The sequence below is a fragment of the Rhinoraja longicauda genome, chromosome 3, assembly GCF_053455715.1.
Source record: "Rhinoraja longicauda isolate Sanriku21f chromosome 3, sRhiLon1.1, whole genome shotgun sequence".
Taxonomy (NCBI): Eukaryota; Metazoa; Chordata; class Chondrichthyes; order Rajiformes; family Arhynchobatidae; genus Rhinoraja; species Rhinoraja longicauda.
The window spans coordinates 23,564,362-23,636,450 of record NC_135955.1 but is presented as its reverse complement, the minus strand read 5'-3'; the positions used below and the strand labels follow the sequence as shown (position 1 = coordinate 23,636,450).

The following is a 72,089-nucleotide window of genomic DNA, read 5'->3' as shown; positions in this document are numbered from 1 at the left end:
ATTTTCATTCTATTTTTTTCTTCTAAGCCTAATACTTAAATCCCAGCATTTTGTACAGAGTGTGATGAATTCTCCAGACTTCTACTTTCAATGCACAGTATGCAGAATATGATCAATCTAGCGCCATGCCTCACCCGACAGTGACATATGTTGTAAATCTAATCATTTTTGTTGGATTGAAAAGGAATGAATGATGAAGTAGGCTGCAGCAGGATGATTTCTCAAATGGCTTTTTTTTTCTCGACTTTGAAAGAAAACCTCTATCCAACAGTCTATTTCTTGGCAAAGTAGTTCGCAAATTTTCTGCCTGCCACAACGTGATGTGCTGATAAATACACATGAGGATCTTAAAATCTGGAAACCATTGGTGTATGGCGAGTCCGGAAACTTGTTCTTTGTTGAAGAAGTTTATTGCGACAGCAATATTCGATTACAAAGGTTTCTTAACAAGATAACGGACAACCATCAAAACTCACTGTCTTCTTCGAAGACGTCTCCGAACTAACTCTTTTCGGGCGCCAAAAGCGCACATGACAACGCTGTCCAATCAGCGATGTCGCTCTCTGGACCAATCCCTACGGTCGCGCCCACACGTGACCTTGCTGGCCAATCTGAGGGTTCGACGACCATGACCACTCTCTATGGTCGCTACAGGTGCCTATATAAATTTTAAAAATGCTGCAAAATACTGAGCGGGTCATGCAGCCTTTGTGGAGATAGAAATGGAGGTTATGTTTCAGGTCAGTTAGCCTTTCATCAATGCAACTGACAAAATATCTTATTCTGTGATGCCGACCGGGGGAGTCATCTGTTAGACGCAGCAGATGATGCCAGAGGTTAATTAAGGAGATTGTTATCATTAATTGATTTCTACTGCTTTAGCATTTGCACTCACCTCCAGAGGCAAAGTAGAAAAACATAAACATATTGATCATATCCCTCTCTCCATCAACTGATTTTAAATTCTCCCACTGCTGTATCACAGTGCAATATTGTGCTTGATATCATTTCTTGCAAATGCCAGTGTTTCACTGCTTAGGATCTGCTTATGAGGAACTCTGGGACAAAAAGAAAAACTCTGAAATGATTTACTGCACTACCATTTCAATCTTCTCGTTTCCTACATTATAAAATGAAAGATCACACAATGTTCTTCTCGGGTAGATCTTTGCAATCTTTTGCATTGTTTCTAAAATTGAGTTGGCCCTGAATATCCATCTTTTCACCAAACCAATGCAGTGCATCTTGGAAAAGCTATTCTCTGTTTTTGAGATTTTAACTTATTTATATCAAAGGTTTCAATGGCAAGGCCACCATTCATTGTCCATTGCTGATTGCCGTTGTGAAAGCAATGGTGAGTTGCCTTCTTAAACCATTGTAGTCACTTTGGGGATAGTGTTCTAACTATATTTCATGTATTTTGGGGTTTTTGGGGTGTTTTTATGACTGTTGGCAAATTAATTTCCCTCCTGGGATAAATAAAGTTCTATCGTATCGTATCGTATTTTAGGCAAGGGATTAAAGGGGATTGGCAACAAAAAATGCAGGATTAGCATTATAGTTACAAATTGCTTGAGGGTTCCTGCAATAATAGGGCTCCCATGCACCTCCTTACATTGAACTTCTTGTTGGGTGAAATCAGTAGATTGGAAGGAGTTCTGGGAGCAGCTTGGGTGAGTAAACGCAGTACATTTTGTGGATAGTGCACTAGCACAGCCATAATGCACTACTGGTGGAGGGAATGAATGTGTGGGGAGCTTTTTTTTTTGAAAAGGTGTTAAGTTTTGAAAACTAAAAGTTCTTTATTCAGTTAACTTACCTCATTATTATTTTAAGTGTGGTAAAAATGCTTTTATTTTTAAATCCAATCTCTCACATTAAATTTCTTATTTTGCCATTTTTCATTAAGGAATACTAAAATGGAAATAGGAATGTTCTGTTAATGAATAACACTTGATATCCAGGTGAACTTACAATGAAATTGAACTAACTTTGCTGCCAATTGCAAATCTAGCATATGGCTACAATCAGCCACATGCAGTAAAATGCACAAAAGAAAGAACTTAACAAACATTAACTTTTAATTTTGTTACAAATTATTCAATGTGATGAATTGGGAATAGTCTATCTTGCAACTTAAGCTTCCTCCCATAAGACAGCTGTCACACTGGCAACTAAATTTACAATGTGGTCAATGGTCACGAGATATCACCATCTGGCTTTAAATCTCCATTGCACACATCATCTGGGGTAGCGGCACGTAAAAGACTGCAGATGCTGGAATCTGGAGCAAAAAACTGCTGGAGAAACTCAACAGGTTATGTTGATTAACCCACTGAATACCTCCAGCAGTTTGCTTTTTACTTCCTCTGGTAGATCCATTCTTTGTAAACTACCAGCATTTTTATTCCCCACAAATAGCTAACTTGGAACTGTTGTGGATCATCAGTGCTGCCTGATCTGTCTGCAGGATTTGTAGTTGCATACCATTTGCTTTGGTTGTGGAGAAGGCTCCTGGGAGAACAGCACTGGCACCATATTTATGAAATTTACTTTCAGTTCCAATGGTAATTAATGTTCCGCTCTTTATTTCCTCCAACTAATTTCAGAATGCATACATTTTGACCACATGCCACTCAGGGAAGATTTCACTGCCACATCAAGTTTTCGAGGGTGATTAAGAACAATAAAAATCAAAGGATTGAGAATATTTGTAGGATCTTGGTTTCTGGAGATTGGTTATCCCTGGGGATGTTGCTGCATAGCAGTGTTTCTGAGCGTTAGCATCGCCACTCTTCAAAATCACAGCTGGATTTCTACTGGAGTTCATTTTGAATGAGCCCGCTGCAAGAATGAGAAGCTATTTCTCCAGTTCCCAGTGGTGCCCAACTACCATCTATTTTAATGGACTTGTGTCCCTCGTGTGCATCAGGCTCTTCTTGCTGTGCAAATGTGAGATTGCACAGGGGATGAGGATGACGTTTTTGTAACAACAAAACTGGGTTTGCCTTTCCATGAGGGACTGTAAGTAGAACTTGGGTGGTTCCTCAAGGAATGCAAGAGTCCTTATGATCTCATGTCAAGAGTCCACTGATCTCCTGGGTTGCCAACGAGTGATTACATGAGGAAGGTAAAGTAAAATAGGTATAAGGGATATTATTCCAGTGTAGATCACCAGTAAAAATGTGGCTTGGGGTTTGTATGGGTTTACAATATTCTCTATATGTGATCTTCAGCTAATCTTTGGCAGCATTGGTGCTAATGATAGTGATGAAAATATTCTTGTGAACCTCCTGATTTAATGAACATTCTGGATTTCATTCCTAATCTTCCCGCATCATTTCCAATGAGGTTTTCATTTTGCCAATTGTTATTGAGTTTGGAGTACAGATGTATCTAAAATGAAGAGAGTACCGTAGGCACATGTTTTAATGGACCGCTTCACAACGGATTTTGGTTAGAGTGGGCAGACCTACTGTAGGAGCCATTTGTGTTTGTACTAGCTACTGTCAGCATATTATGTTATTTTGTTTAGATATATCTTGCTGTATTATTGTGGACACTTGGGGCGGTTGTTTGACGTATAAGGTGGTATAAATATGGATACAGGGACTGGGAGGGGTTAGATCCAGGGAGGGAGAGGAGTAGACAGTTGTTACCAGACCTGCAACGAGAGCCGTGAGCAGACAGGGGGGGGAACAGAGCAGCCAGCTACGACTTGTATGCAAAATAAGTACAGCCTGGCATGTTCATCTCTTTGTTTGTATGACTACTTCAATAAACAACTAATTAAACTGGAAAAACGACTCGGAGATCTCTCTGTTAGAGCTTTCCTTGACATCACTCCAACTCCCTGTAGAGTAATGGCAATTAGAAAAGAGTTTACTGGAAAAGACTGAAAGTTGCCATTACACTTCAAGTAAAAACTGGCGCTATGAGTGAGACTGGAGCTTGCGAATCAACGGGAGGGAACAAGGATTGTTTTATTTCACAAGCCTGATGCTGAATCCCACAGATTGAACAAGGTCGCCACCTGTCCTAATCTAACTAACGGAGATTGAAAACTTCGAAAGCCAACACGCAGGGAAAATGAGTAAGGCTATTATTAAGCTTTATTGGAAAAGCTATGTGCCAGAAGCTGTATTGGAAAACAGCTGCTGGAATGGAGAATTGAGAACAAAGAAGTGACCTTGAGAATTGCACAATATCAGTAGTTTTGAATACTTGTGCTGATACGATTTTACGTCAATACGTCTTAAAGGGATAGTGTACTAGTATGTCTGTGGTTAGATCTGATGTTCAGCTACATGATGACGATATCAGAAAGGATTCTGAAAAGGAAGAGAGCATTATCAAACTCACTGCCAAGGGCTTGGAATCGCTCATTGAGAAGCGCCAGAAAAGAAAATACTCAAGATATAAACAAGCTATCAAGTTAGTGGAAATGATGAAAGAGCTCATGGAATCAAGTGAAAATGTAAATGATAGTGCAATCTAACCAGATTCAATTAATCAAGCTCTGTCATTAAGTCAAAGAAAATTACGAGGTTTTGGTGAAGTTACCACTGCCTGAAGATGAACTCGAAAACCAAGATCAGTGGATTCACCAAACAATGAAAACTTTTATCGGGTTTACACACAAAACTAGGGTGTGGTTATCTAAGGCTGGTCAGCAAACTACACTCCATTGCTCGGAGTGCCACACAACAGAGTGATATAAACTCAGATGACATTGGACCGGATGACAGTGTTTCAAATGTCTTAAAACCTAAATTGAGCCACAAATCCCATTCTTCATCATGTGCATCTTCAACGCTCTTTGCTCGCATGAAAGCTCAGGCAGATAAGGCTGTTCTCATAGAACGGGCTGCTGCCATGAAAGGCAAGCATGAGATTGAGGCACAAGAAGAACAATTGGAGGAAGAACAGAAGAGAAGACATTTGGAAATAGAGGAAGAACAGAAGAGAAGATAATTGGAAATGGATGAAGAACAGAAAGGAAGACAATTGGAAATAGAGGAAGAATAAAAGAGACAATTGGAAATGGAGGAAGAATAGAAGAGACAATTGGAAATGGAGGAAGAACAGAAGAGACCGAAGAAACAGCTGAGAAGAAAGAACAACTGGAACTAGATGCTGAACTGGCAACAACCAATGCAAAACAATGTACTTGAGGCCATGAGAACAAGAAGCAGCTCTAGAGTATCTGATGCGATGAACTCTTACTTGAGAAAATAAACTGCACGAAAGGAAACATCAGCTAAATTAGAGCCGCATGCAGCTGAATACTTGCCTGATCAAATGCAACAGGTTGTCAGACCAAAACAAACAACTCAGAGACCATCTGTCAGAGCTCATGATAGGACCCATCTAACTCAACACTCCCTTCAAAGGCAAAAGGCAAAGACTCATGAGCAAAAGGGTGTGCAGGGGCATGTTCGCATTACCCCCCCCCCCCCCCCCCCCCTCCCGTACAGTATGATGGAAGCCAAGGTGATATCTATAACCTAATCCGGAAGCAAAATGATATCAATGTTCTTCTGGCTCAACAAAATCTTTCTTCTACTCTACCACCGAGAGACATTCCTGTTTATGATGGTGATCCTTTGCAGTACGAAGTTTCCATCATGACATTTGTGAGAGGAGTGGAAAGAAAGACTAATGATAACAGTGACCACCGCTTACATTTTTTAGAGCAGTATACAAGAGGTCAAGGAAAAGACTTAGTCCGCAACTGTCAACACTTACCTCCAGCCAGGGCTAACCAAAGCCAAAAAATCTGCTTAAAGAGCATTTTGGTAATGAACATAAGATTGCCACTGCATATATGGTCAAGGCATTGGCCTGGCCAGTGATCAGATCAGAAGATGTGAAAGCATTGCAAGCGTTCTCACTGTTCCTTGGAGGTTGTTGCAATGTAATGGAACATCTCACCTATATGGAGGAAATGAATGACGCTTCCAATATGAAGACTATCCTAAAGCTCCCTTACAAGCTCAGAGACAAGTGGAGGGATAAGGCATGTAAGCTACAGGGGCAGCATGGACATTGAGCTAGATTTTCTGACCTGGTAGACTTCATGGAGAAACAAGTGAAAATACTATCAGACCCACTTTTTGGGAACATCCAAGAAGCCAAGCCAGTTGCAACTGTCAAAAGCTCTACTTTTGCTAAGGCAAGAGAAAGGCAGCAACTAAAAGTAAGCAGTTTTGCAACGACTGCAAAACCTATAGAAGCACAGGTGCAAGAAAATCTGACAACAAAGGGAATGAAAAGTGACGTATCTACCGCCAAGCCACAAGGTCCTTGTTTGTTCTGTAACAAAAGTGGTCACACATTAGGGCGGTGTCCACAGATCAAGAAGAAGGAGCACAAAGAAAAGATAGACTTAAAGGATAAGGGAATCTGTTTTGGATCATTTGAAAATAGGTCACATGAGCAAAGACTGCAAGAGTCGTTTGGCTTGTGATGTGTGCAACCAAAATCATCCCGAAACACTTCACATTGAACGAAAGGACAAAGAAAAGAAACCAGAACATGCAGAAAAGAATGAAAAACCAATTGCGAGTGATGCTATTATTTCATCTCAAGTGTGTGGGCATATTGGGGCCGGTGATGAAACCTGCATCTTCGCCATTGTACCAGTACAAGTAAAGAGCCACAAGGGGAGCACAGTGTTGCAAACATGCGCATTTTCGGATCATGGAAGTCCATCTACCTTTTGCACAGAAAGCTTGATGAGAAGGCTGAACATTGCAGGAACAAAGACCAAAATTCTCGTGTACCATGAACCAAGTGAAGCCTGTGATCAGTCGTCAAATTTCAGGTTTGGAAATATCTAGTCTGGACAAAGACGATTTTATTCAACTATCTGGTGTGTTCACACAGAAGACCATGCCAGAAGAAATGTCCAGAGAAGATGTAAAGTTCTTGGATATTATGAATCGCTCAGCAAAGATGACAGATGGACAATATTGTCTAGACTTACCTTTCAAGCAAGAAAACACCACCATGCCAAATAACTGTTGCATTGCTGAGCAACACATCCAGAGCCTGAAACCCAAGTTTGGCAAGAATGAGAAATTTCACGATGAATATACATCTTTCCTCCCAGAAATGATTGACAATGGTTATGCTGAAAGGGTACCAATGGACCAGCTGAATCGAAGTGATGGACAACTCTGATACATCCCTCACCACGGGGTGTATCATTCAAGGAAAGGAACTTTAAGGGTGGTCTTTGACTGTGGTACAGTCTTCAAAGGAACATCACTTAACTGCCAACTGCTGCAGGGTCCAGACCTAACCAACTCACTTATTGTTCTCCTCAGATTCAGACAAGAGCCAGCTGCTTTGATGGCTGACATCAAGGCAATGTTTCATCAGGTTAAGGTATCAGAAAAGCATGTTGACTATCTGCGATTTTTGTGGTGGCCCGACGGTGATCTTGTTGAATTCCGGATGAAGGTAGATCTTTTTGGAGCTGTGTCATCACCAAGCTGTGCGAACTTGGCATTAAGGAAAACTGCTGAGGACAACAAAGCTCACTTTCCAGCAAAGGTGACAAACATGGTAAAGAACAACTTCTATGTAGATGATTGTTTAAAATCCATGCCTTCAGAACAGGAAGCAGTTCAGATGGTAAAAGACCTGACTGCCATCTGCCAAATGGGAGGATTCATGCTGTCAAAATGGATCAGCAACAGCCGTGCTGTATTGGCATCCATTCCTCAAGAAAGCAGAACCAAAGAGATCAAGGAGTTGGACTTGGACAAAGATAATCTGCCAATGAAAAGAGCACTGGGATTGCGCTGGAGCGTTGAAACAGATGTGTTCAAGTTCGGAATTGCTGCACAGGAATGACCATACACTAGATGTGGCATCTTGTCCGTGGTCAGCTGTATATACGACCCTTTAGGATTTCTAGCTCTATTTACTCTGCCAGCCAAGCTGATTATGCAGGAGCTCTGCAAGGAAAAGCTTGGTTGGGATGAAAACAACCCAAATCTTCTCTCAGCGATGGACAGGATGGCTGGCAGATCTCAACAGAATTGCGGAGTTTAAACTGGACCGGTGCATGAAGCCCACAAGCTTTGGGCAAATCAGATATGCACAGCTGCAACACTTTTCAGACGCCTGCGAAAATGGCTATGGTACTGTTTCATATCTAAGACTGGAAAACGACAACAGTGGTCAAGGGTAAAGAGAAGCTTTGCTCCAGGTGACATTGTGGTGACTGCACCACGAGGCTCCTGGTTGATGGGCAGAATATTTGAGACCATACCAGATGCACAAGGACTTGTGCGCACAGTTCGACTTCAGACTAAGAGCAACATCTTGGAAAGACCGATAACAAAGATATGTCTACCCCTAGAAGCTGATACCCGAGTACAGCAAAGACTGGTGGCCTTAAAGGTTGAAGAATCACTAAAGTAGATTAGATGCCAACACATAATGCATACCTTTTTTTTAATTATGTGTAAAGTTTTTATGGCTCCTTTTAATGTTTATTGGTAATTGTTTCGTTATATACGTAGAACAATCAGGGGCCAGTGTGTAGGGGCCATGTGTGTTTGTACTAGATACTGTCAGCATATTATGTTATTTTGTTTAGATATTTCATGCCGTATGATTTTGGACACTTGGGGGCGGTCCTTTGACGTATAAGGTGGTATAAATATGCATACAGGGACTGGGAGGAGTTAGATGCAGGGAGGGAGAGGAGTACACAGTTTTTACCAGACCTGCAATGAGAGCTGTGAGCAGATAGGGAGAACAGAGCAGCCAGCTACAACTTGTATGCAAAATAAGTACAGCCTGGTATGTTCATCTCTTTGTTTGTAAAACTACTTCAATAAACAACTAATTAAACTGGAAAAAGGACTCGAAGATCTCTCTGTTGGGGCTTGCGTTAAGATCACTCCGTGTCTCCGACTCCGTATAGAGTAATGGCAATTAGAAAAGAGTTTACTGGAAAGGACTGAAAGTTGCCATTACACCTACCGACGGTCGCCAACGCCATCCGCGGCTCATACCACTTCCCCCGCCAGTTACAGCCTCGGCTGCCCATGCCTCCCTCAGCTCACACCACCTTCCCTGATGCTTAAAGCACAGGGCACCCGCCACCTCCCCAGCCGACGTCAACAAGGGTGAAGGTGGCAAAGAAGTTGACAAAAGCCCAGATGAATCCGAAGTCAGCGAAACCCAAGAAGGAGGTGGTCAAAGAGTAATTAAAAAGCGCACCTTGTCAAGACTTGAACCCTACGGCTTCTCTGAGCCATCCGCGTCTCTCAGGAACGAACTCAGGTAAGCAATCCGGGACCAGGTTCAATACCAGGGGGTGATAACTTCCATTACTGGGAATCCCTCGTAATTCGCTAACATTCGCTGGACCCACCCTGTGCCCAGCGTCCAATATAAATTACTGCACTGATAGAAACAATGGACAGTCTGGACCGAGCCTCACTCGACTGGAGAGTGGGTTCGGCTGCAGGCTCAGTTCAAACCCATTTCCTGCTCTGTGAGACGATAATACTGATGAGAATACTTATACGATGATAATACCTTACTCAGTTACAGCAGACAATCGGCAATAACAGATACCATCCCTCACCCTCCCCCCCTCCCCCCGTCCCCCCCATGGTCCGTCAGAACAAGGGTTTACTGTGCTAGAAAACATCATGTCACGAGTGCAAGATAGAATTGTTACATCAACAATAGTTGACTTTTATAGTGCCTTGAATGCAAAAAAGAACTTCTGCATCAGCAGGGAATATTAAATTATAATTGCTTCATCAAATAATAATAATAAGAGGTGCTCAAAAGCCTTAGATTTAAAATGGTGCAAAAGGGCCAAGGGCAGAATTTCAAAGAGTAGGAATAATGGCAGATTATTCTGTTGGCAGATGGCAACAATGCTAAAATGTGGCAACCAAGGAAACAGAGAAGTTGAGTGGGGTAATATAGCATGAGGGGGTTATGGATTGAATTTGTTTTTTAAGTTCAATTAAAGACTAGGACAGAAATATGGCATTGGAAATGCTGGGGAATCAGCATTCAATTATGGTCAGTGAAAGCAGGTAACATATGTATAAAAACTTCAGAAAAAGGCACAAAGTGCTGGAGTAACACCTGGTTAGGTCAGGAGAAAATGGATAGGTGACGCTTCGGATCAGGACCCTTCTTCGGAATGAAGAAAGGTTCCAACCCAAAACGTTGCCTCTCCATATTTTCCAGAGCTGCTGCATGATCCACTGAGTTACTCCACACTTTGTATCTTTTTTTTGTAAACTAACATCTGCTGTTCCTTGTGTCTACAATAGCTTCTGTGTATAATTAAATGTGAATAGATGCATTTTGGATAGGTTGCTATTTGTGTAACGATCAGCATGAATGACTGGAGTTTTAAAGGAAAGGATATCAAGGTTTCAGCAGCATATGGACATATCAACAGGTGGAAATATTTACAAAATGCTGGAGTAACTCAGCAGGTCAGGCAGCATCTCAGGAGAGAAGGAATGGGTGACGTTTCGGGTTGAGACCCTTCTTCAGTCTGACCCGAAACGTCACCCATTCCTTCTCTCCTGAGATGCTGCCTGACCTGCTGAGTTACTCCAGCATGTTGTGAATAAATACCTTCGATTTGCACCAGCATCTGCAGTTATTTTCTTACACTAACAGGTGGAAATAGATGATTGTTTGGATGCAGGTTTATAAGGACCCAAAGGATACAAACAAACTGATTAATCTCAAGGCAGAGACCTGAAAGATGATAGAGTCCGTGGGAAGAATATGCAGCCAATGGAGGAGATTAATGACACTGGCTTCAGTTTCACCACGTTTTAGAGGGAGTAAATTAAGGTATATATCAGACAAACAGTCTGGAAAAATAAAGACAGTGGAGTTTGTGGAGACACAGATCTGGATCAATAAGAAACAGATAAGAACTGATGTACAATTTTGAGCAAGTTGCAGACAGTCTGCACAACTCAAATTTCCAACATGAAAACATGAAAAGTGAAAGCCCCATTTTAGTCCTCAATAATCAGGTGGAAGACAAGTGGGGGAACCTCCACACATCTCCCTTCATTAAGTAACTAATAAAATGTGTTGAATTAACTAATGTATACATTTGTGCAACTTCATAAAATAGCATCAATAATAAACGTCAAGGTAATTTGTGCAATATTTAATTAACCGAGAAATGCACAGGTTCCGAGTTGCATGCCTGCTATGTTATTGCTAAATGCATGTGTTTCCATCCATAACTTCAATATTTTGAATGATTATGATGGATAAAAGGGGGTTAATGGTTCCAAATTGCACCACTCGCCCACCTGCTCAACTTTGCAAAGGCCCTCGTTAATTATTAAAAAGCTGACTAGGTTATTAAGATCACTTGTGTGTTTGAAATACATTTAAAACAACGGCTAGCTTAATGCTAGTCTGCTCCTCATTAGCAAATCTGATAGTGAGAAATAGCAAGAGAGCAATTAAAAAGTCTGATCGAGTCAAACTTTCTTTTTTCGGTTGCTAATAAGCTCAAACAGCTGATACGTGCGACAACTAGGGATTTTTATTCCCCCTTGATCTGATGCTAATTTACTTCTCCATACATCTGAACATATTCATCAAAGCACCATTTTGCACAAGAGCCAATTGGGTTTACATCCAAACAACATGTGTTTTTTTCAGCGGAGACAGGAGAAGTGTTGAAAGGATCACTTGGACGACAACATCGATTGACAGTTCCAAGCATGAAGCAACTACTGGGAATAGCTAAATCCACCTGAAAACCAATGGAACCAAATATCATGAAAACATGGATAATATCCTATGTGTCTAGAGAGCAGTTTTGATCGTCAGTTCTCGGGCAAGATGGATTGTTCTTCATAATAATAATAATAATAATAATAAATGTATTTTATATAGTGCTTTTCAGGATACTCAAAGACGCTTTACAGAGCAAACAAGACATAAAAACAAACAAACAAAAGATTTGTCCTGACGGAGAAGCGGCGGACAAACAGTGCCAGCGTCCTCTCACGTCAGGGTCCGGCAGTAAACAGTAAAGAACACGACACACAATTACAATTTAACACAAACAGCCATCACAGTGATTGCTCCAGGCACACCCTCACTGTGATGGAAGGCAAAGTCTTATCTCCTCCTCATTCTTCTCCCGTGGTCAGGCAGTCAAACTGCTGCCTCGAGGCGATCGATGCTCCCGACATTTGAAGCCCCCGCCGGGCGATGGAAGGTCCCAGGCCGAGCCGAGCAGGCCGATGAAGGGCCTGCGAGCGGGTCGATCGAACCTCGCGCTTCGGGGAGGTCGAAGCTGCTACGGCTGGAGCTCCCGAATGCCGGTCGCAGTGCAGTTTAGATTTATGGGGATAATTGTAGTTTAGATTTATGGGGATAAGTGCAGTTTAGATTTATGGGGATAAGTGCAGTTTAGATTTATGGGGATAAGATGTGGAGCTAAATTGCTGGAGATACACTGACAATTTCTGTGTTCCCTTGAAGTTACGAAGTCAATGGGTGGTTTAATGGAATTTTCAATACGTTGAGGAAAACTGATGAGACAGATGGTAGGAAACAATTTCTGCTGGTTGACCAGGTAAAGACAGAGAAATCAAAGAGTGTGGACTAAAATTGAAGAGATCTTTCAGAAGTGAAATTAAGAGAAAAATATCAGCAAACAACGGGTGCATAAATTTACCAAACGCACAATGACAATTGATAGAGTTGTTAATTTTAAATGTGCGATTGATTGGTAAACCAAAGAAACTAATGTGGGAATGTAGGGTACCATGAAGCCATGATCTCATTTAATGTCATAACAGGCTTGAGTTGAATGACCAGCTAAGCATGATCTTGCATCATTGTCTTAAGGAAATATGCACACGACAATGTCAAAGAAAAAGCAGAAATGTTTTGGAGGTGAAGAACATTACGTCACAACTGAAGAGAACAGTTGTTCTTCAGTTCAGCTGGATAAAGCCATACGGGATACTTGTCTTCATTAATATAGTAAAGGGGTTCCAACTCAAAATACCACTGATCCATGTTCTGCAGGGATGCAGCCTGACTCGCCAAATTACTCCAGCACTTTGTGTCTTTTTTTGTAAATGAGCATTACAGTTCCCTGTTTCTACATAAGAACAGAGAGATTATGGCACAACTTTATAACACATTGGTTTGGCCCCAGCTGGAGTACTGTGCACAGTTTTAGCCACCACATCATAGGATCATGTGATTTTGCAGGGGTGAGTGCAGAGATTTACCAGGATGTTGCCTGGAGTGGAGCTATTCAATTAGTGGGAGAGACGGAATATGAAGGAAGGAACTGCAGATGCTGGTTTAAACCCAGAGACAAACACAAAATGATGGAGTAATTCAGCAGGACAGGCAGCATCTCTGGAGAGAAGAAATGAGTGACATTTCAGATCGAGATCCTTCTTCAGACTTGAAGATCATTTTAATTTCAACTTATATAATAGCCAGGTAATTCACCGTTAAAATTCTGGAATGATCATCGGATCCAAAAGGAGCAAAGAAAAATAATGTCTGGTTCCTCAAGTGCTATAGAAGCCAGTGGTGATTATTAGCTGATAATTTAATGGAAAGACTATCAGAGTAAAGAAATATACATTATAATTTTAAATTCTCCGTTGATCTCCTGCTTTTGGTTTATTTTCATCATAGACAGCCAATCCAGATGAGAAATCCTTTGTTCCAAGTCGTAAGGCGACTCACAGAAGACACAAGTTAAAATTGCCTGGGGTTTAGTTTGATCCAAACTGAACAAGGAGTTGGAGCTGAAAGATTAAAACCAATTAATTTTGTCTGAAATACATTATTGAAATTAGATGGCATAAGCAAGCCATTCTATCATTACCCATGTTAGCAGCAGGATAGTTTTTCGACAAGCCTCCCATATTTGCCATCATTATAGACCAATCAAAGTTATTACAAGTGCAAACACAGTGTGAAAGACCACCGCAAAAATTGATGTGCCTTTTAAATCAATGAAATCTGAAGGTCTCGATACAAAACATCACCCATTTCTTCTATCCAGAGATGCTGCCTGTCCCGCTGAGTTACTCCAGCATTTTGTGTCTATTGTCGGTGTAAACCTGCAACTGTATCTGCTTCCTACACATGCTAAACTTTCCACTCTCCTTTCACTTCTCTGTGATGGTTATGTATCCATTCATTCTGTGATAAATTAGCAATCAGTTATTCCTTATTATAACAACATGAGAGGAATAGATTGGGTGGATGCACAGAATCTCGTACCCAGAGTAGGGGAATCGAGGACCAGCGGACATAGGTTCAAGGTGAAGTGGAAAAGATTTAATAGGAATCTGAGGGGTAACCTTTTCACACAAAGGGTGGTGGGTGTATGGAACAAGCTGTCAGATGAGGTAGTTGAGGCTGGGACTATCACAACATTTAAGAAACAGTTAGACAGGTACTTGGATAGGACAAGTTTGGAGGGATATGGACCAAAAGCAGACAGGTGGGACTAATGCAGCTGGGACATGTTGGCCGGTGTGGGCAAGTTGGGATGAAGGGCCTGTTTCCACACTGTATCACTCTATGACTCGTATTCTTTTCACAATCAATCGTCTTTTTTAACAACAGCAAGTAAAAGAGCAAAGCTATTTTACGTTTGCTGCTGCAAGGACAGGATGATTTTATCAAAGTTATGCTAAATGTATTTCCTCAATGAGTCCTCATAAAAATCACCAGATATATCTTTTGCTCTCAACTAAACCACAGGGATGAAACGGATTAGCAGCATGAGGCCAGGAAGTACATGCAATGTTAAAGTGTAGGCCTGGAAGGAGATTAATAATGTCTTTGGTGGCACGGTGAATCATAAGAATGCCTGCAAAATGAGGTCTCATTCTGCTTCCACTGTTAAACTAAAACACAAAGTGCCGGAGTAATTCAGTGTCTCTGGATACATTTCTGCAATGCTTTGGGTCAGGGCTCTGCTCTATTGTTAAACTCTCCGCCTATCTCACACCCACTGCCTACACACTGGAGAAGAAGAAGGGTCTGAAGAAGGGTCTCGACCCGAAACGTCACCCATTCCTTCTCTCCCGAGATGCTGCCTGACCTGCTGAGTTACTCCAGCATTTTGTGAATAAATCGGCCTACACACTGGAGGCAGTTTACGGAGGCCAATTAACCTACCACCCCGCATGTCTTTGGGATGTGGGAGAAAACTGGAGAACCCTCAAGGAAACCTATGCAGTTACAGGTAGAATGTGCAAACTCCACACATACAGCACCCAAGGTCAGGATCAAACTCGGGTCGCTGGCGCCGAGAGGCAGAGGCTCTACCAGCTGTGCCACTGTGGTGTTGAGAAGAGAGTTCCAGCATTGAGATCCAGTGACAGCGAAGGTACAGTAAAACCTTGTTTTTACGGGTCCTCTTATAACAGATTTTGGATATAACGGACAGACTTGCGGATGCCACCCCGGCCCGCACCGCCACGCCAGTAGTTTAGAGCCTCGGAGTCCCACACCACCCGTGACTCGCAAGGTGCACCAGCGAGCCCTTCTTCACCCACCCCACGGTCCGGTTGACACGGCTGTTGTTGCGGCTCACATTGTAGCCCCTGGGGTCAGCGCTTTCTTCAGCGCGCCACCACCAACAGGACGCGCTCGGTAACTGTGAGGTTCCCACCCCTCTCACTTGTTGCTGCCTCTTGCTGTCGGCGGTGGCTTTGTCTACTTCCCACTTGACTGCCGTCGGCTCCTCCTCCTGTCGCTCGGTCCACTCTGCCTCCTCCTCCTCCTCCTCCTCCTCCTCCTCCTCCTCCTCCTCCTCCTCCTCCTCCTCCTCCTCCTCCTCCTCCTCCTCCTCCTCCTCCTCCTCCTCCTCCTCCTCCTCCTCCTCCTCCTCCTCCTCCTCCTCCTCCTCCTCCTCCTCCTCCTCCTCCTCCTCCTCCTCCTCCTCCTCCTCCTCCTCCTCCTCCTCCTCCTCCTCCTCCTCCTCCTCCTCCTCCTCCTCCTCCTCCTCCTCCTCCTCCTCCTCCTCCTCCTCCTCCTCCTCCTCCTCCTCCTCCTCCTCCTCCTCCTCCTCCTCCTCCTCCTCCTCCTCCTCCTCCTCCTCCTCCTCCTCCTCCTCCTCCTCCTCCTCCTCCTCCTCCTCCTCCTCCTCCTCCTCCTCCTCCTCCTCCTCCTCCTCCTCCTCCTCCTCCTCCTCCTCCTCCTCCTCCTCCTCCTCCTCCTCCTCCTCCTCCTCCTCCTCCTCCTCCTCCTCCTCCTCCTCCTCCTCCTCCTCCTCCTCCTCCTCCTCCTCCTCCTCCTCCTCCTCCTCCTCCTCCTCCTCCTCCTCCTCCTCCTCCTCCTCCTCCTCCTCCTCCTCCTCCTCCTCCTCCTCCTCCTCCTCCTCCTCCTCCTCCTCCTCCTCCTCCTCCTCCTCCTCCTCCTCCTCCTCCTCCTCCTCCTCCTCCTCCTCCTCCTCCTCCTCCTCCTCCTCCTCCTCCTCCTCCTCCTCCTCCTCCTCCTCCTCCTCCTCCTCCTCCTCCTCCTCCTCCTCCTCCTCCTCCTCCTCCTCCTCCTCCTCCTCCTCCTCCTCCTCCTCCTCCTCCTCCTCCTCCTCCTCCTCCTCCTCCTCCTCCTCCTCCTCCTCCTCCTCCTCCTCCTCCTCCTCCTCCTCCTCCTCCTCCTCCTCCTCCTCCTCCTCCTCCTCCTCCTCCTCCTCCTCCTCCTCCTCCTCCTCCTCCTCCTCCTCCTCCTCCTCCTCCTCCTCCTCCTCAGTGGCCTGAAGAACGAGCTGTCTCCAGGGACTACAACACCAGCTGCAGCAACAGCCGCTGCGTGAACCGGTGAAGAAGGGGTCGCTGGTGCAGACCAGCGGCATCGGTGAAATGATACAAAGTGCTGGTGTAATTCAGCAGCCTGAATCAGTCTCAAGAATGAATGAATGAATAAGTTTAATGGCCAAGTATGCATATACAAGGAATGTGCCTTGGTGCTCCTCTCACAAATGACAACACAAACATAGTTAACAATTAAGAATAAAGCATAAACACATCAAAACAATAAGGATACACCATTACGGTCTAAACATGTGGGTGAAAATAAACCAGAGCAAAAAAGAGACTACAGACTTTGGTTATTGAGTGGAACTATCACTCGTGGAAAAAAGCTGTTTTTATGTCTGGCTGTGGCTGCTTTGACAGTCCGGAGTCGCCTTCCAGAGGGAAGTGCTTCAAAGAGTTTGTGGCCAGGGTGAGAGGGGTCAGAGATGATCTTGCCCGCTCGCATCCTGGCCCTTGCAGTGTACAGTTTGTCAATGGGGGAAAGGTTGCAGCCAACAACCTTCTCAGCTGTTCGAACGATCCTTTGCAGCCTCCGGATGTCGTGCTTGGTGGCTGAGCCATACCAGACCATGATGGAGAAGGGGACGGACTCAATGATAGGTATAGAATTGTCCCGATGTCACCTATCCATGTTCTCCAGTGATGCTGTCTGACCCGCTGTGTTACTCCAGCACTTTGTGTCCTTTTATGTATTAATCACCACCTGCAGTTCTTTGCTTCAACTATGTATAATAATAATACCTTACTCAGTTATAGCAATTGGCAATAACAGATACCATTCCCCCCACAACCCCTCCCCCACAGTCCGTTATAATGGGGGTTTACTGTTCAGTGATATATTTCTAATGGAGCATGATTTGGAGAGGGAACCAGTAGGTGGTGGAGGCTGTTTTGTCAAGTCCGGGCAGCTTGTGCTCAGGAGGGACCTTGCAGATAGGTGGATCCCAAGCCAATCTTTTCCTCCAGGAACTTACTTTTCTTCTTCAGTGCACTACTTTTGTACTTAGAAAATAACCCAACTAATCTTTAGATAGCCATAGACTGACATCTTGTGGTACAATCTGAAACACCATGTTGAAAAGTTATGAAATGTGCATTTTAAATGTGCCCTGCTTTTAACACTTGCTTCTCACAGTGACCAACAAGAAGTGGCTGATAATGGTAGCAGCTGACTACGTCTCACCATTTTATTGACTATTACTGTGGCAAGCGGAGTTTGGAGACTTTGTGGTGCAAAACCAGGGCCCAATGACATTATTGCATAACACACACAATTAGTGCTCAGTTTAATCCCTTCTCACACAGTAAGTGACAGAAAAATAAACCGAGCCTCAAAATTATTTTAATTTTTCTCTAGGTCCAGGGGACTAATACAAACTGCCTTGGGCTAACCCTACAGACAAATCCATTTCATAACACTCCTCATTTCACTCAAACCATATGAGAAAACCGCGCTTGCAGATCTTTATCAGAGGGCTCCCGGAAAGTTTGCATTAGCCTGAGATTTAATTAATCTCAGAGCCTTCTCCAGATCCTATCATAAAGTCATATCGCATGGAAGCAGGCTCATCAGCCCACCATTTCCATGGTGACCTTCAAGTACGCATCTATACTAATCCCATTTACAAGCACTTGGTCTGTAGCCGCCTCAGTCTCGGTAATTTCATCGCAGATATTTCTGACATGTTGCGAGAGTACCTGGATGAAAATAAATCTTCCTCGGGTTTCCTCCAAATTTCTTCCTCGGGTTTCCTCCAAATTTCTTATCTTTACCCTAAAGCTCTACTGAAGATAGACACAAAGCGCTGGGGTAACTCAGTGGGCCAGGCAGTATCCTTAGTCTGAAGATGGGTTCCCGCCCGAAACATCACCCATCCTTTTTCTCCAGAGAATCTACCTGACCTGCTGAATTATTCCAGCACTTTGTGTCTATCTTCGGTATAAACCACCATCTCAAAGTCAAATTCAAAGTCAAAGTCAAGTTTATTTGTCACATACACATACAAGATGTGCAGTGAAATGAAAGGTCACCCACAGTCCAGCAATAGAGCAATAAAAACAAAAAAATTCACACACAATCACAACCAACACAACACAAAAAAAAACCCAAAAACATCCATCACAGTGAGTCTCCTCCAGTCCCCTCCTCACTGTGATGGAAGGCCAGAATGTCTTTTCTCTTCCCCTGCCGTCTTCTCCCGCGGTCAGGCTGTTGAACTTGCCACGTTCCAGGCCGCGCCGGACGGTGAAAGGTCCGCAGCAGGCCGACTCAAGCCCCGCGATTCGGGGCGGGCGAAGACGCTGCCGCTGCTGGAGCTCCCGATGTCGGCTGGACCGCCAGGTTTAGACCCCTCTTCTGCAGGGAGAGATATCCTACCATCCACCCTGTTCCTTTCATACTGTACGTCTGCAAGCAGTTATGGTTGGAGACGGGCAGAGCCAAAAAAGCCAAGTAAGGGCTGGTAAAGGGGATGAAACCTTCTGCCAGGCAGCTAGGAGGAGCTTATGTATGGGTCATTTTATGAGTCAACACGAAAATCTACAGATGTTAGAAATCTGGAAAGCAACCAGAAAATACTTGAGATACTCAACAGGTCCAGCAGCATCTGTGGAGAGATAGGCTCAGTTAAAGGCTCAGATTGCTGACATTTCTGATGACAGGACATTGACCTGAAACATTACTGTTCAGTCTAACATTTTCTCGTTTTAGATCACTTTACATAATGAGTTGACAGACACGGTAGGAAAGCTTTGGTCATAACTGTCCACGTGAAAATCAGTTATTCATAATGTCTGACATAATGGTTAGCACATGGAGGGTCCTGTGATCCACTTTAACTTTCTTAAAGGGACGTGGAATTTTGGAATAGGATTAGAGGTACAGGGTGAAATTTGTGTTGGTTAAAATCTCATCCTCTTCAACTGGCAAACCTCCCCCAACCCACGCACTTCCATTACCAACCCACCCTGCAAATTCCCCATAGTGACCTCCATCAGTCAGCGCTTCTTTCAAACAGAATATCAAAGCTATTTAATCAGTCATTGTCACCTTAAGTGGAAATGTTGTTACATAAACAGACTGCCAGGGTTAATCAGAATGTAACTGATAAGGGCTTATGCAGCAGAGGGGTTAGGGCAAATCTAATTGTTTTTTCAGGCAGCAAGCCAGAAATCGAGTTAAAACTCTGTTTTTTTTTCTCAAATGCATTTGCTCCAGAGATATATTGACTGCATATCAGTGAAGTATCTGGCTTGAGTATGACCCAATCACCAGCAAGTGGTTTGCTTAGTACAGATTTCCTAAACAATTGGGCGCAAAATAAATTCATTGGGACTTCTTGACACACAATAATGGAGTCCTGATCCCGATCCCAACATGTTCATTAGGGAATGCTACCAGCTGGCTTATTCCAGATTGCAGGAGTGGGTGCTGTGAGGAATATGAGATGAGGATGCAGGGTGACTTGGACAGGTTGGGTGAGTGGGCAGATGCATGGCAGTTGCAGTTTAATGTGGATAAATGTGAGGTTATTCACTTTGGTGGCAAGAACAGGAAGGCAGATTATTATCTGAATGGTGTCAGGTTAGGAAAAGGGGAAGTACAACGAGATCTGAGTGTCCTTGTTCATCAGTCACTGAAAGTAAGCATGCAGGTACAGCAGGCAGTGAAGAAAGCTAATGGCATGTTGGCCTTCATAAGAGGAGTTGAGTATAGGAGCAAAATTCTCTGAATGCATTCGAGAGAGAGCAATTCTCTGAATGCATTCAAGAGAGAGCTAGATAGAGCTCTTAAGGATAGCAGAGTCAGGGGGTATGGGGAGAAGGCAGGAACGGGGTACTGATTGAGAATGATCAGCCATAATCAAATTGAATGGCGGTGCTGGCTCTAAAGGCCGCATGACCTCCTCCTTATTGCCTATTGTCATGTCCTTCTGCAGTTGCACAGGGCCCTAGTGAGACCACACCTGGAGTACTGTGTGCGGTTTTGGTCTCCAAATTTGAGGAAGGACATTCTTGCTATTGAGGGAGTGCAGCATAGGTTCACGAGGTTAATTCCCGGGATGGCGAGACTGTCGTATGTTGAAAGAATGGAGTGACTGGGCTTGTATACACTAGAATTTAGAAAGGTGAGAGGGGATCTTATTGAAACATATAAGATTATTAAGGGATTGGACACATGAGAGGCAGGAAACATGTTCCCGATGTTGGGGTGTCTAGAACCAGGGGTCACAGTTTAAGAATAAGGGGTAGGCCATTTAGAACAGAAATGAGGAAAACCTTTTTCACTCAGAGTTGTGAATCTGTGGAATTCTCTGCCTCAGAAGGCAGTGGAGGCCAATTCTCTGGATGCTTTCAAGAGTGAGTTAGAGCTCTTAAAGATAGCGGAGTCAAGGGATATGGGGAGAAGGCAGGAATGGGGTACTGCACGCCCTGCATGTTGACACAACGCAATCTTCAGGACTTAGTGCTGAATTCAACAATTTCAGATAACCTGCATCTTGACTTTTCCTGCTTATATTTGTATGCTTAATAATATATAGTTAGATGGGTGCTGTCGGCTGACAACTCTAAGGGGTGGAATGTAATGCAAGGGTTAAACAGACTTGGTCAGCAAAAATGGAATTGTCATCTAAATTAGCAGCACCATGTGCCAAGCCTTGCTTTGGAAAAAATTTAGATGTTTTGGAAGAATGCTTAGGCTAACATCAAGGGACCAGTAAATCATGATGTCTTGCAAAGTCATTCAGATAAAAGTTTTGCATTCTCAGAGATATCCAAAACTAGCTCTGCATCTGATAGGACAATTAACTCACGTTATTTTAGCACAAAGGGGAAAAGCTAGTTTTGAAACACAGTCTCATCTGTTGTTTTAGATTCGGGAAGATAGGCAAGAGGAGTCTTGGACGGACTGAGGGACGTGAGTCTCATTGCTTTATTAATAATTTTCCGTATTTTGCTTCAATAAAAAGCTGTTTGTACTCTTGAAAATATTCTTTCTCTATTCATTGACCCAATTCCTTGAAACCTGCATATGTTTTGTTACATTGCCTTTCTTTCTCGTACTGGAACTGGCCAGTTCAGCTGCAGGCTATTCATTTGTAATATTTACTCAGTCTTTCTCTGTCTACTCACTCTATCTGATCTGCTGGGCATTTGAACTGCAATTCAGCTTTTACATGTCCCCCTGTTAGTTTCTCTTTCCCTCTCTAACTGTCTTCATAATCTATGAAGCAGAAGGATTATCGCCACGACATTTCTTAGATACCTCTGCCATGGGGAAAAGCTTCAGAACACAGAACAATGCAGCACAGAAACTGGCCCTTCAGCCCACCGCGTTCAAGCTGCCCATGATGCCAATCCAACCAATCACATCTGTCTGCACTTGATCTATGTACCTCTTTATGTGTCTGTCCAAATGAAATGTAAGCATTGCTAAGGAACCATTTTCACCAGTGTGGACATCAGAGGTTTGTCAACTTGATGAGCATTAAGTGAGCCTGCTATTTCTTCTGAAGATAAATTAAGGCAAGTGGTGTTAGTTATAACAGTAGCAGCCTGTTGACAGGTTGAATGTCCTGATGAAGTATCCAACAGTCTCTTTTTGACAGAGTGTGTGTGTGTGTGTGTGTGGTATAGATCAAGCAAATAATAAGAATAATAGTACATTTCATGGTATTCGTTGAAATGAAAGGATAATTGTAAATGTACATAGAACTACTGTGTATTGATAGCTAAAGAAAATGGATGTTTCTGTCTTACAGATAAATTGATTTATTGTCAAATACAAGCAGTCCCTGTGTTATATAAGGACTGCCTGGATTTGACACAAAGTAAAAATATAAAATATAAAATTATTTTTTAAATTAATATAATATAAAATTATTTTAAAAACTAAATTCAAACAAAGTACTGGACCACAGTCAGTGGCCGTTTTGTCTAGCCCACAATTTTATTTTCAATCATTCCACTCGATGCGAATGACTTATTGTTCTTTCGTCGTTGATCTTGAGAAGGTGGTGATGAAACACCTTCTTCAGCCACCAAAGTCGGTCTGGTGATGTTGCTCCCATCAGCAGATGAGTTTACCAGATGGTCAATCTGCTTTCATTCTTGCTGCCCTTAAACAGAGCGATTCAGAATGTTCGGTCGGATGCTTGCCATGAATCAAGCCCTTGTTCTCACTGCTATCACTGCATCTCCAAGCAGGCCACGTTCTGAAGGAAATTAGTGAACCAGATGGAATTGACAACAACCCAGTATGTTATGGTCAACTGACATTGTCTTTTTTGGCAATTAAAAATAAATAAACGAATAAATAAACAAAATTTAAACCCACTTTCTACCAAGTTGGGAGTGGCACTCATGATTCGATCCAGTATAATCCAGAAATTTAACATAGTGGCTGACAGTCAAGAGGAGTTCAGGGAGCCAGAATTCACAGAATAATAGCAGTCTGCTTGAGGGCTTCTACATTTCTCAAGGAAAGGTAGCATCTCCCAACATCTAACCAAGATTTGACTTTGTACAACAAAATATTGTCACCATTGATCTTCAAACGTCTACTTGATTGTAACACAATCAGCTCAGCACAATCTATCTTATTAAACGCAAATAGTTCTACTTCTTTAAAATGTAAATTCCTATGATGTTTTACAGTATGAATTAATCTAGTAGGCTTCCTCTCTGCCTTTTCAAATGACTCAATATCTCCAATGACATGAGCAGACCAAAACCAGACACCATTTCAATGGAGGTCTGAACAAGGTCTAATATGAAGGTAAAATGATCCTACATTTCATCAAGAGACACCATGGCCTTAGGAGAAGAATAAAGATCCAAGACCACAAGAAATTGCAGAGAATTGTGGACGCAGCCCAGACCATCACACAAACCAACCTCCCTTCCATCGACTCCATTTATACCTCACGCTGCATCGGCAAGGCCAGCAGCATAATCAAGTATGAGACGCACGCTGGTCATTCCCTCTTCTCCCCTCTCCCATCAGGCAAAAAGTATAGAAGTGTGAAAACGCACACCTCCAGATTCAGAGACAGTTTCTTCCCAGCTGTTATCAGGCAACACAATCATGCTACCACAACCAGAGAGCAGTGCTGAACTACTATCTACCACGTTGGTGACCCTCGGACTGTCCTAGATCGGACTTTGCTGACTTTGTCTTGCACTAAACGTTACTCCCTTATCATGTATACACTACAAATGGTTAGACTGTAATCATGTATTTTCTTTCCGATGACTGGATAGCACGCAACCAAAGCTTTTCACCGTACCTCGGTACACGTGACAATAAACTAAATTCACTATAAGATTGATGTGAAAAGAAAAGTAGTTAAAATGCTACCTGCAGCACCGCATACAAAATAATAATGAACATGGCTAACATTTTGCTAACTTTAATGCAATCTGCTCAACAAACCCCAACGTGGAAAAAGTGCAGTGATAACATCAATAGGCAGAGAAAAAACTACTGCTGACTACTTGCTACGTGTCTGATAAGTAAAACTCGATTTCAGCAGGACAGTGATTAGATGCTCAAGTGGTATGGTGAAAACAAATTTGGAGATAACCACTTTCGGATTGCAAGATTCTTCGCCGGGAAATAATGATGACATTTTAAATCACATTCATGAGCAGCTGTTGCTGGAAAATTCAGTGCAGCGCAGCAGGTTAGACACTTTCTCTGTTCCCCTGTGAGCTCCTCTGCACATATATATTCACATTTTCCATTTCAGATTTCATTCAAATTAACAAAAAAATATATGCATCACGCCTCCAGTTACAATATCAAAAAACCAATATCTGGTATTAAGGAAAGACACAATATGCTGCAGTAACTCAGCAGGTCAGGAAGCATCCAAAAGGAAGATGGGTAGGTGAGGTTTCAGGTTGGGACTCTTCTTCAATTACATTTTTAAAAGCATCTTTTCAAGAAGAAATACAATTTATTTGATTTTGCTTCCAGATGGTGGAATAGATATCATGGAAATTACATCCTTGGTTCCTGTCATGGTCCACAACGAGCAACCCAGGGGTCCTTTGGTTTGCTTCATGGATCCATTCAGTCTGCATCTCACGTTATTACAGCAGCTATGTAGATCGTGATGCTGGCTCCTGATGGGCAAAAGTCAACAGGTCCATAAAAATCCTCCTATAAAAAACAAGTTTCACAATCTTATTAGGAAATAAACCACAGCTCCAAATTTACCAGCTATCAATTTATTCACAAAATGCTGGAGTAACTCAGCAGGTCAGGCAGCATCTTGGGAGAGAAGGAACGGGTGACGTTTCGGGTCGAGACCCTTCTTCAGACCAGCTATCAAGATGGCTAAAGGCTTTAAATGTCAATAAATCCAAAACTATTTAATTAAAAAATACAATTTTTAAGTTTAAAAAAAAATTACACCTTTGAATGTATTTGAAATTAAAAAATATGAACACCACACCAGAAGCATCCACAATAATTAAAAACTTCTAAACACATTTGTTAACTAAAATAATTCAAAAGCATTCCACATACTTTCAGAATGGCAGGCAGTGACTAATGGGGTGCAGCACGGCTCGTTGCTGGGACCCCGGTTATTTACAATATATATTAACGATTTAGATGAGAGAATTAAATGTAACATCTCCAAGTTTGCGGATGACACAAAGCTGTGTGGCAGTGTGAGCTGCGAGGAGGATGCAGAGTAACTTCGATAGGTTGGGTGAGTGGGCAATGCATGGCAGATGCAGTGTCAAGTCAAGTCAAGTCAATTTTATTTGTATAGCACATTTAAAAACAACCCACGTTGACCAAAGTGCTGCACATCTGATTAGGAAAAAAAAAAAGAAGCAACATACAGTGGCAGGCAGCCAAACACAACGGCGCGGCCATCTTGAACAAAATGTTTAACTAAAGCAGAATGGTGTCCCGCGGCCACCGCACCGGGCGATGGAAGGCCCCGCGGCCGAGCCGCACCGGGTGATGGAAGGCCCTGCGGAAGAGACCGAAAAAAAAAAAAAAAGAAAGATTTCCCCCACCCCCACCCCCACCCCCCCCATACCCACCCACCGTAATGTGGATAAATTGAGGTTATCTAATTTGGTGGCAAGAATAGAAAGGCAGATTATTATCTGAATGGTGTCAGATTAGGAAATGGGTAGGTGCAACGAGACCTGGGTGTACTTGAACATCAGTCACTGAAAGTAAACATGCAGGTACAGCAGGCAGTAAAGAAAGCTAATGGCATGTTAGCCTTCATTACGAGAGGATTTGAGGTTAGAAGCAAGGAAGTCCTACTGCAGGTGTACAGGGCCCTGGTGAGACCGCACCTGGAGTATTGTGTGTAATTTTGGTCTCCTAATTTGAGGAAGGACATCATTGCTATTGAGGGAATGCAACAGGTTAATTCCCGGGATGGCGGGACTGACATATTGAAAGAATGGGTCGACTAAGCTTGTATTCACTGGGATTTAGAAGGATGAGAGGAGATCTCATAGAAACATAAAAAATTTAAAGGACAGGCGAGATGCAGGAAAAATGTTCCCGATGTTGGAGGAGTCCAGAACCAGGGGTCACAGTTTAAGAATAAGGAGTAGACCATTTAAGACTGAGATGAGGAAAAACTTTTTCACCCAGCGTTGTGGATCTGTGGAACTCTCTGCCACAGAAGGCAGTGGAGGTCCAATTCACTGGATTTCTGGAGGGAGTTAGATTTAGCTCTTAGGAAGCAAGAAGGAGGTACTGATTTTTGGATGTTCAACCATGATCATATTGAATGGTGGTATTGGCTCAAAGGGCCGAATGACCTACTCCTGCACCTGTTTTTCTATGTTTCTATACAGGTGACCCCGGCTAACAAATGGATTCGCTTTTACATCAGCTAATTTTGACTGAAATTCCGAAAATACACAAAAATCACTTGATATCAGGTCAGTTTAATTTATTGTCATGTGTACAGAGGTACAGTGAAAAGCTTTTATTGCGTGCTTAACCAGCCAGCAGAACGACAATACATGATTACAATCAATCCAATTACAGTGTGTTGATGCATGATAAGGGAATAACGTTTAGTGCAAGGTAAAGCCAACAAAGTCCGATCAAGGATAGTCTGAGGGGCATCACAGAGGCACTGCTCTCTGGTTGTGATAGGATGATTCAGTTGCCTGATATGGCAACCATACCTCCACAGTATTACAATGAATGGCAGCAAAAGGACACAAGACAATAAGAACAATTACCAAAAGTGGAAAGAAAACTAATTTTGTTATTCATAAAAACAAATGTATGTACACACGTAGGACCTTTAAAGTTAATATTATAGGAGTTTGTTCCTTGGTAGGGTTGTCCAGAAGTCAGGCATCTGTAACTCCGGGACAGCCTGTACGATCTCTAAAGGATTCAATGATTATAAAGGGAGAAAGTGCAATGCTCTACGCAACAATGACACTGCAGACAAGAAAACACACCAATGTCTCTACTTTCTCAGCAGGCTAAAAATATTTGACGTCTCTCCAAAAACTCTTTCCAATTTCTACAGATGCACTATGGAAAGCATCCTATCTGGATGCAACACAGCTTGGTATGACAACTGCTCTGCCCAAGACCGCATGAAATTGCAGAGTTATGGATGTGGCCCAATCCATCACACAAACCAGGCTCCCCACTATCAACTCCATTTACACCATGCTGCCTCAGGTAAGCATCCAACATAATCAAAGATAATTTTCACTCCAGTCGTTCCCTCTTTTCCCTTCTCCCATCAGGCAGAACAGATAGTCAGAGTCATACAGCATGGAAACAGACCCTTTGCTTTGGCCCAGCTTGCCCAAGTCGGCCAAGATGCTCCCTCTACACTAGTCCCACTTGACTGTGTTTGGCCCATATCCCTCTTAACCCTTCCTTTCCATGTACCTGTGCAAACATCTTTTAAATGTTGTTTATAGTTTCAAGAGATTAGGTGATAAAAATGCTGCAATGCACATACCAAGATTCAAAAGCAGTTTTTTCGCCACTGTTATCAGACTCTGGAATTGGCCTCTTCTGTGCTGGAGACAAATTTCCTGTTCGTCTAATCTACTTTGACGTGGCCCTTGCACTTCACTATAATTTGCACGTCCTCTGTAGCTGTCACGCTGCATGTTTTCTATTTTGCACCTTCTGATGTACTCGTGCATGGTTTAATTTGCCGGGATAACAGGCACACAAAAAAATAAATAAATAAAGTATTTCACTTTCTCTCGTGTGTCTCAAGCGATCACAACAAAGCAATAATGCCAACGTGCAAAACGTGCGTGCAGGACAGCGTGGCTTTGCAGGCTGGGGTGAAGGGAGGAGAGTGTTGCCCCACACACAGCCCGTGAGGAGGGGTGAAGGGAGGGAGGGGCACTGTTGTACCACACAGCCCGTGAGGCGGGGTGCAGGGAGGGAGGTGCACTGTTGTCCCACACAGCCCGTGAGGCGGGGTGCAGGGAGGGAGGGAGGTGCAGCGCCGTGCGCCCAGTCCCAGTGGTCACAGCAACAGTGCAATTGTAGCAACGTTCGGCCGCGGTGTCGCAACGTTCCACGGCGTTGTCACCGCGTTCGGACGCCGCTGCCTCCTCTCCTCTCCTCTCCTCGCCCTCCCCAGGATTATCATGTTGGGCCTCGGCAGCAAGCTGGTCCAAGTCCGGGCGGCCGCTGCACGCTGCCTCTTCCCCGGACTGCAGGTAAAAAAAAACATACATGCAAACGGTCACCAACCAGGCCGAAGGAGGATAGTGTAAGAAAATAACTGCAGATGCTGGTACAAATGGAAGGTATTTATTCACAAAAATGCTGGAGTAACTCAGCAGCTGCCTGACCCGCTGAGTTACTCCAGCATTTTGTGAACAAAGGCCGAAGGAGGACGTCGGTATTTCATTGTCATCTGACTTTGCCAATCTAGTTGTTTGACTCTTCTAGTTAGTCATTGTATATATATTTTTCTAAGCAGGCTTTGCTTCATGCATAAAATAAGCGACGCGATTTCCTATTGCATGCTTATTTATTATTCCTCACCAGTTTAATGGCTCGATATGCTAACGCTGAAGAATTATTTTTTCCCTGGGCCAGGATAAGTTACTCCAAGTTGCATGCAGTGGAGCACGTCAGCAGCTCCGGTGGTCGAGCAATGGAACCAGGCCAGCTGCACGTAGCATTTCCTGGGAATCCAAGCGCCGGGTAAGGGAATGTGTCCGAAGAAAAAAGCCTTGCTTATTAAAGACTTCAGCCGGCGGGGATGAGGGGGGATCTTATTGAAACATATAAGATAATTAGGGGATTGGACACATTAGAGGCAGATAACATGTTCCCAATGTTGGGGGAGTCCAGAACAAGGGGCCACAGTTTAAGAATAAGGGGTAGGCCATTTAGAACGGAGATGAGGAAGAACTTTTTCAGTCAGAGAGTGGTGAAGGTGTGGAATTCTCTGCCTCAGAAGGCAGTGGAGGCCAGTTCGTTGGATGCTTTCAAGAGAGAGCTGGATAGAGCTCTTAAGGATAGCGGAGTGAGGGGGTATGGGGAGAAGGCAGGAACGGGGTACTGATTGATAGTGATCAGCCATGATCGCATTGAATGGCGGTGCTGGCTCGAAGGGCTGAATGGCCTACTCCTGCACCTATTGTCTATTGTCTATTGTCTATTGACTAGTGAGTGATATCAGTTAATGAAAGCTTGATATGCAAAGTAGCCGTTGATTGGATCTATTTTTTGAAAAAAATAAAATAAAATATGTTCCAAGTTCCATTATAACATTTTTTTTAAAAATAAATTGTATTTGTTCTTTGAGCTTATTTACAACAAAACAAAACCTGTGAAAATATAGTTTCAATTTTAAAATGGGTGAAATTGTAGTCACTTAAAGAGAGTACAGATCGTAACAGGGAGAACAGCAACTGAAGTGAGGTGAACATGTTGGCTAAGATCCTGTAATCAGTGGTTGCTGTTTTGGTAATCTTAATTGATGTTTATACATTGATCATGACACTGGTTTAAAAAGCCCCAATTTTCTTGAATGAATGAATGAATGAATGAATGAATACTTTATTGTCACGTGACAAGTCACAGTGAAATTCTTGCTTGGATATCCAAGGTATGCAAATACTCACCCATAAAGGGTGATTACAAAGTCACAAAGTACCCCTGCACCAGGTCCCCCTTTGTTCTCCCCTCTTCACGGCGGTCCTCCCCACGCTGGGTCCTCCATTGTTCCTCCACCCCCTTACGGCAGTCCCCCCACGCCGAGTCCTCCTTTGTTCCTTCTCCCGGCAGCAGCGTCCTCACTTCCCCTTCATCCGTCGATCGGCGCCATCATCGACCGCCACGCCGACCTCTCCACCATCGCCGCCGGGATCCTCTCCAGACGCCTCCGTGGCGCCGACCCAGGCCCCAGCCGCGGGCTCCGCAGACCCAGGCGGCCCCGGGCTTCATCGACCTGCGAGGCTCCACGTCCGACCCGCGAGGCTTTGGCCCGAGGGGCTCCGACACGCGAGGCCCGGGTTCCTTGATATATTTGCATCCACTGAGAATAGATAATCTGATGGAAATAAGGCACATCCAACATTCACCTAATACTGTAGCGTCAGCCAAGAGTTATGTGGCCATGTGCCTGCAGTCACACAACTTCATGTCGAAAGCAAGAGCGTTACCCACTGGGTCCCACAATTTAAGAGGTGAATTGTATCCAATTGTCCAAGAAATTGGGGGCGGCACGGTGGCGCAGCGGTAGAGTTGCTGCCTTACAGCGAATGCAGCGCCGGAGACTCAGGTTCGATCCTGACTACGGGCGCCGTCTGTACGGAGTTTGTACGTTCTCCCCGTGACCTGCGTGGGTTTTCTCCGAGATCTTCGGTTTCCTCCCACACTCCAAAGACGTACAGGTATGTAGGTTAATTGGCTGGGCAAATGTAAAAATTGTCCCTAGTGGGTGTAGGATAGTGTTAGTGTGTGGGGATCGCTGGGCGGCGCAGACCCGGTGGGCCGAAGGGCCTGTTTCTGCGCTGTATCTCTAAATCTAAATCAAAGATCTGGCAATGTGAAAACTGAGATTGCTTTTGAAATGCCAAGAATCAGTGGCCTTCAAGTGTTCAGAACGAAGACCTAATTGTGCACAGCAGCACATCCCAAGGGTGAAGGACAAGAGAGATGGTTGACGAAAAATGTTGAGTCAGAAAAAAGACGGAGGCCTACGTCAGATTTAGACAGTCGGGGTGAAGTAAATCGCTCTGCGAGTACAAGTGTTGGACGAGAAGGCAATCGGGCGGGCAAAAAGAGGACATGAAATTGATCTGGCAGGCAGGCAAGGTACAGGAAAATCCTGAGACATTCTACAGATATATTAAGAGTAAAAGGGTGGTTAAGCAGAGAATAGGTCCCCTTGAAGATCAACACAGTCCTCTTTGTGATACCCACAAGAGATGGGGAGATGTTATATTAATATTTTTCATCAGTTTTTACTGAAGAATTGAAGCATATGAGTTGTGATGTCTTGGACAATATACAAATTACCAAAGAGGTTTTGGCATTTTTAAAGCACATTAAGGTAGATAGATCCCCAGTGCCTGACTAAGTGCATCCTCGGACTTATGGAAATTTAAGGAAGAAATTGGAAAGGCCTTTGGCAGAGATATTTGCATCACCTTCAGCCTCTGATGTAGTTCTGTAGGGTGGGTAATGTTTTATAAGAAGGGCAGCAAGGGCAGTGAACCTGATGTCAGTAGTGGAAAGGTTTTTTCGAGGGGATTTTGTGGGACTGGATCTACCAACATTTGGCAAGGACTGATTAGAGATAGTCAGCATGGCTTTTTGCATGGGAAATTGTGTCTTAAAAACCTGAGATTTTTGAAGAGGTTTCAAGATCATTGATATGGGTAGGACGATGGATATTGTCTACAAGGCCTTTGACAAGGTCCCACGTAGTGGGCTTGTCTTGAATGTTAGATCCTATGGAATCCAAAGTGAGTTGGTCAATTGGATTAAAAATTGGTTTGGAGTAAGAAGTCTAAGATAGTTTTCGCATTGGAAGCCTGTCGCCAGTTGTGTGCGACAGGGGTTGATTTTGGGTCCAATGTTGCTCGTTATTTACTCGAACGATTTGGATAACAATGTAGTTTGTAATTTGCAGATGACACTAAAATTATTGATATAGTGGACAGTGAGGAAGATATCTAAATTTACAACAGGATATAAATCTATTAGGAAGATCTGATAAATGTTTTTGGTATGTCTTACACAGTATATGGAAACGCCTTGGAGAATCGTGTAGGACAAAGAGATCTTGGAGTGCAGGTGCATGCTTCCCTGAAAGTTGTGAATCAAGTGGACAAGGTGGTGAAGAAGGTATTTGGCACACTTGCCTTCATTGGGAAGGGTATTAAGTGCAAAAGATGGAACACCATGACACAGCTGCACATGTCATCAGTGAATCACACTCGCTGTACAGATCAGGTCGCCCACTTATTGGAAGAATGTTATTCATTTGGAAAGGGTGCAGAAGAAACGTGGATGTTACATGAACTTTTGGGCTTCAATTTTAAGGAGAGTCATTGACATCTTCCTTTATAGTGTTGAAGGTTATGACCATATTGAGGTATACGAAATCATGAAGGGTTATGTATAACGTGAACGCAACAGTCCTTTTCCTAGGGTAGAGGATTTTAAAACTACAGGGCATCGACTTAAGTTGAGAGGAGAGGGATGTAAGAGAAACCTTTGGGGCAATTTTTCACTCGGCGTGTAGTCCATATCTGGAATTACCTGCCAAAGGAAGTTATAGGTGCGGATATATAATTCTGATTTTCAAAAGGCATTTGAACAGTTATATGGATAGGAAGGGTTTAGAGGGAGATGGGTCATATCCTATCAAATGGATCTGGGCCAAAATGCCAACTTGGTCGGTAAGGATAAATTAGCCGAACGGCCTATTTCCTTGCTTTATAGCTTGATAATTATATGATCCAGGTTTGTTCTCTGAAAAGGACATTGCACTTTGCTCCCCATAAATGACTGCACTTGTTGATCCATGAGGGAGCGGGCAATTAAACAACAAAGCAAGCATTTACATTGAATGTGGTTAAACATCCTATGGTGCTACATGGTTCATTTAACACCCAAGAACATACATGACCAAAAGTGTGGCCAAAGTTTGAATGCATCTTGCAGGGAGTGATCTTGCAGGTAATGAAACAGAGACATTTTGAGGAGGAAGTTGCTTGGTTTGTTTGGTTGGTTAAGTAATCTGTTCAAGTTGGAGGAAAGTTGTGGGGTTAAAATTATACAATTGTAGCACTGAGAAGCTCTCCAGTGGACTCTTAGAAGTGATCAGTTATGGCATTGATTAAAACGACTGTACACTCCACTGTTGAAAAGTTTCATTACGATCCAGCTAATCCACACTGATGCTGGTAATGGGCTCCTCCTAACTCTCTTGTGTGAGGCTGAAACTTCCTGGCTAATGGTGAATCTATCGAGCAGTTGATGGTCTACACCAGGGGCCTCCAAACTTTTCAGCAAGAAGGCCACATTATATATTTGGCACATTTTTGCGGGCCGTAGGAAAAAATAAAGAAGTGTGCGTTTTATAAATTTAATGAACTCAAAAACATTTAGACTAGGTTATGTTAGATTAGATTAGAAAAGGTTAAACTAGGTTAGGTTTGATTAGGTTAGTTTACATTAGGTTTATATGGCAAGAAATAAATAATATCCAAATTTTAAAATGAACTTGAAATATTGGAATATATATATATCGTAGGTGTACAATTAAACAGAAAAAATACAGTGACCACCACTGGGGGAGAGGGGGGTAGAAGGGGGGGGGAGAGAGAGAGAGTGGGGGGGAAGAGAGTCGGGGTAGAGGGAGCAGCGGGTGAGAGTGGGAGCACGGGGAGGGGGAGGGTGTCAGAGGGTACAGCGAAGGAGCGCAGCCACTTGCGGGTGCTGCTCCCTCCCTCTCTCCCAGAGCCAGCGAGATCTGCGCCTCTGCTCCACTCTGTTCCTCGGCCCCGTCTCCCTCTAACGCAGCGAAATAAGAACAAACACAAGTGTAGTTGTTGTTCAGAAGCCCCGCATTCCCGGGGTGAGCGGCGGCGGCGAGGAGGGAAGTTTCACTTGTGTTTGTTCTTTTTTTGCTGCGTTAGAGGGAGACTGGGCCGGGGAAGGGAGTGGAGGAGCGGCACAGATCTTGCTGGCTCTGGAAAAGAGAGGGAGAGAGCTGCACCCGCAAGTGGCAGCGCTCCTTCACTGGACCCTCTCCGCACTCCCGCTCTCACCCGCTGCTCCCTCTACCCCTCCTCTCCCCCCCCCCCCCCCCCCCCCCCCCTCCTCTCTCTCTCTCACTCCCCAGGGTGATCGGCGACAGCGGCGGCTGTGAGGAGGGAAGTTTCCTTGAGTTTGTTGTTTGCGAGGGGGCGCTGCGATCTCTCTCCTTGTCCTGGCTCTGGGTCGGTGGCGATCCGCTCTCCGGCGAACCTTCGCCGGCAGCTTCTGCCTCCAATCCCCACCGCCTAAGAGCTTGCTGCGGGCTGGATGAAATTTCGTGGCGGGCCGGATGTGGCCCGCGGGCCATAGTTTGGAGATCTCTGGTCTACAGAGTCGGACTGCAGAGAGTCCACTTATCTTCCGAGTTTTCATCTCGACAAGATCCTGGGCTGGCCTTTCCACTTGCATTTAAGTTTTAAATGAATCATCCGGTTCTGATTGCTCATAGATGACACCATCTGGGGTGTCAACTGGTGGGTTGGTGCTTGATAAGGTTATGAACAACATCTTCAGGAAAGGGTGGTCCCACCCCCTTCTTAATCCTACGTTGTCCAAGGGACCTGGAAAAGAAGAACAAAGATCAGCAATTCCCCTGCAACCGCAGGAGATGCAACACCTGTCCCTTTACCTCCCCCCTCAACTCCATCCAAGGACCCAAACAGTCTTTCCAGGTGAGACAGAGGTTCACCTGCACCTCCTCCAACCTCATCTATTGTATCCGCTGCTCTAGTTGTCAACTTCTTTACATCGGCGAAACCAAACGCAGGCTCGGCGATCGCTTCACTCAACACCTTCGCTCAGTCCGCCTTAACCAACCTGATCTCCCGGTGGCTGAGCACTTCAACTCCCACTCCCAGTCTGTCATGGGCCTCCTCCAGTGCCATAGTGAGGCCCATCGGAAATTGGAGGTACAGCACCTCATATTTCGCCTGGGCAGCTTGCAGCCCAGTGGTATGAACATTGTCTTCTCCAACTTTAGATAGTTCCTCTGTCCCTCTCTTCCCCTCCCCCTTCCCAGATCTCCCACTGTCTTCCTGTCTCCATCTCTCCTTCCTTTGTTCCGTCCCCCCTGACATCAGTCTGAAGAAGGGTCTCGACCCGAAACATCACCCATTCCTTCTCTCCTGAGATGCTGCCTGACCTGCTGTTACTCCAGCATTTTGTGAATAAATATCTTCGATTTGTACCAGTATCTGCAGTTATTTTCTTACAGCAATGTAAAGGGAATAGGAAGGGATAAAAGGCAGTAGCCCGTGGTTCCAAGTTGCTCTACTCCAAGAGAGCTAGAACTTAAGTGAAAAGAGGGAGGACAAATTAAAAAATACCACTACTACTGCGGATGAAATCCTAGTGTAGCATCGCTGGTGTAGGCAAGAGGAAGTAGAGAAGTCATTGTGAGTTTAGTGGCAGGTGTTGAGTGTGTGAGTGAAAACGGTCAAGAGTGTTTTATGTCCCAAAGTCCGTTGTGCAATCAAGGCAGTTTGGAGTTAATAGTTTTCAATAGCCTGGTGCTGTTCCTGAACCTGGATGTTACCGTTTTCAGGCTCCTATGCCTTCTTCCTGACGGCAGGAGTGAAATGAGAGTGTGGTCAGGATGGTGTGGTCCTTGATGATGTTCACTGCCTTTTTGAGGATTTTCATGGCATCAACCAGGCCACTATTCTTCTCCTAATACCACTAAGGGTCATGTTTCCATGGGGTCACTTCATCCTCCTGTAAAACAGAATGATTCTTCCAAACACCATTAAATGCGCAGAATGGATGCATCCTGTGTTAATCCATCCTATTTGTAACTTTAATCAACTCTTAACAAATCACTCGAATTTCTCTCCAACAGAGCGAATTATTTTCAAGCCCTTTTTTTCCCATCTTTGTAGTTCCTCATACATTGTCTTAATGCACCGCAACTTCCATTATCCAACTGTGCGTTAGCACTGAGGAAGTCTCCAATTGTAGTCCTGCTGCAGTTTCACATAATATATCTCTGACGCCAAAATATCCATGCACAAGTATGCATAACCCACATCTGTGCTCTGTGGTACAGTGAATTATGACTGATATTGTAAATGTTTGTCTCTGAAGCATGTTTTCCAGAGAGCCTGATGTGTGATGCATTATTTAAATCTGCCAGTGTCTTAACTTAACACAGGAGAAGTTCTTGGAATATGTAGTCTTCACTAGAATTGTTATGGCACAGAAGGAGGCCCTTTGGCCTTTTGAGCCCATGCTGTATCTTTGCTCAATAATCCTCTTTTACAATATATATATATATAGATGTTTGCCATTCAGCTGTCTTTGCTGAGTCAGAGAAGAATCTTCAATCACTTTCCACCACTTTTCCTTGACCTTTTCTTTTTCCACGTGGCTATCAATTTCCCACATTTTTGTGTAATTTACAGTGGCCAGTTCATTTGGTTCCATTCTCCTGCTTGTTCCCATACAATTTTTTTTTATCTTGCACCTATCCAGTACACCTTTGAAATCCCCGATTTGCTCTATTTTCACTATTTGAGTAGAATATTCCAGATCATAGACCATCTCAACAAGCCTTTTTTTCCCATCACCCAGTCTCTGACGTCTCTGAATCTGTACATCTGGTTCTTAATCCATCTACTGAGTGGACCATCTTCTCACTACCTTATCTAAACCTTATCTTGCCCAACTCTGTTAAATCTCTTCTCAAGTCTTTTTTGCTCAAAGGCATACAAGCCAACTTAAAACTTCTTAAGAAACCATTGGAGATGTTTACATGCGGTGCTGGCTCAAAGGGCCGAATGGCCTCCTCCTGCACCTATTTTCTATATTTTCTATGACTTGAGAGCCTGACATATAGTGAAAGGTTGAACATGCTCAGTATTCCTTGGAGCGCAGGAGGCTGAAGGGTGATCTTATAGAGGGATATAAAATCATGTTGGAAATAGATAAGGTGAATGCACAGTCTTTTACATAGGGTAGGAGAATCAAGAGCCAGGGGACATAGGTTTAAAATGAGAGGGGAAATATTTAATAGAAACCTGAGGAGCAACATTTTCATGTTGTGGGTATATGGAACGAGCTGCAAGAAGAAGTTGAGGCAGGGACTATAGCAGCATTTAAACGACACTTGGATAGGTATTAGAATGGGAAAGGTTTAGAGGGATATGGGTCGAACATAGGCAAGTAGGATTTGCTTAGATGGGGCATCTTGGTCAGCATGAGCTCAATGTTCTTAAGACAGTGGAATTGATTGTAGACTTTAGGAGCGCTCCCCTTCCCCTCCCCCCACTCGCCATCAACAACACCACAGTCACATCTGTGGAGTCATTTAAGTTCCTTGGAACCATCATCTCACGGACCTAAATGGGAGGCCACCATCGACTCCACAGCCAAAAAGGCCCAACAGAGGATGTACTTCCTGCAGCAGCTGAGAAAACACAATCTGCCACAGGCAATGATGGTCCAGTTTTATGCTGCCATCATAGAGTCTGTCCTCACCTTCTCCATCATGGTCTGCTTTGGCTCAGCCACCAAGCATGACATCCGGAGGCTGCAGCGCATCGTTTGATCAGCCGAGAAGGTCGTTGGCTGCAACCGTCCCCCCATCGACGAACTGTACACTACAAGGGCCAGGAAGGGAGCGGGTAAAATCATCTCTGACTCTTCTCACCCTGGCCACAAACTCTTTGAAGCACTTCCCTCTGGAAGGCGACTCCGGATTGTCAAAGCCGCCACAGCCAGATATAAAAACAGTTTTATTCCACGAGCAGTAGCTCTACTCAACAGCCAAAAGTCTGTTTTTGCTCCTTTTGCCCTGGTGTTTTATTTCATTCTTCACATGTTTAAATTATAATGTTTTATTTTTAATTGTCTACTGTGTATCATGTTGTTACTTGCGAGCCAAGCACCATGGCAAATTCCTTGTATGTATACATACTTGGCTAATAAAATTTATTCAATTCTATTCAATGGACGAGTTGCGCCAAAGGGCCTGTGCTTCTCTGCTGTATGATTCTGACTGCAAAGCATCTCAATATATAATTTCTGCCTGAACATACCATATATAGTTTGCCTATGCTTGAGCCAGTTTGCAGATGTCTTTAAATGTTTTTTTCATGCTGGCAAAAGATCATCTGCAGTTTTAATTTGTGGTCCCATCAGATGGTCAAAATGATGTGTGCACATATTGAAGACACTTAGTTGTAAATTAATTCTAGAGAGATTCCGGCACATTCTCCTTTATTTGCAGATGGTGCAATGGGGAGATGGATGCTGATTTGAAGTTCTAAAATAGCAAAACAATGTTTCCATGTAATTATATAATCTTCTTTTCTCAGTTCCACAGATCTGTAGGAACATCCACAGGACCCCAGCAGATACATGGCACATTTTACGAATTTCGCACATACAATATAAAGCCAGGCAAGATGACTGACTTTTTAAAGCTTACAGAAGATAATATTCACCTGCGTACTGCCCAGTCAGAATTGGTTGGCTACTGGTTTGTGGAGTTTGGGGCTCTGAATGAAGTCTTTCATATTTGGAAATATGGTAAGAAAAAGTAATATTCCTAAGGCATGTGAATTTTCCGCGTTTCCACGGATTTCCGCGTTTTTAAAATCCATTTTCCGCGCTTTTTGCATGGTTTCCGCGTTTTTCACTTTGTCAAATACACGGAGAAATCGGATCGAAAAAAAGAAAGGAAAAAAAACGATGTATAGACTTTGTAATGAATACTAGCTTCCGCTAGAGGTCGCTAGGGGTTCCACGTGAAATCCCCCCCGCGCGCCCTGGAAGTCTCACCGAAAATGTGGCACCTAGGCTGGGCAAGGCAGCCAATCTCCAGCTCATCGGGACTTCCACGGCTGATCGGTGGGTTGAATTTGCAACCTGCGGCTGGGGCTCTGGAACTCCAGCCCAGCTGGAGCCAGCAAATCTATCCCCATAGCCGACTTCCTTGGCCTGCTGGATAAACCAGCAAAGCTCTGGAACCAAGACTGCCAGAAAATCTGTGGTGGAACTGTAATGAGTAAATATTAAATTTAAGTGCAAGATTATATAATTAAGACAGGGTTAAAATATAAAACACAGTTACAAGCTTTTTGGGCTGATTATCAATTAATGTGCGAATTTACTTCAAAGTGCTATTAGTGTACACTGACCTATTCACATTTATTTGTAATGTCTGTTTGTACTTTGAAATGCACTAAAAGAGGCTTGAAACTGGTAATTTTGTGTGTGAATTTTTGACTCCCGTTGTCCGCCTCGCGCAAGTGCTCGGCTCTTTTCCTCTCTTTTTACCTCACATGCCTGGTAATGTCATCAATACAAAAGGTTCATTCACAAAGCTTCTACGCTGAGCTTTTAATCTCTCAGAACGGCCCGAGAGTCTGTTTTTTGTCATTAACGGTAGCATCAATGGTAAGCCAGATAGATGGTTGAAATCGTGAACTTATTGCACTTGGGGATCAATGCCCCAACCCATAGGTTCTGCTTCTGCGAGGCAGTAAAACAGGGAGATTAGAGGATTGCTACATCAAAAATATCTCCCTCTTCGAGTTGTAGCAATCCTCTAATCTCCCTGTTTTACTGCCTCGCAGAAGCAGAACCTATGGGTTGGGGCATTGATCCCCAAGTGCAATAAGTTCACGATTTCAACCATCTATCTGGCTTACCAAAAACGTGGAGGGGGCAGATGCTGCCTGACCTGCTGACTTAGATTTTTAGATTTAGATTTGGAGATACAGCGCGGAAACAAGCCTTTTGACAACGTGTCAAACGTGGAGGGGGCAGATGCTGCCTGACCTGCTGACTTAGATTTTTAGATTTAGATTTGGAGATACAGCGCGGAAACAAGCCTTTCGGCCCACCGAGTCCGCGCCGCCCAGCGATCCCCGCACATTAACACTATCCTACACACACTAGGGACATTTTTTTACATTTACCCAGTCAATTAACCTACATACCTGTACGTCTTTGGAGTGTGGGAGGAAACCGAAGATCTCGGAGAAAACCCACGCAGGTCACGGGGAGAACGTACAAACTCCGTACAGACGGCGCCTGTAGTCAGGATCGAACCTGAGTCTTCGGCGCTGCATTCGCTGTAAGGCAGCAACTCTACCGCTGCGCCACCGTGTGCCGACAATGACAAGGACTTCCTCCAACAATTTGTTTTTTTGCTCAAAATTACAACATCTGCAGTCCCTTGTGTCTCCATGGTTCTCATTACAGCAGAGAAGGTTAAGAGATTTACTGTTTTGAAATTGGGGTTTACACTGGATCAAACCGTTTGCAGTGAAAGGAAGCTCGGGAACAAGAGGACACTTTTTTTCATGAATAGTTGAACAGCGGGGATTGCGGGTGCTCCCGTGAGATTTGTTCAGTTTCGTCATGCATTGCTTGCAGGAAGACTAAATTAGAAAATTAATTTTTGTTTTAATTCATTGTGATTGTGCTCATGCCAAGAGATCTGCTTTTGGCATTTCAGAAAATGAATCGCAAGTATTGAACACTCGTTTAAAATTTTAAAAGACATTTCATGAAATTACATCGAAGAGACAAAAGTGCATGAAATTGAAAGAAGCCCCATGAATTTGTTGAGGGATGCACAGAGAACAGAAATTTACTTTAATTCAAAGGAAGTCACCTGTCATGTTCTCTGTAGATCTGTGCTGTTCCCTCAGTTTTCCACCATATATGACAATGACATGGAAGAGTGGAGAGCTGCATTTCCAGGTTTAGTTTCATTCATTATTATGTGCAGTGCAAATCTTTGTTTTGCATGCTATCCAGTCAAATAAAATCATTAGTACAATTATGCACAAGAAATTATGATAGTGATAATTGTAGTGATGTGGTGGACAGCACCAAAAGAATCTCCACTGGTCCGGCGCCATCGTGCAAGTTTAAAGTCTCAAGTCTCTGAAAATATCAGGATTGACCTTAGCCTCAGGAGATGTACGAAAATAACTGGTACAGATGCCAGTACAAATCGAAGGTATTTATTCACAAAATGCTGGAGTAACTCAGCAGGTCAGGCAGCATCTCAGGAGAGAAGGAATGGGTGACGTTTCAGGTCGAGACCCTTCTTCAGACTGATGTCAAGAGGGTGAGACAAAGGAAGGATATAGGTGGAGACAGGAAGACAGTGGGAGGTCTGGGAAGCGGGAGGGGAAGAGAGGGACAGGAACTATCTAAAGTTGGAGAAGTCGATGTTCATACCACTGGGCAGCAAGCTGCCCAGGCGAAATATGAGGTGCTGTTCCTCCAATTTCCGGTGGGCCTCACTATGGCACTGGAGGAGGCCCATGACAGAAAGGTCAGACTGGAAATGGGAGGGGCTGTTGAAGTGCTCAGCCACCGGGAGATCAGATTGGTTAAGGCGGACTGAGCGCAGGTGTTGAGCGAAGCGATCGCCGAGCCTGCGTTTGGTTTCGCCGATGTAAAGAAGTTGACATCTGGAGCAGCGGATGCAATAGATGAGGTTGGAGGAGGTGTAGGTGAACCTCTGTCTCACCTGGAAAGACTGTTTGGGTCCTTGGATGGAGTTGAGGGGGGAGGTAAAGGGACAGGTGTTGCATCTACTGCGGTTGCAGGGGAAAGTGCCCGGGGATAGGGTGGTTTGGGTAGGAAGGGATGAGTGGACCAGGGAGTTACGGAGGGAACGGTCTCTGTGGAACACAGAAAGAGGGGGTTGGGAAGATATGGCCAGTGGTGGGGTCCCGTTGTAGGTGACGGAAATGTTGGCGGATGATTTGTTGGATCCGCTGGCTGGTGGGGTGGAAGGTGAGAACGAGGGGGATCCTGTCCTTGTTATGAATGGGGGGAGGGGGAGCAAGAGCGGAGCTGCGGGATGTAGAAGAGACGCCTCAGGAGATGTGCATTTCTGATTTTCTCACTTTAAGGCCCTGTGTCCTGGCGGCACTGGACCACAGATGTCAGGGTCATCCTGCTCCTGCGCGCCGCGTCGAGTTCCGTTTCACGGCCACTACTGCGCAGTGCAGCTGCTGCAGCCTGTGCTTGATCTGCTCGCCCACCCGACTGCAGCAGGGCCTCCAGCGGCCGCCTGGTCTTCCCATTCCCTCACCACGACCTGCAGCCACCGGTCGCCACTCCAGCCGTCACCTCCCACACAGCCACCCCTCCGTTTCTGTGCTTCGCGATCGCCATGTACCGCTTCCCCGAACTGACCACAAAACTCTCGGCGCTCTCTGAGAGGTGTGAGAGATGAGCTCGCAGCCACAATCTTGCCCCTTCACCTTCCACCGCTGCCATGTTCGGGTTATGCTGCGTTAGAAGCCAGATAGAGGAGCACGGGATGCCGGAGAGCGCTCGAGAGCCCAGACAGAACTGTTTGCTGCACAGGCTAGAGGAGTTTGGTATGGAGGAATGCAGGATCATTCATTTCAGACTCAAAATAGACGTGACAATACTTTCTAAATGAACATGGCTGCATTTAGTATTTAGCTGGTTAGCGTATAATTTTTTTTAAATTAACTGGCATCTTTTAAAATGTTTTGCTGGCCTCATACATTGCCGCTTTCAATTCTGAGATCAATGCGTCTTTGGATTAGAAAGGTTTGCAAATATCAGAAAGAAGAACTCCAGCTCTACATCCAGCACTTTGTGCTGATAATTAACTTATGTTTATTGTTGTTATTGCAACATAGGAAATGTGGCAGCTGACTTAACGACATCAGTCTCCCACAATAATGATCAGATTATCTATTTGTAAAATGTATAGATTGGCCAAGACACATTAAAAGAGCAGACATGACTTAAGTTTTGATCTTTCATCAGAAAGATAGCTTCCACAGGGCGCTTCGATGGCAGCCTCGCCTACAGTCTGTCTGTCCTTATCGTCTTTTTTTTGTTATTTTTAGTGAGTTTTAAAAGTTTGTGTTAATGTTCTCTGGTTTGTTTTGTGTGGGGGGGGGGGGGGGGGGGGGGTCGGGGAAAACTTTTTTTCAATCTCTTACCTTGCCGGAGATGCGATTGTTTTCCCGATCGTATCTCCGGTCGCTCTACGGCCTAACATGGTGGAGCTGGAGGCCTTGCCTGGGACTGACTTTGAGCCTCACCGCAGGGCGTGGAATCCCTTGCCTGTGATCGACACTCCAACTGCGGACTTTAACATCAGGGAGCTCACAGGCTCGGTTTGAGACCAACGTCGGGAAGCTCCAAAAGCCGTTCGACTAGCCCTGACCCGGGGTAGATCGCGTAGCGCAGGGGGGCTGAGATTTCCCCCCCCCCCCCCCCCCCCCCCCCCGATGCTGGAGCTTGATTGCCCCGACGAGGAAGGCCCGCCGCCAGCTACGGGAGTCAAGATCATCCCGTCAATGGAAGGTTAGAGGCCCCCGGCCGCTGGAGGACAAAGAAGGGAGAACTTTTTTTCACCTTCCATCACAGTGAGGAATGCGGAGGAGTCACTGTGGGGGATGTTCATGATAAAATGTATTTTGTGTGTTCTGTTGCTTTTTATTGGCATGACTGTATGGCAAATGAAATTCCTTGTATGTTGCAAAACATACTTGGCTAATATAGTATTATTATGAATATGATAGCTTCACTCTGACAATGGAGGAGGCCGAGGACAGAAAGGTCAGTGTGGGAATGGGAAGGGGAATTAAAGTGTTCAGCAAACAGGTACATTTAATAAAGTCACCAGCGAGCACTTTCCATGCCACAAATCAATTTTCAACACTGCTACACCCCCCCTGCTGCATCTCTTGGGTTCTGCAGCGAGTTCCAATACCCACCGCTCTCTCCACTACGCCCAGCCCTGACACACATCCCATTAACACATCGTTCCCTCACCTTTATGTACCATTATGCGCAAAACTCCAAAGTTGCCAGCTAATACTGGTCAGTTAATATACTCATTGTCCTTACATTAGGATGAGAGGAGATCTTATCGAAACGTATAAGATTATTAAGGGGTTGGACACGTTAGAGGCAGGAAACATGTTCCCAATGTTGGGGGAGTCCAGAACAAGGGGCCACAGTTTAAGAATAAGGGGTAGGCCATTTAGAACTGAGATGAGGAAAAACCTTTTCAGTCAGAGAGTTGTGAATCTGTGGAATTCTCTGCCTCAGAAGGCAGTGGAAGCCAATTCTTTGAATGTATTCAAGAGAGAGCTGGATAGAGCTCTTAAGGTCAGCGGAGTCAGGGGGTATGAGGTGAAGGCAAGAACGGGGTACTGATTGAGAATGATCAGCCATGATCACATTGAATGGCGGTGCTGGCTCGAAGGGCCGAATGGCCTCCTCCTGCACCTATTGTCTATTAGCTCATTGCGGCACTCAGAAACCGCCAGCCGGAAACCACTATTGAGCACAGGAACCTTCATTATCCATGTATCCTGTTGGGCCAGGCTGCGATCTAGTGTCGGGATTATTAACACAGTAATTATCCTTACCTTTTCAACCAGGTGAAGTGCGGAGCCAAGAAGTCTCGACCTTTGTGTAATGTAAAAGTAAAGTATAGGTCCGGTAATTCACATATCGATCCACTTCACCCTTGTACTTCCTTAGTAATGATCTTTTTGGTGTAGAAATGCCCTGTTGTACCGATTCAATTTTAGAGTTGTGATCGCAACCTTTGGCTGTGACACTCTCGCCTTGTGCAAGTAAAATCAACTCACTGCTGATGTTTTATCAAGTCATCCACGAGTCTTATTCAAGGGTTTGACTTCGACAGTTCCCTCTCTCTCCATCCCTCCCCCACCCAAGTCTATCGTGCTCACCAAGCTATGGCTAACAATGACCTGTTTCCTTTATCATCGTCACTTTTTTGTATATCTTTAATTCATTTGTTCTTTATCCCTCTACATCATCGTCTATATGTCTCGTTCCCCTTCCCCATGACTTTCATTCTGGAGAAGAATCTCGATCCAAAACGTCACCCATTCATTCTCTCCAGAGATGCAGGCTATCCTGCTGAGTTACTCCAACATTTTGTGTCTATCTTTGGTTTAAACCAGCATCTGCAGTTCCTTCCTGCACATAGATATAGCCTATCTGACTATGCAGCACTCCCCAAGTATCAATCTAGATTTTTGTGGTCTGAAGTGGGACCTGGGTGTTGAAGCTTCTCGTGCAGAGGGACAAGTGGTAAAGATTGCTTTTCATCTGATGCCGAAATCTTTAAGGGATGTGAGAGAAAGAAAGGCCTTTGGGTCAAGATACAAAGCAACTAGGGTCCAATTAAATGGCAGGCAGCCTTCATGGGCTAATGATGGAATCCTCCTCGTTCATTCCCAATATTCAAAAGCTTAGGGATACATCTGGTGGTCTGCTATATCTTTGAGGTTCGGCGATGCCTCTATGGGCCACATTTCCACCCACAGAGCTGTGACCCAGGCGAACTGGGGTTTGCATATTGTCAACCTTTAAGTAATACAATTTTTATATGTAACATTATGCGAAGTAATGAAGATGCACAAACTTTAATATGGGGCGTCCGAGTAACAGTTTATCAAATAACCTTTCCCTCAGGCAGTTACAAGGAGCGAACTGCAGTGCGAGAAGCTTTATCAAAGGAGAAGGATTGGCAACAGAATTATATTTCAAAGATGCTGCCGATGCTCAACAGTCAAATCAGTGAAGTCACCTACCTGGTGCCTTGGGCACAGATGCACACACCGTCAAAATCAGGCAAGTATGTTCAAGCAACTTTTTTTCCTCATCAAGTCTGGTTTTATCAAATTCTTCTCCTCCAGCTTCTTTGTTAGGGCAGGGCGGGGGGTGTGATTTTAGTTTTTTTTAGAGATATGGCGTGGAATCAGGCCCTTTCGGTCCACCGGGTCCGCGCCGACCGGCGATCCCCGCACATTAACACTCTCCTATACCCGATAGGGACAATTTTTTTACATTTACCAAGCCAATTAACCTACAAACCGGTACGTCTTTGGAGTGTGGGAGGAAACCGAAGATCTCGGAGAAAACCCACGCAGGTCAGGGGGAGAACGTACAAACTCCGTACAGACAGCACCCGTAGTCGGGATCGAACCCGGGTCTCCGGCACTGCATTCTCTGTAAGGCAGCAACTCTACCGCTGCGCCACCGTGACCTGGAAGCGAGATGGAATCCCAGCATGGAAGTAGGAAACTTAAATTACACAATCCTGGAATAAAATGATATGCTTTCCCTAATGGTCACTAACAAACGATTAGACTGTTTAAAAACTTCCTCTTCATTCATGTAGTTGAGGGAAGAGTTAGATATAGCTTTTCGGGCTAATGGAATCACGGGATATGGGGAGAAAGCAGGAACGGGGTATTGACTTTGGATGATCAGCCACGATCATATTGAATGGCAGTGCTGGCTCAAAGGGCCGAATGGCCTGCTCCTGCATGAATTTTCTATGTTTCTATGAAGCAAATCTCAATCATTTTGCTAGTTCAGCACTGCGGACCTAGGAATTGTAATATGCAGGAAGGAACTGCAGATGCTGGTTTCAACCGAAGATGGACACAAGAAGCTGGAGAAACTCAGTGGGACAGGCAGCATCTCTGGGTCTGAAGAAGGGTCTCAACCCGAAACCTCGCCAATTCCTTCTCTCCAGAGATGCTGCGTTACTCCAGCTTTTTGTGTCTATCTTAGGAATTGTATTAATCGTGCTTATATAACCAGGCTTATATAATTTCTGTGTGAGACAAGTAAGACTAGATGTTGGATCTGATATTTGCAAGCTGCTTCACAAGACCCTGGCTTGTTCTACTGATCGAGAAAGTTTCTGCATTGTCAATGCTACAGTTTATTTTCAGTCCGACTCGCAGTGTAGCAACTTCCACAGAAGCAGGAACTGACATTATTTTGTTGCTCTTTTTGATTGGCATAGTGGAACTATGTGAAGTTTTATCTTTTGCCTATGTTCATAAGTCATAGGAGAGGAATTAGGCCATTTGGCCCATCGAGTCTGCTCTGCCATTCAATTGTGGCTGATCTATCTTTCCCTCTCAATCTCATTCTCCTGCCCTCTCCCAGTTACATTTGACACCCTCAGTAATCAAGAAACTGTCAATCTCTGCTTTAAAAATACCCCAACCACTTGGGCTCCAAAGCCATTTATTGCAATGAATTCCACAGATTCACCATCCTATATCTAAAGAAATTCCTCCTCCCCTCCTTTCTAAAGGTTGAGCCTTTATTGGATGTGCTCTCTCCTCCTACCTCTCCTACTAGCAGAAACATCCTCTCCAAATTCACTCTATCCAAGTAAGTTTCAATGAGATCCCCTCTCATCCTTCTAAACTCATACGAGTACAGGCCCAGAGATGTCAAATGCTCATCATACGCTAACCCATTCATCCCCAGGATCATACTCATAAAACTTCGCTGGACCTTCTCCAACACCAGCACATCCCTCCTCAGATATGGTGCCCAAAACTGCTCAAAATGCGGTCTGACCAGTGCCTTATTAATTCTTAACATTACATCCCTGCTTTTATATTCTAGTTTGCTAGAAATGAATGCTGCGTTGCATTTCCCTCTCTTACCATTGGCTTAACCTGCAAATTAAACTTTTGGGTGGGAATCCTGCACCAGCACTCTCAGTTCCTTTGCATCTCGGATTTCTGAATCATCTCCCCTTTTAGAAAATAGTCAACGCCTTTATTCGTAATACCAAAGTGCATGACTGCACACTTTGTTACACTGTATTGCATCTGCCGCTTATTTGCCCACTCTCCCAACCTGTCTAAATTATTTTACAGACTCCTTGGTTCCTTTACACTACCTGCCTCTCCACCTACCTTCATATCGTCTGCAATCCTGGCCACAAAGCCATCAATTCCATCATACAATGAATTAATATACAACCTGAAGAGTAGCGTGCTCAACGCTGACCCCTGCAGAACACCACTCGTCACCGGTAGCCTAACAGAAAAAAGTCTTCTTTATTCCCACACTTTGCCTTCTCCCATTCAGCCAATCTTTGATCCAAACCTACGTGCAGCGTAGGTTTACTAGGTTAATTCCCGGAATGGCGGGACTGTCGTATATGTTGAAAGACTGGAGCGATTAGGCTTGTATACACTGGAATTTAGAAGGATGAGAGGGGATCTTATCGAAATGTATAAGATTATTAAGGGGTTGGACACGTTAGAGGCAGGAAACATGTTCCCAATGTTGGGGGAGTCCAGAACCAGGGGCCACAGTTTAAGAATAAGGGGTAGGCCATTTAGAACTGAGATGAGGAAAAACAAAAACGTTTTCAGTCAGAGAGTTGTGAATCTGGAATTCTCTGCCTCAGAAGGCAGTGGAGGCCAATTCTCCGAATGCATTCAAGAGAGAGCTAGATAGAGCTCTTAAGGATAGCGGAGTCAGGGGGTATGGGGAGAAGGCAGGAACGGGGTACTGATTGAGAATGATCAGCCATGATCACATTATCATTACCATAAGCAAACCACATCCACTGACCCTCCTTTGCCTATTCTGCTATTTACTTTCTCAAAGAATTCTAACAGGTTTGTCAGGCAAGAATCTCCCCTTGCCAAAACCATGCTGACTTCAGCCTTTTTTTTTCATGTGCTTCTGGGTACTCGGAAACCTCATCCTTAATAATGGACTATAAAAACTTACCAACCACCAAAGTCAGGCTACATAGTTTCCCCTCTTTTGCCTCGCTGCCTTCTTGAACAGTGGATTAACATTTGCAATTTTCCAATCTTCTGGGACCACTCCTGACTCCAGTGATTCTTGAAAGGTCCCAACCAATGCCTCCAAAATCTGTAAAGCCTCCTCTTTCAGAACTGTAGGGTGTAGTCCTTCGGGTCCCGCTGACTAATTCACCTTCAGACCTTTCAGCTTCCCAAGCACCTTCGTATTAATAACAGCAATCTCCCTGATTCTCTGAATTTCTGGCACTTTGCTGGTGTCTTTGGCTGTGAAGACTAATGCAAAAATGTATTCAGTTTACCTGCCATTTCTTTATTCTCCATTACTATTTCTCCGGTGTCATTTTCCGGCTGTCCAATGTCCACTCTTGCATCTCTTTTACTCTATATATCTGAAGAAACCTTTGGTATCTTCTTGTGTTATTGGCCAGCCTACCATCATATTTTAATTTTCCTCTCCTTGTTGCCTTTTTAGTTGCCTTTAAAAAGCTTCTCAATCCTCTAACTTCCTGCTAATATTTGCAATATTATAGGCCTACTCTTTTCATATCATATCATATCATATATATACAGTCGGAAACAGGCCTTTTCGGCCCACCAAGTCCGTGCCGCCCAGCGATCCCCGTACATTAACTATCCTACACCCACTAGGGACAATTTTTACATTTACCCAGCCAATTAACCTACATACCTGCACGTCTTTGGAGTGTGGGAGGAAACCGAAGATCTCGGAGTAAACCCACGCAGGTCACGGGGAGAACGTACAAACTCCTTACAGTGCAGCACCCGTAGTCAGGATCGAACCTGAGTCTCCGGCGCTGCATTCGCTGTAAAGCAGCAACTCTACCGCTGCGCTACCGTGCCGCCTTTAATTTATGCTGTCGTTGACTTCCTCTGTTAACCATGTTCGCCTCATTCTCGCCTTAGAATCTTCCTCTCTGGGATAAAAAGATCCTGCATCTTCTAAATTATTCCCTCAAACTCCTGCCATTGCTGCTCCACCATCGTTCCTGCTAGGGTCCCATTCCAATTAACTTTAGCCAGCTCAACCCGCGTGCCTCTGTGTTTACCTTTGCTCAACAGCAATACTGGCACACCTGATTTCATCTTCTCCCTCTCAATCTGTAGGTTGAACTTTTATCATATTATGGTCACTATCCCCCAGGGGTAGCTTTACCTTACTCTCCCTAATCAAATCTGGTTCATTCCATGACAGCAAATCCAGAATTGCTTTTTCCTCGGTAGGATCGACCATAAGCTGTACTGAGAATTCATCTTGTAGGCATTCTATAAATTCCTTCTCTCGAGATCCAATACCAAACTGATTTTCCATCTGGCTGCATATTGAAATCCCCCCATGACTACTGTAACATTGCAATTTCTTACATGCAGATTGTATCTCTTTATGTGATGTGTACCCTATATACTGGCTACTGTTTGGAAGTTGTATATAACTCCTATCAGGATCTTTTTACCCCTGCAGTTTCTTACTTTTATCCACAAGGATTCTGATCCTATGTCATTCCCTCCTAAGGATTACATTTCATTCCTTACTAGCAGAGCCACTTGACAGCCTCTGTCCACCTGCCTGTCTTTTCCATCATGTAGGATGTTTAACCTTGGATATTCAGCTTCCTGCTCTGATCCTCTTTCAGCCCCATCTCTGTGATGCCCACAAAGTCATACCTACCAATTTCTAACTGCCCTAAAAGCTCATCCACTTGTTCTGTACACTGTGTGCATTCATAAATAACACCTTGAGTTCAGTATTCACTATTTGAACTTTGTCATGTTTTTTTCTGGAGAGTTCAGTAACCTCCTGTGCGCTCTCCTTCCCTTTAACCTCATCCATACATTTCCAATTTATTGAACCCACTCCTCCTGCACTATTTAGTTTAAAGCCCTATCTCCAGCACTAGTTATGCCCAAAGATACTAGAGGAGCAAGATAAGATAGACCACTCGACCCTAAAAACCCTAGTATATCATGGCACCATTTTAGTAGGCAGAAACTCGCAGAAACATTTTAAAAGAAAAATAACAAAAATCTGTGAATTGATAGATGAGATATATTCTGCATTTTTATGGTATCATCACACATACTGTTCCCCCACAACACTGATTACACTACGAGAGGCATAGAGAACGGCGTGTTTTGCTTACTAAAATGGCGGATGTTACGCTCCTTTGCGTACTACACTTCAGTATAGCCAATTTTGACGGAGTGGTTCATCCTGCTCCTCTAGTATCTTTGGTTATGCCGTTCGCTGGGACCCAGGTGGAAACAGTCCCATCGGAATAGCTCCCTTCTTCCCCAATACTGATGTCACTGTTCCACAAATCCAAAACCACTCTCCCACACCAATCTTTAAGCCATGCATTCAACTCTTTCATCTTCTAGAACCTATGCCAATTTGCTCGTGGCCAAGGTAGCAATCCAGAGATTCCCACCATCTTCGTTCTGCTTTTTAATTGCGTCCCTAGCTGCTCAAATTCCCTCAGTAAAACCTTTTTCTACTTACATCATTGTTCTACTTACATCATTGGTCAACACATAAACCATGGCGACTGGGTCTTTCCCCTTACACTCCAAATTCCTCTGCCGGTGAGACGAGGTGTCCCGAACCCGCACCAGGCAGGCAACACAACCTTCGGGACTCTAGATCCGTGTGACAGAGAATCGTGTCGATTCCCCTGACAACTATGTGTCTCTTCCCTCTTGAATGACTCCCTGATCTACGGTGACACAATTGGGTTACAGCCCCCACAAGGTCTGCACAAGGATCAAAAATCTCAGACCTGCTAGACAACCTCAAGGGCCGAGGGTCCTCTAACACATGTCTTGGATCCCCTTACCTACCTCACTTGCAGTCAGACCTTCCCTCTCCTGACCACGGACCAAATTGGAGGTGTGACTACCTCCTGAAACGCAGTTTTTTTTGGCGACTGAAAATCCTGGTTTAACCAATTAATCCTTCTTACTATTTATCTGAATTCCATGCACTTCTAACATCTGACTGAACTTTCTTCCACTTTAATGAAGTACCATTATGTCTCTGTTATGTTTCTTTTGCTTTCCCCCTTGCTCACAAAATATTAAACACTTGTATAATGATAAGGTTCTTTAATAGGCAATCTTTATTGAGAAAATGTGCACTTAAGTAGATGTCAGGCTTGTAGACGGAGTGCATTGCTTTTCTCGACGTCGAGAGAAGAAATATCTATGGTGAGAGTTTCTGAAGGTTTGCCCAAAACTCCTGCCGAAACCTACTGAAGGTCCTGTGAACATTCAACATCAGCTATTTGAGAAAATCGTGAACTGAAAGTGTGTGCTTTTAAGTAGTGTTTAGGTTTATTATTGTTACATGTGCTGAGGTACAGTGAAAAGATTTGTTTTGCATGCTATCCAAACAGATCAGATAATGCAATACAGAAAAACAATCAAGTCAAACCTGAGTACAATAGGTAGACAAAGGGGAAGATACAGAGTGCAGAATATCATTCTCAGCATTGTTGTGCAACAGTTCCACAGAGAAAGTCCAATGTACTTTAGGGTCAAGGTGGATCGGACTGTACCCTAGTAGCAAGTTAGATCCACACATTGGTCTCTGCCTGTGCAGTAATGTTCCACGTTGTTCATTGATATGACACGAGTACATTGGTCAGTCAGAGAGTTGTGAATCTGTGGAATTCTCTGCCTCAGAAGGCAGTGGAGGCCGATTCTCTGAATGCATTCAAGAGAGAGCTAGATAGAGCTCTTAAGGATAGCGGAGTCAGGGGGTATGGGGAGAAGGCAGGAACGGGGTACTGATTGTGAATGATCAGCCATGATCACGTTGAATGGCGGTGCTGGCTCGAAGGGCCGAATGGCCTACTCCTGACCTATTGTCTATTGTCTATTGCCTATGATGATATGACAGAACTTTATTTATCCCAGGAGGGAAATTGGTGTTCATTAGATCAAATATCATGTCACACTGATTTTGAATATATCTTTCTTCCCATAACAGGTGTATATGAATTAGTAAGTTACCAGATGGTGGCAGGCGGGCCTGCTGTGTGGGGAAAAGCCTTCCAGAAAGCTGTGAGCGCACATGACCACGTTGGATATTGCAGCCTAATTGGGGTATTCCACAGTGAATTTGGACAACTCAACAGAGGTAACGCTGAGTTTATATATTTATAACCCGGGGTCATTTAATGGATTAAATCCACTCAATTATTCACTGAGATATCACGTGGTTTGTTGAGGGAAACCTTTTGAAATGTGCAAGATTCTGAGGAGGATCAACAGGGTTGATGCTTTGTGGTTGTATCCTCAGACTGGGTGGCCCAGGAAGTAACTTGGCCCAGGGAGTAGAGGTGGGCTCTTCAGGACTGAAGCGCAGCACGGTAGCGCAGCGGTAGAGTTGCTGCTTTACAGCGAATGCAGCGCCGGAGACTCAGGTTCGATCCTGACTACGGGTGCTGCACTGTAAGGAGTTTGTACGTTCTCCCCGTGACCTGCGTGGGTTTTCTCCGAGATCTTCGGTTTCCTCCCACACTCCAAAGACGTACAGGTATGTAGGTTAATTGGCTGGGTAAATGTAAAAATTGTCCCTAGTGGGTGTAGGATAGTGTTAATGTGCGGGGATCGCTGGGCGGCACGGACTTGGAGGGCCGAAAAGGCCTGTTTCCGGCTGTATATATATGATGATGATGATGATGATGAGAAGTGTCTTCACTCTGCTGGTTGTGAAGCTTTGGAGTTGGTTACCATGGAGACCAGTGGGAGCCGAGGCTCAAGGTTATGGCCAATACATTTTCAGACACTCGGGGAATGAAAGGATAGGAGTATCCAGTGGGATTGAGGTATAGGATCATTCGTAATCTGCTGAGTGCATGAGTGTTGCCCTGTGTTTGTCTTTAAATAACAACGCAAGGACAATTTGTTTAGTTTTAAGACAACAGCATGGAAACGTGCCCGATGGCCCACCAGGACCATGTCTACCAGCTATCACCCATACACTAGTTTTATCCTACACACTAGGGACAATTTACATAAATCAGTTAACCTAAAAATCTGCACGTCTTGGGAATGTGGGGCTAAACCGGAGCACCTGGAAAAAACTGACACGGTCACAGGGAACATACAAACTTCATACAGGCAAGACCCTTAGTCGAGATCGAACCTGGGTCTCTAGCGCTGTAAGGCGGCAACTCTACTGCTGTGCCACTCTGTAAACCCATATACACAGTTCTTGTGTTTGCTGCCATCTGATGGGCCCCTTGGTTCTTGCATTGTGATTCTCGTGTCCCTCGCAGACCAAATAACAAACCTTTCCATTTTGGCCCTTTGCCCTGCTATGGGATGCCTGCTTGAGAGATGCTCTTGAACATTCCAGGCCCACCAATGTTATGTCCAAGAACACCTTTCTGCATTTTGGGCAGTCAAACTAGTTATTGGCCCTGAGCATAAATTTTGAAAAAAGATGCTGCTTTTTTTTCCTGGTAAATTAGCATCTGAGGTTCTTTGTTCCTCCTGAAAACAAAATACCTGTCAGGGAATGAATTTGTACAGCTAAGTAAAGTATTACTAATTTAGGAACTGGGGATCCAATGAAGCTTGTGCCAAGCAATGAATTAAATTATAGCATGCTGTCCCTAAGGAATAAAATGTTATAAAATCATGTTAGCAAAGATCTGTATGTCACCTCTCAACTCAATATCAAAGAATAATTAGCAAAAGAACGTAAATAACATAGACCATTAGTTTGCCATACAGCTCCTTATACCCTACTCCACTATTCAATAAGATTATGACTGATCTTATAATTTGCCACCAATCTCCATGTCCCTTGATCCCCTGAATGTACAAAAGGTCTCTTCAATATACTTGGCAACCGAGCTTCCACAATCCTTGGAATTGGAATTCCAATGATGGGTGAATAAATCCTTCTCCTTTCTCCTGAAATGCTATGCCCTTATTTTAAGATACAGATCATTTGTCCTTGATATCCCAGCCAGAGAAAGCATGTAAAAGTTTATTTAGGTATGTAAAAAGGAAAAGATTAATGAAGACAAATGTCGGTCCCTTACAGACAGACTGGTGAATTTATATTGGGCAACAAGGAAATGGCAGAACAGTTAAACGAGTACCTTGGTTCTGTCTTCACTAAGGAAGATACAAACAATCTCTCGGAAATACTAGGCGACTGAGGATCTAGTGGGAGGGAGGAACTGAAGGGAATCCACATTAGTTGAAAATGGGTTAAGTAAACTGTTGGGACTGAAGGCAGATAAATCCCAGGGCCAGATGGTCTGCACCCCAGAGTACTCGACTGGCTATTATAAACCAGTTAGCCTGACATCAGTAGTGGGGAAGATGCTGGAGTCGATTATTAAAGATGTTAAGCAGCGCATTTGGAAAGCAGTGACGGGATTGGTCAAATTCAGCATGGATTTATGAAGGGGTAATCATGCTTGACTAATCTTTTGGAATTTTTTGAGGATGTAACAAGTAGAATTGATAAGGGAGAGCCAGTGGATGTGGTGTATCTGGACTTTCAAAAAGCCTTCGACAAAGTCCCACACAAAAGATTAGTGTGCAAAATTAGAGCACATGGCGTTGGGGGTAGGGTATTGACATGGATAGAGAACTGGTTGGCAGACAGGAAGCAAAGAGTAGGAATTAACGGGTCCTTTTCAGAATGCCAGGCAGTGACTAGTGGGGTGTGCAAGGCTAGATGCTGTGACCCCAGTTGTTTACAATATATATTAACGATTTAGACGAGGGAATTAAATGTAACATTTCTACGTTTGCGGATGACACAAAACTGGGTTGCAGTGTGAGCTGTGAGGATGATTCTCTGAGACTGCAGGGTAACTTGGATAGGTTGGGTGAGTGGGCAGAAGCATGGCAAATGCAGTATAATGTGGATAAATGTAAGGTTATCCAATTTGTGATAAGAACAGGAAGGCAGATTATTATCTGAATGGTGTCAGATTAGGAAAAGGGGAGGTGCAACGAGACCTGGGTGTGCCTGTACATCAGTCACTGAAAATAAGCATGCAGGTACAGCAGGCAGTGAAGAAAGCCAATGGCGTGTTGGCCTTCATTGCGAGAGGATTTGAGTTTAGGAGCAAGGAGGTCCTACTGCAGTTGTACAGGGCCCTGGTGAGACCGCACCTGAAGTATTGTGTGCAAGTTTGGTGTCCTAATTTGAGGAAGGACATTATTGCTCTTGAGGGAATGCAGCATAGGTTCATTAGGTTAATTCCCAGGATGGCGGGACTGACGTATGATGAAAGAATGGGTCGGCTAGGCTTGTATTCGCTGGAATTTAGAAGGACGAGAGGGGATCTTATAGAAACATATAAAATGATTAGAGGATTGGACAGGGTAGATGCAGGAAAAATGTTCCTGATGTTGGGGGAGTCCAGAACCAGGGGTCGCAGTTTAAGAATAAGGGGTGGGCCATTTAGGACTGAGATGAGGAAAAACTTTTTCTCCCAAAGAGTTGTGAATCTATGGAATTCTCTGCCACAGAAGGCAGTGGAGGCCAATTCACTGGATGTTTTCAAGAGAGTTAGATTTAGCTCTTCGGGATAAGGGAATCAAGGGATATGGGAAAAAAGCCGGAACGGGGTGCTGATTTTGGATGATCAACCATGATCATATTGAATGACGGTGCTGGCTCGAAGGACCGAATGGCCTTACTCCTGCACCCATTTTCTATGTTTCTATGTACTATATTGAGGCCCATAAGAGTTATTGTTGTTCTAATGTGCTGTGCTCTCATTTAACAGTCCACACCCTCTGGTGGCATGAGGACGGTGATGCACGAGCAGCTGGAAGACACAGGGCTCACGAGGACGTCCGGGTGGTCGCAGCAGGTAAGGACTTCTTACCTCCGCTCGGTCCACATTAACCAAACTGATCTCACGGTGGCTGAGCACTTCAACTCCCCCTCCCATTCCCAGTCGGACCTTTCTGTCATGGGCCTCCTCCAGTGCCATAGTGAGGCCCACCGGAAATTGGAGGAACAGCACCTCATATTTCGCCTGGGCAGTTTGCAGCCCAGCGGTATGAACATTGACTTCTCCAACTTTAGATAGTTCCTCTGTCCCTCCCGTCCCCTCCTCCTTCCCAGTTCTCCATCTATCTTCCTGTCTCCACCTATGTCCTTCCTTTGTCCCGCCCCCTTGACATCAGTCTGAAGAAGGGTCTCGACGCGAAACGTCACCCATTCCTTCTCTCCCGAGATGCTGCCTGACCTGCTGAGTTACTCCAGCATTTTGTGAATAAAGAACTTCTTTATTTGCTTCCTCCGTTGAATAATAACTTCAGAGACCGATGGCCGCGTGTTGTGCCTCTGGCCTGAACGGTGTGATGGTGGCCGGATAGGATTTTCAGGAAATGTTCTATTTCACACCAAGCATTGAGGCTACTTGAACAAAGTCTCATTGAACTGCAGTAAAATCACCTGGTTAAAGTGTGGAACTCCTGGACATCGGCGAGACCCGGGGTAAAGTCGACGACCGTTTCGCTGAATACTTGCGCTTGGTCCGCCAAGGCCGACTGGATCTTCTGTTTGCTAACCACTTTAACTTCCCTTTTCATTCCATACTGCCCTTTTTGGCCTAGGCCTCCTCCATTGCCAGAGTAGGGCCACATACAAACTGGAGGAAAAGCAGCTCATACTTGTTGGGTAGTTTACAACCCAACGGGATGAACATTGAATTCTCCAATTTTGGGTAACTTCGACAAACACCTCCCTTCCCCTGAACCTTGGCTGACCTTGCATCAGTTTCTCCCCTCCCTCCTCTTCCACTTATCGTCCATTAACTCGTTTCACATTCGCTATTCTGTATCCCTCTTAGGCTCACATCTGTCTCTATCCAGCTGTTTGCCTATTATGGAACCTCCTTGCCTGAGGTCATCTGTTGCCAGCCATGATTTTTGCTGCCTTTTTTCACTTCCTGATTTTTTTACCCCCGTTTCCCTACTACAATCAGTCCAAAGAAGGGTCCTGACCCGAAACGTCATATATCTATTGTCTTCAGATATGTTGCTCGACCCACTGAGTTACTCCAGAATTTAGTGTTTCACCTGATTAAATGCTGGATTATTTTCCCAGTAGATGTGCAAAGGTACAAACGAACTAGTTGCCTGATATCTACCAGGTCATTTGCAGCAGTGCTGTCTGCAGGCATGATTGAGATGGCTGAAGGATTTACTGAGTTACTTCCATTGTAGCCGAGTCTTGTGGTGGGCTGCCATTTTTCTTTTTTGTGTTTTTCCCTTTAGATATTTGCACATTATTTGTTTTGTCCTGTCCTGCTTCCCATTGAATATCTTATTGAATATCCCATTGAATATCTTTCAAATAACTATAAGACGCCACTAATTTAGTTCACTCACCATTTTGTTATGATTTTAATAAACTAATTATTCTTACAGAGCTGGCCAAGTATCATGTCAATCCTTTGTTTTCAACTGTACAGAAATTGAATATTTCCTTGTTCTTTATTTCCATTTTATATATCTTTAAAATTGTGCGTTTGAAGTATGAGCAATGATTCAGTTGGTAGTGTTATAATTGGGATAAAGGAATAGGATTTAGAAGCACAGGATGAGGCAGTTTGACTCATTGAACCCAAATCATCTCTTTACTGAAACATTCCACGCTCTTGTTCCTTGGCTGTTACCTCAGCCTTGCAGTTTTCTTTTTCTTTTTGAAGCGTCTTGTTTCATTTCAATTTGCAAGAAATAATTGAATCTGCTTTCACCATCTTTGTAAGCAGCAAATTCCAGATTACAAATGCTCCTTGTGTGGGTAAACTGCTTCCCGAGGCTAGTCTAAGAATTCCAATGCTTGGGACTGTTGGCATAGAGTAATTATAATTGGGGATGTTTGAGGGGCCTTATTTGAAGGATTTAGGTGTGTCTACCCATTCCTTCTCTTCTGAGATGCTGCCTGAGCCGCTGAGTTACGCCACCATTTTGTGTCTACCTTTGATTTAAACCAGCATCTGCAGTTTTTTTCCTACTAAACATAAATACAATCTAGTCAAACTCAAGGACAATAGATAGACCAAAGTGTAAGATACAGTTACATAATATAGTTCTCCACATCAGGTCCATAGACAAAGTCCTTTGTTCGCAACGGCATAGAGGTGAATTGGACAGTGCCCTAACTTATGGAAGGGCCGTTCAGAAACCTCATAATTGATGGGAAGAAGCTGTTCCTCAGACTGGTGGTGTGCGCTTTTGAGCTTCTGTACTTCCTGGTAAATGGGAGCAAGGATAAGAAGGATTGACTGGTATAGGACAAGTCTTTGACTACTTTTTCCAGGCAGCGTGAAGTGTGGATGGAGTCAATGTGGGAAGTCTGGTCTGTGTGATGGACTGGGCTACATTTACAACTCTCTGCAATTTCTTGCGGTCTTGGGCAGAGCTGTTCCCAAACCAAGCTGTGATGCATTGGGACAGTATGCTTTCTACGGTACATCTGTAGAAGTCTGTAAAAGTCACTGGAGACATGCTGAATTTCCTCTCAAGTACTTACCGACTTGTCAGTGATTTCAGCGAAAATCAGGAGGCCGGAGAAGCATTGACAACGTGGGAATTTTCACGATGTTTCCAAAGACGGTGTAATCTCGACCTGACTCGGCATTGTCGTGGTCATTGTCGTCGGGTAAAAGAAAATTCTGGCGATCTGCTACGACTTTGACAGTCGCCGGCAGTCGCCAAAAAAATCGCCTAAGTGGGATAGGCCCTTTATACTTAAAGATGTTAATGTGCACATTGTAAGCATTTCTGTAGAATTGAATGAATGAGTTTGGTTAAAACTGAAAAATATACTTGTTTATTCAGTGCTCAATGCATGCTTTGTAATGTCTGCAAATCTGAAACCGGCAATTTTGGGGTGCTCTTTGTGATGTGCACTGATAACTTTTAATCCTACATAGATTTTAACATACAATGTCTTTTACAGTGAGGGATAGTGTTACCTACCTGGTATCCCAGAACAACAGACTCCTACTTCCTACGCCTTTTTCGCCTCTGAAATGATTCCACACACTGGTTCCTGTTATTCAAGTCATCCTACAGAATCCAGAGTCCCATCCGATGAAGGGTCCAGAACCAAAATGTGCTCTGTTCATTTCACTCCAGAGATGCTGTCTGGCCCGCTGAGTTCCTCCACCAGTTTGATTTTTGCTCATGAGTGCTTTGGTTATTCCTTGATTTTATTTTATATATTTTTTAATAGGTCTGTACTGGTTAAATTAAAAATCAACTTCAAATTTTTGTTCTGTGAAGTCTCTTGTGAAGTTATTAAACCTCCTTGAATATTTTCACATTTTCATCTCACATCTCTATTGCTCTGAGGAATACTTAACGTAATGAATGTTGTCACCACAGTAATATCTAATGAGTTGGGGGACAGTAATTAATACTGGAGTATTGTGTGCAGTTTTGGTTTCCTAGTTTGAGGAAGGACATTCTTGCTATTGTGGGAGTGCAGCGTAAATTCACCAGCTTAATTCTCAGGATGGCGGGACTGGCATATCATGAAAGAATGGATCGATTGGGCCGATATTCACTGGAATTTAGGATGAGAGAGGGGGTCTTATAGAAACATATAAAATTATTAAGGGAGTGGATAGGCTAGATGCAGGAAAGATGTTTCCGATGTTGGGGGAGTCCAGAACCAGGGGTCACAGTTTAGGAATAAGGGGTAGGCCATTTATGACTGAGATGAGGAAAAACTTTTTCAGCCAGAGAGTTGTGAATCTGTGGAATTCTCTGCCACAGAAGGCAGTGGAGGCCAATTCACTGGATTATGCAAGAGAGAGTTAGATAAAGCTCTAGGGGGATAAATGAATCAAGGGATATAGGGAGAAAGCAGGAACGGGGTACTGATTCTGGATGATCAGTTGTTTCTGGAGAATATTAATTTTGGAAAATTGGGGCAACTTTTCACACAGAGGGTGGTGGATATATGGAACGAGCTACCAGAAGAAGTAGTCAAAGCAGATACTAAACATTAAAAAAACCTTTAGACAGGTAAATGGATAGGAAAGATTTAGAGGGATATGGGCCAAATGCAGGCAGTCGGTACTAGCGTAGATAAGGGTTTATTTCCATGCTGTATGAAGCTATGATTCTATGACTAAGATTGATAATGCTGTCTTTGAAGCGTCAAGGCAAATTGTTAGATTAAGTCGTTGCTGTAGTTTTCACTGGCATACAAATGTTAGCCCATTGGCAGCTTACCAATTTTCCAAAATTAATATTCTCCAGAAACAACTCTATCTGTCTTATTAAAAAAAGCTGCACAGCAGCAGATATATTTACTTGGCACAAAGTAGTATGTAAAGTTAATCAAAAATTTCCATTATCCCGAATGCTTGATGGCAGAGCAATTATGGGTGTGCATTTCTTCAGAATAATTAAGCCTTTGAGAATAATTAAGCCTTTGAAGTTAATTTATCTGCTCTTGTAGTCTGTAACCAGCACAAAATTTTAATTTTCTGTGCAGTAAAAAACACATAGTTCAGTTTGTCAGTTTGGTCATTGAAACTGCTGTTTTAATTTCGCTAGCAGGGTTTTGAGCAAAACAAAACCTGGCAGATGTTGGAAATCTGAAATCAAAATAATGCTGGAAATACTCAGCAGGTCAGGTAGTTGGTGTGGGGAGGGGGAGGAGGAGAGAGAGAAATAAAGAAAGAGGGGTCACAAAATGCTGGAGTAACTCAGGGGGGTTGGAGAGGCTAGATGCGGGAAGATTGTTCCCGATGTTGGGGAAGTCCAGAACCAGGGGTCACAGCTTAAGGATAAGGGGGAAGTCTTTTAGGACCGAGATGAGAAAACATTTCTTCACACAGAGAGTGGTGAGTCTGTGGAATTCTCTGTCACAGAAGGTAGTTGAGGCCAGTTCATTGTTTATATTTAAGAGGGAGTTAGATGTGGCCCTTATGGCTAAAGGGATCAGGGGGTATGGAGAGAAGGCAGGGTACAGGTTACTGAGCTGGATGATCAGCCATGATCACATTGAATGGCGGTGCAGGAGTAGGCCATTCAGCCCTTCGAGCCTGCACCGCCATTCAATATGATCATGGTTCTATTTTCTATGTCAGGCAGCATCTCAGGAGAGAAGGAATGGGTGACGTTTCGGGTCGAGACCCTTCTTCAGACTGATGTCAGGGAAGGGGCGGAACAAAGAAAGGATGTAGTTGGAGACAGGAAGACAGTGCGAGAACTGGGAAGGGGGAGGGGAAAGAGAGGGACAGAGGAGCTATCTGAAGTTAGAGAAATCAATGTTCATACCGCTGGGGTGTAAGCTGCCCAAGCAAAATATGAAGTGCTGTTCCTCCAATTTGCTGTGGGGTGGGTGGGGGGGGGGGTCAGTTAACATATCAGGTCGACAACCTTTGATCAGAACTAATTCAGCATCTGTTCATGCTGCCTCGCGTAATGGGTATTTCTGGCAGTTTCTGTTTTCATTGGAAAATTTTCAAAATCAGGACAAATCTCTCTGTATTGATAACATGCCTTTTTTCCTCCCAATGCTGCTGAGGCCATAGGTAACTCTTGCTTCTTACCACTAGCTCAGTGGTTGTTAAGCCCTGACATCACGGACCTATTATTCCTTGAGATCGTTATAGTCTTCTGCTTTCATAAGATACGCAGTGTTTACAGTTTCAAGAGAGAGCTAGATAGAGCTCTTAAGGATAGCGGAGTCAGGGGGTGTGGGGAGAAGGCAGGAACAGGGTACTGATTGAGAATGATCAGCCATGATCACATTGAATGGCGGTGCTGGCTCGAAGGGCCGAATGGCCTCCTGCACCTATTGTCTATTGAGGCTACAGTGGACATAACCGCACTATTCAATGTACAATACAGAGAACTACAGAATGGTTAGACATATAATAGTAGGAACATACTATGATTTAGGGAGATTATTATACTTAGATCATAATATGGTTGGTCAGATTCAGCATGAATGTGAATTCGACATTATGCTTTGCACATCTGCTAAAAGTGTTTTGAGGTAGACACAACATAATTTGAATTCACATGAAGCAATTGATGAGATGTCATGAAATGTTTGTTCAAAACTTTTGTTTGTCAATCGGGCATTTGAGTGAAAGAATTATTTTACATAAAGTGGTTATGAACTGGAACAGAACCTGAAGGAGCCTTGGAATCCAGGGTTTCAAAAGGAAATTGGGTAACCGAGAGGTCAACTCATTTGCTGTGATGCATACATGAGGTTAACTGTGTTATTCTGTCATGGTTTTGATGGGCTGAATGGCCTCTTTCCTTGCTATTAGCCTTTTTATCATTCCAGGTTACTACACAGAAGTAAATATCATTTGTGTAATATAATTGCAAGGTCAGAAGATTAGTTAAAGGGCAGAAAAGAAAGTAAAGAGAGGAGATCTTATCGAAAAGTATAAGATTATTAGGGGGTTGGACACGTTAGAGGCAGGAAACATGTTCCCAATGTTGGGGGAGTCCAGAACAAGGGGCCACAGTTTAAGAATAAGGGGTAGGCCATTTAGAACTGAGATGAGGAAAAACTTTTTCAGTCAGAGAGTTGTGAATCTGTGGAATTCTCTGCCTCAGAAGGCAGTGGAGGCCAATTCTCTGAATCCATTCAAGAGAGAGCTGGATAGAGCTCTTAAGGATAGCGGAGTCAGGGGGTATGGGGAGAAGGCAGGAACGGGGTACTGATTGAGAATGATCAGCCATGATCACATTGAATGGCGGTGCTGGCTCGAAGGGCCGAATGGCCTCCTCCTGCACCTATTGTCTATAAAGGAAATCTATTATTTTAGGCCGGCAAGTTCTGTACTAAGGCAATTGATGCTTGGGCCTTAGCTATTTATAATCTGTATTCATGAATTAAATGAAGGGACTCAGTATAGTATGATCAAGACAGTATTTTGAATGGCAAAGTAATCCAAAACTAAATCCAATCTGTACTCAGATTAAAGTCACTGTCACAAATATAGATGCTGTTATGTTCCAAAAATAGTGCAGTCGAACACAATCATGAGCATTGTCCAGTGTCCAGCACAGCTTCTAACCACCATCTCAATTATCTTTTTATCGCCATTCCAAGTTAGTAACAAAAAGGCATATAAATACAAAAAGCATGGAGTAATATAATGCCTATTATATTCCCATCATCTATAAATTAATTGCAAGCTGGAAGCCACTTTGATAGCTAAGAATCGTGTGTTAAATAAATAATTTGAGAGGACATTAAAATCAGCTGTTAGGCAATACAATAAAGCATAGAATTTTAAAAAATCACTGTAGTTTGAAGGCTTATATTAAAAAGATACAATTTTGAAAGGCCATTTTCCACAAGAATGAAATTATCTCCTTTCATTTTATCCAAGGTTAAGGAGCACCATATGAATTACAAGCCTCATTTCTGGATAATAACAAGAAATAGAAAGGGATGTGAGCCATAAAGTTCTCAAACCCAACTTGTTAATTCAGCTAGATCATGGCTAATATTTTATCTGAACTGCAGTTTCCCACAGTCCCCACATCTTTTGAGTATTTACTTACCTAACTATATTAATAGTTTGAAAATCAGAAAAATGAAAATGTTAGGAGCTCAAAAACAAATATGAGATGATGAGCGAAAACAATATTCTTCTTGACTTTTGGTTACATTGGTTAAACAATAAATCTTGGATCATATAGCCTTTAGCATCTCAGCATTATTTTCTTTATTGGTATTAAACCTGACCATCAAAATATTTTTTGCAGATAAAATAGAAATTTATAATGGTCACATTGTTAATGAGTTGGTAACAGTAAATGCCCTTCATGCAAGTGAATAGGAGAACAATCAGCTTATGTAAAAGAAGAGGTTACAGTGACTCCACATTTTGCTCAGTAAAATAGACTGGATAAGACAAATGGTCACCTTTTATTTTATAAGGAAACATGACAAAAATAAATATGAGAAGTATGTGATAAGAACATGATATGCATGTATTTGCATGTATAAATTCTTAAAAACAGAAAGTACTGGCACTGTTAAGTTAGGTAGCAAATGTGAAGCAAGAATGTTTCTGTGTTTGCTCTGATGAAGGCTAATTGATCTGAAATGTTAACTCTGTTGCTCTCTTCACAAGTGCTGCCTGACCCACTGAGTATCTGGCACATTATTTTATTCCAGATTTCCAGTGCCTGTCTGCAGTATTTGTAAACTTTTTCTGCCCATGTATTCTGCTAGTTCCAAAATTCAGTTAATTTGTCTACAATTAAGCTGAATTTGACAAGCAAGATACCATGTTTAAGAGTAATTGGTTCAAACAACTGAGTGGAAATGCAAAACATGAAGGTTGTTGAGTATTGTTGATAACATTGGTTGGCACGATATCGCTGGTCGGTATGCACTCAGTGGATTGAAGGGCCTGTTTCCTCACTGTATATCTAAACTAAACTTCAAGCGCCGATTTACAACAGCAGCTGATGAAGTATTTTAGTTACACCAATGGATCTTTAAGTTAAATTGAGATACAAGCAATTTTACACCAGTCTATTCTTGGCACAATAGTTCCTGGTGTTGGTTGGCAGAAGCAGCCTATGCAAGGTTAAATAAAGGGAGGAAATAAACAGACCACTAAAGGTTGTTCAGCCACATATCAGTGGTAAGGGAAATCCTAGATTATTACGGCCACAATTATAATGCATTTGAAAGATCGCTGATTGATCGTTCAGGTATGAATGAAAGAAAAGCTTTATTTGACAAATCAATCATTCTGTTCTGTGCTGGTCATTCAGAACAGTTTTAATTAGCTGATGAGTAACGGAGGACATGGAACAGTTTCTACCTTAAAGGTCCAGGGACTTACCTGATTCAATCCTAACTTCCGATGCTGTCTTTGTGGACTCTACGTGTTCTTTCTGTGACTGCATGGGTTTCTCCCCGATGCTCCAGTTTTCTCTGATATACCAAAGGCATATCAGACTACTGATATTGACTACTGTAAATTACCCCTATGTAGGTTGTCGGTAATTGGCAGAAGAACCATAGGTAAGTTGATAGGCAAGTGAGAGACAATACTTCAATACCTTGCAGAGCTACAGGAAAATGAGATGGGAGGATGGGGCTGGTAGGATTGTTCCCTTAGGAGGAAGCATGGACCTGAATGGCTGAATGGGCTTCTCCTGAAACGTGAGATCTGAGCTGAGAGAAGAAAATAAACATTAACATTGGCCTTGGTCTCCTGTGTTAGACATAAAAAAGGGATATCCCAGTTTAGGAGATCAAGTTTGGTTGCTGTGCTGGAAATATATCTGATGTCTGAGAAACTGGACCCCAACAACATCAACTCTACTGAGGACAGTAGGAATAAAATATTTCCTAATTGATGGAATCCACACACTCATTTCCATCCCTCCCCCTTGCCCATATCAGAGTTCAATTCTTTAAGTTCCTGTCAGATCAACTAGCCCAGAGTATGTCAATGCCTTTACTTACCAGCTAAGAGATTGCATTAGTGTGATGCATTTACTGTCATTCTGCATTTTATCTAGCAGACAGATGTGAAGTTATCTCCATATGCTTTGATATGCAATGTGCTCAGAATTGTTACTTTAACAGATGCAGTTTCACATTAATGTTAAACAGTATTTTCTAAATTGTCTTCTTATTGATGCGTACAAAATACGACAATCATAAAATTTGTCATATTAATTAAAAGAAAATTAACACAAAACAGAAATCTTTCCAGAGAAGGTTGGCATCACCAATTAAATGAATGAGAGCTTAGTGGCTGGCATAAGGCAGAGGAATCAGACGCAATACATTCTGGACTCACCATCAAATTCTGTAGAAAAGGGAAAGGATAAAAGGTTAGATACACCTGACCTCTAAAGCATGTTGCAGTGCATATGTGCTGAAGTCTGGAATGAACTGGTACAGTTCAATGTGGCCAGGAACTATTGTCTTGTCTACTGCATGATCCAGCCAATTGTCCTAAAAATCAATGTCACTGGAAAATGAGACCATGTTTGCCATGTCAAATTTAAAGTATATAATGTGTAAGAAGGAACTGCAGATGCTGGTTTAAACTGAAGATAGACACAAAATGCTGGAGTAAATCAGCGGGACAGGCAGCATCTCTAAAGATAAGGGTTGGGTGATGTTTCAGGTCGAGACCCTTCTTCAGACCGGTGAGGGATAAGGGAAACGAGAGATATAGACGGTGATGTAGATATATGAAAAATAAAGAACAATGAATGAAAGATATGCATGAAAGTGACAGGCCATTGCAAGCTGTTTGTGGGGTGAAAATGGGAAGATAGTGCAACTTGGGTGGCGGAGGGATAGAGGGAGAGGGAATGCCGGGGCTACCTGCATTGAGAGAAATCAATATTCATACCACTGGGCTGTAAGCTGCCCAAGCAAAATATTAGATGCTGTTCCTCCAACTTGCATTTAGCTTCACTCTGACACTGGAGGAGACCTAGGACAGAAAGTTCTGTGTAGCAATGCGAAGGAGAATTAAAGTGTCCAGCAATCGGGAGATCAGGTTGTTTCAGGCGGGCTGAGCGAAGGTGCTCCGCAAAAAGATTGTCCAGTCTTTGTTTTGTCTCGACAATGTATAAGAGTACACACTTTGAACAACGGATACAGTAGATGAGTTTGGAGGACATGCAAGTTGGACCTCTGCCTAACCTAAAAGGACTGTCGGCGTCCCTGGACAGAGTCAAGGAAGGAGGTATACCGACAGGTGGTGCATCTTCTGCTGTTGCAGGGGAAGGTACCTGGGAGGGGGTGGTTTGGGTGAGAATGGATGAGTGGACCAGGGAGATGCGGAAGGAACGGTCTCTGCCGAAGGCTGAAAGGGGTGGAGATGGGAAAATGTGGATAGTAGTGAGATCCCGTTGGAGGTGGTGGAGTTTTTGGAGGATTATGTGTTGCATGCGGTGGCTAATGGGGTGAAAGGTAAGGACTTAGGGTGGACTCTGCCTCTGTTGCAACTAGGGGGAGGGGGAGCAAGGACGGAGCTGCAGGGTACCGAGGAGACACGAGTGAGGGCCTCATCTATGATGGAAGAGGGGAACAACCCATTCCCTAAAGAATGAGGACGTCTCGGATGTTCTAATATGGAACACCTCATCTTGGGTGCAGATGCGGCGTAGATGGAGGAATTGGGAATAGGGGATAGTCTTTGCAGGAAGCAGGATGGGAAAAATGTAGTCAAGATAGGTGAGGGAGTCAGTGGGTTTGTAATAGACGTCAGTCAATAGTCTATTTCCTGTGATGGAGACTGAGATCAAGAAAGGGGAGGGAAGTGTGGGAGATGGTCGAAGTAAATTTGAGTGCAGGCTGAAAATTGGTGGTGAAGTTGATGAAGTCCATGAGTTCTGCATGGGTACAAGGGGTAGCACCAATGCAGTCATCAATGTAACAGAGATAGAGTTCGGGGATAGGGCCAGTGTATGCCTGTAACAGGGATTGTTCAATGTACCCTGCAAAGAGGCAGGCATAGCTGGGGCCCATGCGAGTGTCCATAGCTAAGCCTTGGACTTGGAGGAAGTGGGAGGAGTCAAAGCAGAAGTTGTTGAGGGTGAGGACCAGCTCCGCTAGGCGGAGTAGAGTGTTAGCAGAGGGAAATTGTATGGTTCTGCGGTTGAGGAAGAAACGGTGGGCTTTATGGCCTTCCTGGTGGGGGATGAGGGTGTAGAGTCCATAGTAAAGATGAGGAAGTGGAGGCTCGGAAAGCAGAAGTCATTAAAGAGACGAAGGGCATGTGAGGTATCTTGGACATAGGTCAGAAGAGATTGGACTCGGGGGATAATATAATATTTATGTTTCGGATTCTAATTGAACTGGGAAAAGATTTTACTCCTAAATATTTAACAAAATGTGTATTTAACAATTGAATATTTAACAAAACTTGAGTTGCTGATGGCATTCCATTGTGTGGCAGCAAACCTCATATTCCGTGTGCAATGGCATTTTCCTCCATTCAGTAAGTTTAAAACCTGCTGTTTAACATATTATACATTATCATTATATTTCACAATTTTATTCAGTACATATTTATCTCATTCCCCATTCTCTCTTTGTGTTTCCACCTTTCCTAATTTATAGCCTTGCAGAGAGATTTATCTTTATTATGTCTTCTGAATGCTAAAATAACAAGGAGACGACCAATTTCAGGATGTAATATTGCATTCCTTGGGACCACAAACCAGGTCTCCCTCCTCAGGAAGAGAAATGTGCCAGACTGCCATTTATCATCAAAATAACTATTTGACTACTTGTCGATACTCACAAAGCTATTATCTACTGTAGAACATTGCCACAAAATTTGGCAAGATCGGGACATAGAAACATAGAAAATAGGTGCAGGAGTAGGCCATTCGGCCCTTCGAGCCTGCACCGCCATTCAATATGATCATGGCTGATCATGTGCTATATATATATGGAGCTCCCACATTCCCCTAGGTCTCTGTCAACCTAATGAATGGTCATTAATGTGTCTGAAGACGAGATCCATTAATTTTATTTCTGCATTGGCTGAAGGAAAGAAAGATGAATGTGCAAATTGAATCAATATGGAGCTTTTCACTTGCTAATATGTCCCAGATTCTTTATGGAGCATCACCTGACAATACTCAATGTATCACTTCAGGTGAACAACGACTGGTTCTGGTTGATTACTGCGCAAACACCTCATAAGTGGTTATCTCGCGCAGGTCAGAGTGAGTAGGTTGAAGAGCATCAGAGAGGAAAGAGGTGGAGTGATTTAAGAAGGGAACTTCAACTTGGGGGGCATAAAGCCCCAGCCATCATCACCAATACTGGAGTGTTGAAAATCAAGGAAGCTGCAGGAATTGGAGGAGTTCAGACATCTCCATGTTGTATTAAAAAGAAAAATGCCTGAAACACTCAGCAAGTCAAGCAGCAGGTAAGATTCAGATCAGAGAATTTCCCATCTATCCCTCTTCCATCCCCTTGGCAACTTAAAACCAACTTGATTTCTCTCTTTCCCAGTTCTGACAAAGTGTGTTTCATCCGCAACTCTGCTTCTCATTTCACCGATGCTGCCTGGCCTGCTGAGTGATTCTAGCATTTTCTTATTTTACTTCAGATTTCCAGCATTTGCAGTTTTTTTTATCTCCCTCTGGAAAAGTTGTAGAGAAAGTAAACAGTGAAGCCAAGAGCAAATTCAAAACTCAAGATACAAATTTTAAAAGGTTTAATTATGCCGAGGCCATGAAATTTGCAATTTCAGGCAAGAATATTAAATAAAATAGAAAATGCTGAAGTATTTGTAGAGAAAGCAACAAAATTAACATTTCAGTTCAATGTTGCCTTATCAAAGCTGAATTTTAAAATATTTTAACATATTAAAGTGTCTACACTTATATAAGCCTTGTCTAGAAATTCATTGTACAATGAGTTGGCTAGGTGCCCATAACAGGGACTCACACATACACACACACAGGCTTCGATTCAGATTTTGTAAAAAAAAGATGCATTTATATGTCATTTTTCAGTTTAAAAATACTCCAAAGAAAATGTAGTTTGTTTGAACGGTAAACAATGTGGTTAAATTCAGTAATTTTATGCAGGGCAATATCCCAGAAGGATAATGCTCAAATAATCTCTTCTCGCGACATCGCGTGAAGAGATATATATTGGTAAGGACACTTGAGGATGAATCCTTACTCCAGACAGAGAAAAGGAAATAAGTCAGAGGGTGGATAGGGCTTTGCTTAAACAGCTTATCCAGTAAATAACATCACCGGTAATGGAAGACCTCCTCGCTACCACCTGAGTATGTTCGCCCAGACTCTGCGGTCAAGTCTGTGGTCAAGTATTGAGGTCGGATTAAGGCTGACTCTCAAGGTCAATAGCTGAGAAAGCTTGCAGATTCACCCAGCACCACTGGTCATTATGACTAGATGCTGTTGAGTAAAAAGCAGAAGCCATCAAAGGGTAAATGTGGGTGAGATGCACAATCTGTTCTCTATAGTACAATAAAACCAACTTGTGCTTTCTAAAGCATGATAAAACCTTTCTCATAAAAGCTCCATCTCCAATTTTTAAGCTTTCACTTATGGGACCAAACTTAGTTAAGTATGAGCTAATAATGAGAATGAAGGTAGCACTAATTGTGCTGACCTTTGAAACATCAGTCTGTGTATAAAGCCTTTGGAACATAAAACTACCAACCCTTCCTCCGTAACATTGTCTGACACGGACCCTTCTCTTGCCCATCTGGTTTCGGAAGACTTATCTATGTTTCTTATAGCTCAATTCTCTCCCAACCCAGATCCTGAACACCCCTGCCACGCCAACACACACCTAGTCCCCAAACTAGATGAAATCAATGGAAGGGATTGAGCATGAACATAAAAAGCCTGATAGTAGATTGCTTGGGGCCAATATGGGAATTGGCGCTGAGAGATTAGCCATGAATTTACCAGATAGTGGAGCAGGCACAAGGGAACACATAGTCCACTCCTGCCTCTATTTCTCACGGATAACTAAATGATGTCAATGTTAATACAATTTTAATTTCTTACTTAATGCAGAGAAAAAAAACATACAAAAACATTTAGACATTAATATTCCCTCACAAATAAGTTTTTTTTTGGTGCTGTAACATTTTGATATGAAAAAATGACTTAAGTTATAAACATCAAGGCTTTGTCATCTCCAAGCAGAGATATTTCTTTTCCTTTGTTTGCATTTATAAAGACTGATTTGGTTTTACAGTGCAAACAAAATCAAAACAATATGTTCCAGAACATTCTGTATAAAGTGCTTGGAATGAAACGAACAAAGTATATTTAAAGATGACCATTAGCAAACTCTAGTACTCATGGAAGTGTACAAATTCATTCTTGAAAGAATACAATGTAAACACTTCTGTTTTAACTAGTTATACCTGTAGTTGGTAAATAAATACTTTTTAAAGATTTGTGTTAATATCTATAAAGTTGACTCATAGAGGGATTATTGAAATTGAGGCCAGCTTTGGTTATGTATTCTGAAAGCTTCAGAATTTGGTAAATATTTTGTCATCCATTTGGTGATGTCTGAGTGCACATATGTGTGGGTGAGTTATTGATTAACTAACTCAGTTACTGGCCATGGTCATCAGTAACTCCAAGATTGTCACACTGTTTTGCTAAACTGAAATTGAATATAATACTAGAGTTTCACAAGGTCATACAAGTTATAGTTTGTAATACAAACTATATTCAAGTTTTAAATTTAACCTCAGTACAAATCAACCACAAACAGAGGCACTGCCCTGTCACAAAATAGTGGAATTGTTGCATTGGATTGCATTGAATGGCATCAGTAGAGAGTCCAGTTTTATTCTT

General features: G+C 43.5%; 2 protein-coding genes across 3 annotated transcripts in view; one reads left to right on the top strand and one right to left on the bottom strand.

The window, feature by feature from the left end:
• The first annotated feature begins 28,302 nt into the window (after positions 1-28,302).
• nipsnap3a (nipsnap homolog 3A (C. elegans)) lies at positions 28,303-59,975 on the top strand. Of its 2 annotated transcripts, XM_078396876.1 has the most exons (7): positions 28,303-28,553; positions 28,939-29,046; positions 38,436-38,649; positions 45,595-45,753; positions 52,726-52,875; positions 56,504-56,590; positions 59,695-59,975. In XM_078396876.1, exons 1-7 carry the CDS (start codon positions 28,482-28,484, stop codon positions 59,769-59,771), a joined length of 867 nt encoding a protein of 288 aa, XP_078253002.1. In that variant the 5' UTR covers positions 28,303-28,481; the 3' UTR covers positions 59,772-59,975. The 2 variants fall into 2 exon arrangements, with proteins under 2 accessions (XP_078253002.1, XP_078253003.1); XM_078396877.1 differs by lacking the exon at positions 28,939-29,046 and having other exon boundaries at positions 28,304-28,553.
• A 9,959-nt stretch (positions 59,976-69,934) lies between these two features.
• Positions 69,935-72,089, bottom strand: part of LOC144592233 (phospholipid-transporting ATPase ABCA1-like) — a 136,296-nt gene continuing 134,141 nt past the window's right edge. The window contains 1 exon segment of the mRNA XM_078396766.1: positions 69,935-72,089. This exon segment is cut by the window's right edge and continues 209 nt beyond it. The gene's annotated coding sequence lies outside the window, so the exon portion shown is untranslated.

Excerpts from the sequence above, each read along its gene's own strand:
- nipsnap3a (XM_078396876.1), top strand. The coding sequence starts at position 28,482 with ATGTTGGGCCTCGGCAGCAAGCTGGTCCAAGTCCGGGCGGCCGCTGCA. Across the intron at positions 29,047-38,435 it reads CCTGGGAATCCAAGCGCCGG|TTCCACAGATCTGTAGGAAC; the intron begins GTAAGGGAATGT and ends TTCTTTTCTCAG. Across the intron at positions 45,754-52,725 it reads GCACACACCGTCAAAATCAG|GTGTATATGAATTAGTAAGT; the intron begins GCAAGTATGTTC and ends TTCCCATAACAG.